Source organism: Schistocerca americana, chromosome 5 (assembly GCF_021461395.2).
Source record: "Schistocerca americana isolate TAMUIC-IGC-003095 chromosome 5, iqSchAmer2.1, whole genome shotgun sequence".
NCBI classification, from domain to species: Eukaryota; Metazoa; Arthropoda; class Insecta; order Orthoptera; family Acrididae; genus Schistocerca; species Schistocerca americana.
Genome location: NC_060123.1, coordinates 346,704,721 through 346,776,809, shown reverse-complemented (window position 1 = coordinate 346,776,809; position 72,089 = coordinate 346,704,721).

Genomic DNA, 72,089 nt, shown 5'->3' with positions numbered 1-72,089 from the left:
GTTAGTATAATACATGCATATAGGGAATTATAATATTGCTACTATCTAATTACAATGGTATAGTACATCTATATGTAGACAACTCTCATAAACAAACCTCAATGATACAGCCAAATGCTTTATATTACAGAAAAAAATTTAGCACTGTACCTCTATGTGTGCAGCGGTCAAAATGGTCCTTCCAGATGTCATCAATGAAATTTAGAATCCGAGGTGGCGATCCATAATGGTAGATGTCGAGATGCTGATGTATCCTGCAACACTGCCCACTGCAATTTCTGTGGTGCTGCAGTCGTCTAATGCATCACTTATCCTCAGCAATCAGTCTCACAAGCCATAAAGTGGAACCATCATTTTTTCTCTGTACGCCATAGTGAAAAGGTGATCATTGTCATGATGTGACATTAGAAATATGCCACATTCAGTTAGAAAAAACTGAATCGCACAGCTAGATGTGAATAATATTTCATCTCTTCGTAACAGTTTATTGTTATTATTCATTATGTATCTACGTTCATATGTGTTCTCACAGTTTTATTTAATTTCTCCCCCAGCTCAACATCTCCCTGATATAGAGGATATGTCTTCAACAGCAACAGTATATCCTCTGTCAACATCTTTCAGGCTTATACAATGAGATTAAATCTCAAAACCCAACACAGTGTTTGTAATATTTACCTAAAGTACTGAAGTGTAGAAAACTTGTGTGGCTTGTATGGTGCAATATGGATCACTTTGGAGAGATTCACTCTATGGCGAAGCAACTTTAAACTGTTGTTCTGTGATATGGTCAAGTATGTATTGGGACATGCAGTTGATGTTAAAGAGGCGTTAGATGTGTGTATAGGTGTGAGTATGTGTGCAGTACCTGTATCTGCAGGTGTTACACCTATAAACAGCAGTTCCACACGAAAGAGAATCAACAGATGACATTACTAAGTCTGTTATTTCTCCAGTTGGTTTGCATGAAATACGTGCTAAACTAAAAGCACATAAAAAGTATTATTGGAAGATATTGCAGGATGAATAATAAGGCTGATTTAGAAAGCAAAGAACACAGAATTTCAATGAGTACAAAATTCGTGAATAATAGCCTTGGGTTAACATGTATAGTGAATTCTATGTCGCTGAAAGAAGTCAGCAGGCAAGTGTAGACCGATTACTGCTGGTAGGGTGAAAAAACTGCTAATGTAGTGGACATGAACGGACTGTCAGGAGAAAAGTGTGTTTTGCTTAAGGGGCAGGCTTGGAGCTGCAGTGGACTGGCGTCCTGGCGACGAACAGCAGCCCATGCGAGTTCACACTGGCAGGAAATCTGACAACTACACAGGTTGCACTCATGTTCCAGGTCATCCATCTTGGATTCTATACTTAGACCACTGATGTGCTTCCATCAGCAAGATAATGCCTATCTTCGATTTCCTATCAATTTACACTTCCAACAGCCCTACTTCCACAGTGACATCATGGTGCAGGGGGAAAATCAAACAGACCAACTAGTCCATTTTGCTTTTCCCATCATTTTTGGAATTTCTCACAAGTTTTTGAATTTCCCGCCATTGTATACGGAGAGTAATTTGCTTATGGGGAGTTGGGGTGGGGTAGCAATGCACTCTATGTCAGAACTGTCGTAGTACCCCTACTTAGGATTTCCTTACAGTTGAGCAATATTCTGAGGTGGGTGATACGACAGACAGACTGCGTTTCTCTAGTCTGCTACCAGAGTACGACGTCGGTCACCTGCATTACCTACGACAGAGCCAATATGATTGCTCCGTTTCATATCCCGACAAACTGTTACACACAGGTATTTGCATGAGCTGGCCGATTCAAACTGTGTGCTCACAGGACACTAGATTTTCATCATTTTGCGAATTGCACAATTTTATATATCTGAAACAGGTTGCCAGTCTTTGAGCAACTCTTAAATCGTATCAAGATCTCGGTGAACATGTTTTCAGCTTTTATCAGAAATTATTTCGTTACAGGTTACTGCATCATCTACGAATATGCTGAGATAGCTATTAACACTGTCCGTAAGGTAAAACGTATATCGGATGAACGGTAAAGTAGCCACACGCTTCCTTGGGATACAACTGAAGTTATTTCTACATCTCTATATGATGTACAGAGGCGACGTACAGTGTGAATTGACGTTCATGCCAAGTGTAAGCTTTTCAACTTCCATTGCTTTCAGTATCGACAGGACGTTACATAAAGAGACGTTGCTGGAGGGCGGATCACACGTATCCGGTGCAGGTGGTCAGCGCCCCACGTGCCGGCGGCCAGCTCTGACAGACCAGCGGTCCCCCAGCATCGCCGCCGGCCCTCCGCAGCCTGGCTGTCTGGTAACTCTTGCTGTCTGGCTGCTGCTGCTGCAGACAGACGCCGGCTGCCGCCTCCGGGGTGGTGTCTGCGCAGTGCAGCGCAGAGCCTCACCCGCCCGTCGTTTGTTTCCCACGCTTTTTGTTCGCGGCGCTGAGAGCGTTCCTATGTTTGCGCTGCCGCTGCTGCTGCTCCTCCACTCTGCCGTTGGCACGATCGTGCGCACGCCATGCTGTCTTTTTTCCCCACTCCGCTCCTGCATAACATACGTTCTCACAAATGCTCAGCCCAGTCGGTTATACGTAGGGTTATTTATATGAGAGTGTCAGGGGCGTCTATGAGGCGGCACACTCAGACCCCTAGAACCGCCAGAGACTCTTCCATCTGGAATTCATTACAGCACAACGCAGTGTGCAAGGGAGATGAGAAGCAATACATATAACGCTGGCCACGGATTGAAAACACAAACAAGAAAGAGAACAGATTAAAGCACGAACAGTCAGTCTTAGTGTACCAAGGAAGGAAAGAAGAATCAATGCTTCCATTATAGAAGAGATTAGAATGGCAAGAAGTTTAATTTTCCGTGTCAGCCAAAGATGTTTCCACTTCCTAGGGCACACTTCACGGAACGGATACCTTAGAAAAGACCACCTCGAAAGGCAAAATCGAGAGCAGAAAACTGTGAGAAAGAGTAGCAAGCAGACGGTTGTATCGAGTGAAGAAGATGAACAGCCTACCTCTTGACATTATATCAAGAAAACCTAAAGGTCGCTGTAGATGGAGGATTCTAGTTAGGGACTTAGTTACTTGAAATAAATGAAGATACGAGGCAACGACACTCGGAAATTAATAACCTACTAATAATGACGAATTACATTGATGATTACATAACTTCTCTAAAGATGCGCAGAAGACAGATTGTAAGTAACATGTAATTCGATATTAGTAACAATAGGCCTATATGCAACAATTTGTTTTATTAAGAAATTTTACAATGAGTAGAAGGAGCTGGGCACCAATAAAACTTCTAATTTTTATTTAAACTAAACTTTTTATGGCTGCTGGAAAGTTATTGAAACTGGATGTTCCTGAATAATAGATATCTTTCTGGACCAAAGAGACTAAATCTTTATTTTTATTTCTGTTGCTGACTCTATGAACTGAGACGTTGGTTTGAAACACAAATAAATTATGTACGACAAATTGCATTAAGCAATAAGTGTCCTGGGCAGCAGCAGTTGGTATGCCCAGTTTCTTGAAAAGCAGTGAGCTCCCTACCTTAATCATTGGCAAGGCAGTGAACTGGATTCCTGTGAAAATTATGCAGAGAGCTATAGAGTTACCAAGCCACTTTAATGGGCTTCCTCGGTTTACTAAAAGCAGACATTTAATCCACATGCATTACTCACATATAAAATAATCGCTATCTCGTTCTCAGTTGTAGGGCCGCATGCAATTACCTTTCTGGCAGCATTCTAGTTTAAAGTGCTTTAACATGTTTTCTTCTAATTAAACTTATAATAAAACGTCAATAGAACCATTCAGTCCCACCACAGAGAGTAACAGGGAGATGAAACGAGTTATATGATCGTCTTTCATCAGCGGGGTCGATAAGCTGCGATGTCCGATATCGACTCCTTCCGAGGTCGACCCACTTCCAGGGGAGTAGCATAACCGACTTTCGTAAACATGGTGCTTTATTGCTTTCTCTTACACCTCCCCTCCCCTCCCCCAAACACTATGCCTGCACATAAATCACGTCCTCTCAGTTAAGTTCACTAAGCATTACCAACATCAGACCCTTGTTGTTGGTGCTAGGCTCGCTTTTTCTCCTCGTCGCAAGATATCGCATTATTCATATGCTACAACAAGCTGATCTGGAAAGGCTGACCCGTAAGTCTTGATGTTTGTCTGAAAATTAAAATCTTCAACACTCCTATACTGAATCGTTAATTACGCATGTACCTGAAGAAAAAGTTTACCTATAGGCAATGGGATTACCAGACCATACTCTGAGAGAAGTGACAACAATAACAAAAACTTCTGAAATGTCAGATACTGCTTAGCACTATTTCGAGGAGAGGAGCGAATCTCCTGTAAAGCATGGTAAATTGAAGTATGGTAAATTCTGTAAAAAAATTGCGTCATCGGAACTCATCATCTTCGTCATCGAACGCGGAGTTCAAACCCTGATGTCCATTTAGGCACAAAACCCGAACGACTGATGAGCAGCAGCACATATTTCATTCAGAGACTTCACTTAGTCCCTCTAGTGACCAAGTTCACTTACGAGAAGTGCAGAACGCAGTGTCCATGGTGCCCAGATTGTCTGCCAAAGATACGCACAGCCAGTGCGAGTACAGGGAAACACGCTGAGAGCACTGCTGTAAACAAGGACATGTGACCGAAGTTTGCTTTAGGGCACCACATCGCACCGACAAGCATAGCTGAATCCACTCACAGATCTACCACAAAAGTTTTCTATTCCCAAAAACAATCAACAACCACCTCCCTGTTGATACCAGTTCATCAGTTTCTGTAATAGATAAGGAAACCTATTCTCAGTTTGGTTCAACATCACAAATGTCAACTGGAAATAGAGTGTAAGAGCATTGCACAAAACCGTAAACCATCCAATTACTTAATTAGTTGTTCAATCACGTCAGGCAAGAAGCATTTTTGATATGGGTGCTTTATTGTCTTTCGATTTTATTGTAGTGGATGACAACAAGATTGTTCAAGCACCTGTGCCATCACACGATTTGGAGTCAGTATGAGCTGAGTTGTTATACCTGTTTCACCAGGATTAGGAAGTGCCAATAACTATGTAGCTCGCCTTCGAGTAAATCCTTCTGCAGCACTCGCTACTTCACAGCCAGACCAGTGCCAATAGCATTGCTATAAGGCTCCTTGCCTGAATTAGATCGCGTAGTGCCACGAGGCTTCCTCACGTACGTCACATTCAGTTAATGGGCAACACGTTGATAGTGTTACGAAAATCAAATAGCTCCCCACGTATATGTGGTGACTTTAAATCAATTAAAATGCACAGGCAGAGATCGGCGTCTGTTCCATTTCACGGTCAGAATAGCTAATGACAAGTGTATCAAGTGGACAGTACTCTACAATTGATCAATCCGAAGCTTATTCACAAATGCCGCTTGACGAACAGTGCCGACGATTCATGATCATTAACACCTCTTTTCGGTTGCAGATATACAACAGGTTCTCTTTTATAAGTACTAGAAATCCAGCAGTTTTCCTCCGCTTTTTCGAGCACCTGATTCAAAATATTCAGAACACAGAGAAAAATAAAATGATATGATCGTGTGGCATTGTTGGCGTGGACGCCCCAGACCGAGCAGCTTGGCCTCCGGGTTGCACAACTCATTGCATGTGACGCTACATCGGAGGACTCGCGCGTCGATGATGAAATAATGACAACACAACACGCTGCCCATGAGGATAGAAAATCTCCTACTCCCCCGGGAATCGAAGCTGGGTCCCGGGTTCACTGCCTGGCAGGCAAGTTCGTTACCACTTTTTCACTTTTTTTTGTGTTCGAGTATCGAAGGATCCGGAAGAGGATGTAGTGGGTTTGCCTATGTTGATTTATTTCTTTAATTTTTATAGAATTTTTAAATTTACTTTACTTTTTATTTTGTTTTGTATTTAGGGATTTATTTTTGTTTCATTATAAAAAAAGATTCTACAACTGCCGAGTAAAGGGCCATGCCTTTTAAACAGTTAACGGCGTTCGTCCTGGTTGATGGAAAGTATACGCTGTCGGGGCGCAATGTATCATCAGGGGAGATAGACTCCGGCAATCGCGCTGCGTCAGTAGCCAGCAGTCGCTGGTCGCGGCACAAGTCAGACGGTGTGCATCAGGGTCAACGACTGAGCATGTCGGACACAAGGAGTCGTCGGTCAGATGAATGGACTATAGCCTCTGACGAATAGCGAACTTCCCATTCACAACCACGTACCACAGTGAACATTCAGCTAAGCAGGCGGACGCTGACCGCACTCATTATATGGACGATATACTGGTAAGCGGCGCTACAAGGAAGCAACACCTGGTGAACCACTATTCAAGCACTGCAACAAAGTTGACTGAAGTGTAGCTTACAAAAGGGCGAATTATTTTTGTGGAAGTTGAGCACTTAATTCATAAGAAATTCAGCTGACTCAGCAAAATATGAAGGAAACAGAAAAAGCAAAATGATTTCGAACTTAACAGACCTCAATCGTTTCTCAAAAACGTAAATTGTTATCAAAAGTTATACTAAATGCCTTCCAGATCACCAGAACACCTCTATCAATGCAAGGAAGGTGCAAAATTTTAATGGTCACAGGAATGTGAGAAGACTTTTCATAAGATAATACGCTATCTAAAGCCACTGGTTATCTGGAGACTTACAGTTAGTTCAACAAAAAAGTGTAGGCCACAATTTTAAACGTAATGTCCGCAGCGTCATCTCTGGTAGTGATCTCGAATCTGTAATCAATGCGCTTTTGCACAGTGAATAGATAAACAGCGTAAGAGTTGAATGTCTTGTTTTGTCGGTTGTAGTTTAAAATGAATGCAAAATACATGAAGCGCCACGAGGTAGCGTTCCTTGAAAATCATCCAAAGGCACCAAAGCTTTCATATGGAGGTAGCGATTGGATTAATTATTAGGTAATTGTGCAATTAGTAATAGCACGTATTTTATGTGTATATACATTTATAACAGTGTCCTTTATTATCTACATATAACGGCGTATACTTTCTTGTGGAAGTGATTGTGTGATTCATCAAAGCGCTTTGTCCTGCAGTCCTGACCACAGTGTGAGCATGGAAAGGGGCCATTATTGCGCACAAAAGTGGAGCGCAAACAACGAATCTCATATGAATCTAGAACGATAACTTTATCCAAAGTCCATTACTGACGTATGGAAGAAAACGACTTATCATTTTTGGAATCCTAATATGGCAAACAGTTCTTTTCAACACAATATTTCACCTCATAATGGACTTTGTTTGGTGTTAAGAATCACCTTTAAAAATACAGTATGTATCCTAGAACGTAGGGTCCACTTCCTATAGCAATTGTAATTAACCAGTTCACTATCCACTGACATAATGATATGCTTTCACTAGATCTCTGTCGAAATTACCCATGGGATCTCATCCCTCCTTTGGGTCTCGGGGAACTCAATGTTTCTTAATAGGCGACATCTTAGAAAGAAGCCCATAAGAGTTTCACTATCAATGCATCTGCAATTCTGAAGGACACAGCTCAGAACTTAGTCTCAAACAAGTAATGGAATACATTCGGCAAGGTTGGCCTGAACGCCACTCACATTACTTCTTTCCAGATATTCCTGCAAAATTATCTCTAACAGGAAGAACCCAGATTCTACAGAGAGTACTGGTCCTAACACTAAATTGTAAGACGTCTTTTTACATCAAGTAATTTTTTGTCGCCATCTTTGACTGTCGATCGCATTTGATTCCAGAAATGCTTGCGCGCCTGATTGAAATATCGTTTTAGTCATTTTCGCTCTAATCGCTGGCTATTAGAAATTAAAAAAGATACAACTGCCACTTTATGGGCCCCACATCTGCGATAGACCTTGCCCAGGCATCGCTTCAGCATTTGAGCTTACTGACTCGACTAATTAGAATAAATCCTGAGAATTATTTCATGGTAAACGTTAAACCTTTCATTGTGGACGTAGTTATGCGGAATGCATTCTAAGGTAATGTAACCGTGAAATGAATAAGATAACCTATAATGTGGCTTTATTTACCATTGTGAATTATTTACAGATCCCTAGCGCTGAAACACGCGGGAAATACTGAGAGTAATCCTACCGGAATTAATTTAAAATATAGGTGCATGTTTCATGGTTTCATCTGGAAGGCTACAATTTCTTTATTCAAAGAAGTTTTAGTTTATTGATCGATGAGCTTCCAGCACATGTCACTTTTAAACATTAAGATTATTCAGAGTAAAAGTTACAACAATTAGAATGTTTGTCCAGTCCCATATGCCACTAGATAAGACGGGTGTTGTTCTAATAAATACTGGAACGGTACTGGAGGTACACTCCACAGAAACATAAGAAAGCAATTTTGTATGACGATGATTTTGTTAGTATAATGGCTAGCTACAAGGCAATACTGCAATACACGGTGGGCAGTTGAATGAGGAAATGTCTGTAAACAGTGTTTTGCTTTATCTCTTGTTCACTCTTCCTTCGTTCCGTCCTCCACTTCCTGCCAGTTGTATAAATGAATAAAAGGGTGTGTGCAGACAACTAGCAGACAACTAGTAGACAAGTAGCAGACGACTAAACAAAGATGTGTCGAAGGTGGTGGTTTACAAAGATAAAGCAGATGGTAAGCTTGAGCAAAGAGGCTAGCAGAGGCTTCGGGTTGTATCGATAGTCTAGAGGGAGCTAGGCCGGTCAACAAATGAGGGCTACCTCCACCCTCAGTTTCTGAACGATGGTACGTTGGCGACCAGGCTGTGTGGTTCGTCACTCTATTGTAGGAGCTGACATGTGCAAGTTGTTTCCATGCCGGATGGCGTTTTGGTGAGATATAAGTCAATGCTACAGCTAAATGAGCTACATCATCTTCGATAAGGGTAGAAACCTGTTTATTAACGTCAACGTTGACAACGAAATACCAGAAGATGGTGTAATTTTCATGTTTTTATTTGTTTAACTAGTTAGGACTTGATAAATTAATATGGTTAGGCTGACAGTTCAATAATTCTCATATACGGTTACGTGGGGTGTTTATCAGAAGTAACGATATTTTCTTTCTTTAGTAGTTGTACATCTCTTTGCTGCGAAGTATGGTTTTCTGAGTGTTTGTGGCTTATAATGCGGAATTTCTAACTTAGTTACCAGCTTGATGTGTGTACGAACGTATGGAAACTTTGTCGAAGTAGCGATTCAGCTGAAATTTTCATATTTTTTCAGGTTTTTCAGTTTTCTTTGTACTATGGTGTTATTCAGTGTACCAAGGAACGTGGTTGTAACGAACACTGAACGTCGATATATATATATATATATATATATATATATATATATATATATATATATATGCACTTTTGTTGCCTATGCCTACGGTGTCAGTTCGAGAACTCAAATTAATAACAAATTAATTAATTTACTCAGAGTGAACCTTAAATTGGCTGGTGTACTCATGTACCAACACAATAAAATAAAAATTGTGAATAGTTAAGGGAGTGTGAATGATGACAGTGGTGTGTTTAAGTTTACAAAGCAACGAGTTTCGTTAATCCTTTTGTAACTACAATTAGCTGAAAAATCTTACACAAAAATCACACAAACAGATCAGAAAAGGAATGATATTCGATTGGCAAAGCGTTCATTGGGATGGAAGCTATACAAATTCTCCCCTGAAGTAATCCATTTTGAAACACAATCTTGCAAACTACATGGTCTGGCGTTTTCATTATCAGAATCCTGTCAGCGCCCTGAAATCCCGGGAGATTTCAGTGAGAGGTACACCCATTCACTCGTCTGCCCAAACCAGTTTGACTCATAGGCACGACGATGGTGCTGGAATATTCAGAAGTGAAATAGCCAACTTAGGACGAATAAGTTCACCCTCGTGACACCTGATACGGCAAAGACGATATAAGCTCCACTGTCGGTGCAGTTGCAAACTGCCACTGGATCTTGGTCTACTACAAGATGTAGACCACAAATCTCACCCAACGACCGGAAGTTCTCAACCAGGTGAGAAACAGAAGATGGAGAAGGCAAAGAATCACATGCAGTCTCTGCCAAGCAGTGGTACAGGAGCCAAATCAGCAAAAACGAAACTACTCCCAACATTGTACAAACCAGTTCAACTGAACTCTACTCATTGAAACTGTTCCATTGGCCTACTAGCCAATTCAGACACAGCACTAGGATTCTGAGGCTGGGCATAGGCGTGCAAGATAAGACCATGACCTTTTCTTTCATTTGTATCTCATTGTTGGTCGCTTCTTTTTGTAGACAATTTGATGATGGCCCAAAAAGGCGAAACTTGACATTTATATTAAATAATTTCGCAACCGAGACTGCTGGTCTGAAAGGAGAATATCTATTTATACAGAACAATAATCTCTCATTTACTGAGAGATTTAATCTTTTCAAGGTGACCTTTTAGAGTTTCTGAAAGAAGAATGTTAAGCGTCCTAGTCAGAAGTCCCCGTGAAATAGAGACATTTTTTGCTCCTCGCTCAGAGAAACTGGCGACTCCCCGGTATCAGGGGAGTTACAGTCTTGTCACCAGTATACATATGCTCTAGCCACTCTGTCCGTATCGTCCCAGATTCTAACGTGAGAATGCACGGAGATTTTATGACCTTGCCACCATTTGCACAAAAGCTGTCTACAGCTTCCTCCACCCACTTTCCAGTAAATAGCTGCCTCCACGATGGGCTGCCGCCTAGCACAGTTAAAATGTTTTGCGAACTGACCAATCCTAAATGGAAGGAGGAGGGTGCTACGGCCAGAGGTCCCTCTGTAGGTACGATCCACTGAGTGATGCTTCCCAGAAACACTTACTCAACCTGGTCGCTGCACCAAGAATTTCTGGCCCCCTGTCTCTCCTTGTTCAGTGCCTCCACTACAGCCTCTTAAGTATAAGTTCTCTATTGATTACACATGCAGTTATAAGAACACACTGCTCACAATTACCTCACGTAAAAACATCATAAATCACACATAACAAATGTAGTACAGGGCAATACCCAGATCATGACCTAAGATATGTTGATTAAGCTGACTGGCAATGTTGTTAAAACGAGTTGCATGCCACCTCACTACTAACCGTTATGAAATAAAGTGAGCACTGGGAGAGTCACACATAAATAAAAAGGTTAGTGGGACACAGAGCATAAGAAATTACGATACTTCAACTGGGTCTTTGAGACATTATATGCCAGACCATGACAACTTTTCCAACCGAAAGCCAAAAATACCACACCTTTTCTTGACCTTACTCAACCATGGGTCATACACAGGCTCACTGCTGCATGTGTGCAAACGTTTTGTGATTTTCTGAGTCTGAAGAATCATTCCCGTGGCCCCTCAGGTCCACCACTGACCATAAATACAATGATTGAATAGTTAAAAAGTCATGTAGACTTTTAATTAACCTACTTATACTGAGGCTGAGGTCAGAGATGATTAGTTTCCCTAACCACAATACGATATCGTTGAGAACTGAGTATTATCTACCTCATATTTTGTTGTCCTGCCTACACATTCATAGTAATTTAATCTTCAATAGAGACAGTTACATAACATTCTATCCAAGCATTCAGCAAATCTAGTTCTTTTAGTACAATCGAGTAAATGTCAACAAAAAATATACAACATTTAAATGACATATGGAACATACAAATGACAAAGACAAAATTAAAACGTTTTAGAAAGTGGTTTGCATATTAGTGTATTTTTTGTGTGTGATCTTTTGTCGATGTAAGACTTTAGATGAGAGTGATGTTGTATCCCAGTACACATCTGAAAATGGTTTTTCCCCTCATGTGAGAAAATCACATTTAACCTAATATAATAAATATAGCAAGACACAAAAACAAGAGTTAAAAAATACCGTACATTTTTAGGCCACCTACTGCTCCCTTCTCAAAGCTTTTTATGGAGCCTCAAATTTAACTTTAACATTACACACCAATAAAAACAACACGACCCTAAGGAAGTGTGTAAGAGGTTACACGTGGCAGGTGTAGGGGGACAGTTGGTGATAAGAGAAGGGCTACCCCTCCACTTAACAGCATCACTGTTGGCAGATATGTCTGTGGTAGTACTTGTCTCCAGTCTATGGCAGCAACAGGTGGGCATCTGTACTATTGACAGACCAGAGATGGCCTAGCAGTTGACAGACTGTTGCCCTTGTTGAAGACAGTCCTCCAGCAGCAGTTGTCAGAGTTGTAGCAAATGTCCATAGGTGCCAGTCGCTTAGTGCGGCGGTCTGTAATCCCTCCTTTCTGGTTGGCAGTGGTATTACATTCAGATAAAGTCCTTGAGACTCTTAAGTCAAACAGCGATGGTCCCAGGTGGTCGCGTGATGTCTGGGACGAGCCTTCCTTACCTGGTGTCAGTAGGCGAGATACCCCTGCAGACACTTTCACTGTCCTTTGGCACGAGTGAAGGGGGCGAGTGGGATTCTGTTCGCACCTGTCACCCTTCAGCTGTTATAATGTCACCACATCCACCGGCTGCCTGCCCTATCGCCGCAGGGTGGGGGGAAAGGTCATCTGTATCTGACAGCTACTGAAGTGGCCATGCAGTGACGTCACTTCAGATGATGTCCCACAGGTTGGTCATACTGCTTTGACGTCATGCCAGCGGCCATGCCCGAGTTCGTGCTAAAACACCAGCAACCCCGCCAGCTGCATTGAGATATGGGCGCCTGTTCTGCGCCGAGCCACATTTAGCCAGAGTATGCTTCTCATTCTCTGTTTGGAATGTCGTAGAGTTCTCCATAAACCTTAGCTCATCTTAGTGCTGTGTATGGACAATGAATATTTGCAAAAACACATGCATAGATAAAAAATAAGAAAAATATGAAGTTTGTAGCCGAAACTTTACAATATGATTAATGCAAGAATGTGCGTGTCTGCTTTCTTTCGTTTACACAATGTTATTACTGAGGATCCATCATAAAAACAATAGTACTATCATTGCTAACTACTTACTTACCTAAAAGACATTACTTAATCAATTTCTAGTTGTGAAGCCGTGTTGATTTTGTGGTTTTTAGTTTCCCAACACATACACCCGAATACGCTAAGCTGCAACAGACCGTTCATTCATACTTCAAGCAATCTCACGCCATTGGGCATTTACTTCTAATTATTCTTCCCATTAACAAGTCTAGGTTCCTCTGAAATCTCTACTTTACGCTGAGCTGGAGTTTGATACTTCTCCTGATGCCAACTTGCTGGATGGTGACGCTGAAGGGGATATCTGGTGCAGAATCTGGGTCGAATGCCTCTTACTCCTTTCTATGCTCTCAGGATAGCTCAGACATCTGCACAAATTCACCATTCCCTCTGAAAATGACCAACAACTCTCCAAAATCGATAAACAGATATAATCGATTAACAGCTCTGCAAAGACATAAAATACCAGTTTTTATTTTATAATTTGTAACGCAAAAAGATTTGTGATTACTTCTCCTTTTGGTCTGGTCCCATTCACCTTTCACTTCCTATTCACCTAAGAACATATTATCATAGCTCGCACTCCACTTGTTCACATCACATAATACAGAGCTGGCCCTCGCGATCATTAATCGAAATAACACAAGGCACACATCACACTACTGCCGATAATCTATTAGCGATAACCACTGACGAAAAAGTACCAACTCAGAAAAATATTGCACCTTAGGCGATTATCCATAAGTGTACTCACACTCGACAACCACCAATGGAAACACATCTTTCCACTGGCAATAACCCTAATCGAACCACAGCGGGAAAAATAACCATACTCTAAAGTCAACACGCCTCTGCCGGGGACAACCCATGTTCATCACGCGAGATACCGCTTCACCCCTTCGGTATCTGTAGCGTAATCCTAATCACGCGAAGATCCGCATCAAGATCCACTATCGGATCATAAATCAACTTTTGTCGCATCACTATCGCCTCCTCTGAATGGTGGAACAGACGGAGCATAGAACCCACTGACAAAGCACACAGTATCAATGGAAGAAATCAGCTACGTTCAAACATGAATTCTGAGAAGAATTGTGTCACTTAGTCACGTACAACTACGTCTGAACACAAAAATACAATTTTCCTGTTCCAACTCATACCTTTGCTGTGGCGTGACAAGCTACTAAGAACAGCAATGCTCAGGTGCCAAATAACAACCAATTTATCAGAAACGTAAGAGGTTTCCGCTGAGTAGTCGACATCTTCCTATCCACGAAGTAAATTTGTTTGTGAAACATGAGACGATTAGACTAAGTCACAAATTTGCGGTAAATTAGGGAAATGGAAATGCTGGACAGAAAACTACAAAAGTCAGACTCATCGATCAGATGTCATAGGAGATTTTGTCCGCTAATTACAATAATAAACCATCCAAAAATTGCTACTGCAAGCACATAAAGGACAATGCACTAAATGAGTACATAAATGGATTGGGACCAAAAGATTCTTAAAACTAACTTATTGATCTAACGAGACCGCAGCGGCGAACTGTCAATTTCTACGACGGCTTATGGTGCGGTTTCTGTTTCGGTGTTTTGAGTCATGAATCTTCTAACTGGTTTGATGCGACCCGCCAAAGATTCCTGTCCTGTGCCAACCTCTTCATCTCAGAGTAGTACTTGCAACATTTGACCTCATTATTTGCTGGATGTATTCCAATCACTGTCTTCTTCTACAGTTCCTGCCGTCTACAGCTCCCTCTGATACCATGAAACTCATTCCCTCATGTCTTAACACATATCCTATCATCACGGTCCTGCTCCTTGTCAGTGTTCCCCATATATTCCATTCCTCTATGATTCTGCGCTGAACCTCCTCACTCATTACGTTATTGGTCCAGCTAATTTTCAAAATTCGACTTTAGCAACACATCTCAAATGCTTAGATTCTCTTCTGCTCCGGTTTTTCCACAGTCCTTGTTTCACTCCCATAAAATTATGCGCTCCCAAAGGACTTTATTAGCAATTTAATCCTCAAATTAGAGGCCTGTGTTTGATACTAGCAGACTTCCTTTGGCCAGCAATTCCATTTTTGCCAGCGCTAATCTGCTTTTGATGTCCTCCTTCCTATGTCCGTCATTGATTGTTTTGCTTCCTAGGTAGTAGAATTCCTTAACTTTATCTACATCGTGACCATCAATCCTGATTACAATTTTTCGCTTTTCTCATTTCTCCAAAATCTCATTTTTTTCGTCTTTTTCTGATCTTCTGTTAGTCCATATTCTGTATTCATTAGACAGTTCATTCAGCAGATCATTTAATTCATCTTCACTGTAACACAGGTTAGCAATGTCGTCAACAAATCGTGCCATTGATATCTTTTCACTTGAAAATTAATTCCACTTCAGAACCATTCTTTTAGTTCCCTCATTGCTTCATTGATAGACACATTGAACAATAGGCGCGAAATTGTCGTCCACTCTTATAATTCCCATCTTGGCTTTTGTTATGTATTTTATATTACCCGTCTCTGCCTTATAGGTTACCCCAACTTTTCTTAGCTTTTTGCACGATTTTACATTGTCGAATGCTTTTTCCAGGAAGACAAATCCTATGAACGTGTGTTGATTTTTCTTAAGTCTTACTTCCATTATCAAACGCAGCTTCAGAAATGCCTCTCTATTTCATTTACCTTCCCTAAAGCCAAACATATCGTGATGGCACGTATCCTCAATTTTATTTTCGATTCTTCTATAATTAATTTTTGTCACCAAATTGGATGCGTGAGCTGTTAAGCTGATTGTCGTATAATTCTCGCACTTGTCAGTTCTTGCAGTCTTCCGAATTGTGTGGATACTTTTCCGGAAGTTAGACTATATGTCCCAAGACTCATACACTCTGCACAAAAACATGAATAGTCAATTTGTTGCCAAATTTCCAATTGATTTTAGAAATTCTGATGGAATCCATCCCTTCTGCCTTATTTGATCTTAAGTCCTCCAAAGATCTCTCAAATTCTCATGTTAATACTGGATCCCGTCTCTCTTCTAAATCGTCTCCTGTTCCTTCTATCATATCAGACAAATATTCCCCCTCATAGAGGCCTTCAGTGTACTCTTTCCACCTATCCGCTCTCTCCTATGGATTTAACATTTGAATTCCCGTTGCACTCTGAGTGTTATCACCCTTGCTTTTAATTTCAGCGAAAGTTATTTTGACATTCCTATATGCTGAGTCAGTCATGAAAATTATTTCCCTTTCGATTTCTTCAAATTTTTCATGCAGCCATTTCGTCTTAGCTTCCCTGCACTTCCTGTTTACTTCATTCATGAGTACTTGATTTCCTGTGTTTTTGAATTTCTCCGAATACTTTTGTACTTGGTCCATCAACTGGAGTATTTTTCTGCTACCCATGGTTTCTTCGCTGTTACCTTCCCTGTACCTACGTTTTTATTTCTAACTTCTGTGATAGCTCATTTTAGATATGTCAATTCCTCTTCAACTGCACTGCTTACAGAGGTGTTCCTTACTGCTGTAAGCATAGTATTAGAGAACTTCAAGCATATCTCGTCATTTCTTAATGCTTCCGTAGCCCACTTGCTTATGTGTTGATTCTTCCTGACTAATATCTTAAACTTCAGCCTACTTTTGATCACAACTAAATTGTGATTTGCTCCTGGGTATGCCCCACAATCCAGTATCTGATTTCGTAATCTCTGTGTGACCATGACGTAATCTAACGGATATCCTTTTGTATCACCAGACATTTCCAAAGTATACGCCTTCCTCTTGATTTTCTTGAAAAGAGAATTCGCTATTACTAACTGAAATTAGTTTCAGAACTCAGTCTTTCTCCTCTCTTTCCTTGTCCCAAGCCCATATCTCCTGTAACCTTTTCTTCTACTCCTTCCCCTACAACTGCATTCCCGTCCCCCATGACTATTAGACTTTTATCTCAGTTTACGTGCTGAATTACCCTTCCAATATCCTCATAAACTTTCTCCATCTCTTAATCTTCAGATTCCGACGTTGGCATCTAGACCTGAACTAACGTTGTCTGTTTGCTGTCGATTCTGATGAGAAGAACTCTATCACTGAACTGCTCACAGTAACACACTTTGCATACCTTCCAATCCATAACTTATCCTACTCCCGTTATACCATTTTCTGCTGCTGTTATGACCCTGTACTCACCTGACCAGTAATCTTCGTCTTCTTTCCATTTCACTTTACTGACCCCTACTATCTCTAGATTGAGCTTTTAAATTTCTCTTTTCAGATTCTCTAGTTACCCTATCACGTTCAAGCTTCTGACATTCCATGCCCCGACTCATAGAACGTTATCCTTTCGTTGGTTATTAAATCTTTTTCTCAAAGTTACCTTCGCTTTTGTAGTTCCCTCTCGGATGTTCGAATCGGGGATTATTCCGGAATCTTTTGCGAATGGAGAGACCATCATGACACTTTTTCAGCTGCGGTCCACATGTCCTGTGGGTACACGCTGTGGTTTCGATTGCCTTCTACATCCTCTTGCCGTTGATCATTGCTTATTCTTTGACCTTTACGGGAATTTAAATGGCTCTGAGCACTATGGGACTTAACACCTGTGGTCATCAGTCCCCTAGAACTTAGAACTACTTAAACTAACTAACCTAAGGACATCACACACATCCATGCCCTAGGCAGGATTCGAACCTGCGACCGTAGCAGTCGCCCGGTTCCAGACTGAAGCGTCTGGAACTGCTCGGCCACTCCGGCCGGATCTTTAGGGGAGTTTCCCACCCCAAGCACAAGTGAGTTCCCTGAACATCTGTCACTACTCCGCCCTCTCTGACATGACCTTTGGAAGAATTAGGGTGACTTCTTATGCCAGGAGTCTTCGGCCGACACTGTTGATTATTCAAAATTTAAACAATGGCTGGTTTCGAGCCCATGACTGATGACGTTATGACCACCAATCAAAGACGCTATCTACAGGCGACGCTTTCATGTCTAAGCATCCTTTAGGTGGTCTTGTTTCCATTAAATTCCGGTAATCAGGTTGCGGACTTGGCCTACCAATCCCTCCATTATTTCTTATTTGCCCTGAGTTCCAGACCGGTTGCATGAAGTGGTTAGTATTTTGCATCTCCCTCCTGTTGCAGTTTCTGTTCTCGTGAAAGTTGCAGCCATACGCTAACGTCTGGTTCCATCGTTTCCACGAGGCTCATTATTACATGGTTGGTTTTGATAATAATTGCTTGTTATCCTTTTTATACGTGTATATTTCCCGTCGTTATTTTCTCCATATGCTCATTACAAATTTCGTTCATTATGTCTCATATGCTCCTTCGGTTTTTGTGCTTCCTTGACAACGTTTGACTCTCGTAGAGAGCTTTTGAACGACTCTACTGGCTCATTACGTTTTCCAGTGAGCAGCTCCTGGTAGGTTTATGTAGCAATGTCGCATTATCTCCTTATTACTAAACGATTGGTCCTGGTAACGATTCTTATTGACAAGCGTCTCGAAAAACTTTACCGGACTGCGGCACCCCGATGCTTCATAGTGCTTCCGTAACATAATCTCCTGCTTAATCTTTTCCTGGTTGTCTTTAGGAAAGCCTCTATGAATTCCGCGTAGCTGCGTCACTTTGTTGCAACGATACACATGTGCTCTGCTATTGAACCTTGCAGGTATCCACAGACAACTCCAATTTCTGTACCAGTGACCATGACTCAGCTAATGCCCTGTCATACTGAGCTATGACGATGTTAATGAATGGTGATTTTCTTTGTAAACTCGAAAATTTTGAATTGAGAGAAATTGTTTTAAGTCGAAATATTCATAATTCTGGGTTCCTGGAATTTCTCTAAATTCTGGCAAGCGTGAACCCGAGATATCATAACCGAACTATCCATGAATGCTATTGAGCCCTCATCCCGTGTCATCCGAGTCATTTATTAATGTTTCCGTACGTCTGAGATGCGTGCAGGTGTGGTCCGGCTCGTTATTTTGTGCGCTACGCGCCATTGACAGCGCGCACTCGGCCGAAGGTTGTACCCCCTTAAGCTGGCGCTTCTGCCGTATATCTGCCCGTGCCGTGGCATATAGCTCCAGGCTAGGTTGCAAAATTTTGTCTTTGACATTCCTTGTGACCAACGAACACAGGGTAACGCGCTTTTGCTTCTGACTGAATTTCTACACAGTCATCTCGCACATTTGTCTCATCTCATACGGCAACTCCTTTTGCTGGATAGTGAGACGTCTTTGCTCGTCTTTGATTTCTACCATTTCCTCCTGTGTCTTTTCAGCTACTCTCTGTCCACGTTTTTTGAGAGAAGAAGTAACCTTTTTGGTTAAGCTCTCTTCGACCTTTGCCAGCACTGAGTGATCTCGCGGAATTTAGGCATTTTCCAGAGCATCCCACTTTCTTAGCCTCAAGCGTCTGGACTATACCGCTACTTCTCACGTCTCATCTGACCTTTTGTTACTCTTCAATCTCTGCTTTTACAATCTTAATCTCATTCCTGACCTGATTTGCGCTTTTGACAAACTCATCAGCCATCATTTGAATTTCCCCAATTTCATTCATTACTTTGTCCTGTCTTTTTTCCTCTTTGTCTTTTAACTTCTGAATTTCCCTAGTTTTATCAATCAGGATCTCCTGTCTTTGATCGTCTTCCTGTCGTTGTCTCTTCTCTACCTCTTGCGTAAATTGAATTATCGATTCTAACTGCGTACTTCTAGTAACGTAGTCAGGACTAGACGCACGAGACTCTGCTGTTCTATGGCGCCATGGCTGCGAAATCGGACTGTTACTTTCCCTGACTGTACCTCTTCCCGTATTTACAGAACCTTCATGACCTACCACCTCGGCATTGTTTTCACATAAATTTCTTGAGTGCACAGAACCATCATCGGTGTTTTCAGTGTTTGACATTTGTGCCCGGTTTGCAGAGTGATTTAAATGAACTTCTTCTCCCTTTCTATCTTGGCGACATCAATGTCCGGCTCGTATTCCAGTTTGAAGAAAATGGTTGTAATGGCTCTGAGCACTATGGGACTTAACATCTGAGGTCATCAGTTAGCTAGAACTTAGAACTACTTAAACCTAACTAACCTATGGACATCACACACATTCATGCCCGAGGCAGGATTCGAACCTGCGACCGTAGCAGTTTTGCAGTTCCGGACTCCATTTTGAATTACATTAGTGTGCAGCCTACGCACAGGAGCTTTGCTTCTCGTAAGAATTAAAATCAATTGCTACCTCCCCAAGTTTCCAACTCTAATGCATCACGCGCCACAACCCTGCTCTGATATTCTTTCAAATAATGCATGCATTTATGCCATTGTCCATGAAACAAAACCTGCTCTAAAATGTCGCGTACATCCCCATAAAAAAAAGTGTTCCACAAAACCTTTCTCAACGCTGTTAGCAAGGACACAACATCAGACAGCAAGCGATGCAGAAGTCACTCAGAAAACACAACAATAAACAAAAAAGTCAATGACATACAATACATACACCAAAATAAAATGACCACAGCATACTACAAATTGCTGAGATACAACGCAGAGCATCAAACCTAAGTATAATTGTTCTCTATGCACCATCGTCTCACTTTGAAAAAAAGAAAAACACGTGCCTGTTCCGCAAGATAACGCACTAACTATCTCGTAGAAGTCCCATGAATAGAGATCCTAGTCGAGGGACGTCAAGTGCAAACTGTCGCTTGATTTAATCATAGATATATGTCTGAGTGATGATGAATTTTATTATCTTTACATAAAAGAATGTATTACCTTCCCAATAACCTTCAAATCGTGAGCTACACCCTTAAATACATATGAATTAGTGAATTTACTCAAGGCACTTTTTTTACCTATGCCTAGTGTCTGTTTCAGAACTCATATTAATTAACTTCGAAACGCAAATTGCTGGTGTACTCATTTACTACAATCAAATAAAAACAGTGAATACTTGAGTTAGTATGAATGAGAACAACAGCTATTTAAGTTTACAAAATAATAAGTTTACTAATCCTTTTGTAACTACAACAGGCTGAGATATCTTACACAAAAATGACGAACACAAAACAGGAATGAAATGGTGTTTGATTGCCAAAGCAGACATCGGAGTGGAAGCTACACAAATTCTCCCCTGAACCAATACCTTTTACAACGGAATCTGACATTGGTAACGTGAATCCACTTTGGGGCCCAACTCTATTCAAATGGAATCAACTGTGACCAATTACACCTGAAACTAAGCTTCACCTAAGAACAGGGAGCCGTGACTATCATTTCACAACCCAACGCTGGCACAGCAATACTATACCTCTTCATCTTGATTCAGGTGGCAGCAGAAAACGGCTCGCTATGGGCCAGGAGCAGCGCGCTGCGGCAATTGTAATGTTCTGACGTGTCCATAAAAATTTGCAAACTACGTGGTCTATCGTTCTGGTCAACAGAACGCGAGGAACTTCCCTATAAGGCAGATTTCATTGCGAGGTGCACCCATTCACTCGTCTGGGTAAACCAGTTTGACTCGCAGGCACGACGGTGGTGCTGACATTTCAATCGTCAGATGACCAGCTCAGGATGAAAAAGCTCACCTCATGACACCTGATGTGTCCGAGATGATATTCAGTTCCATTGTCAGTGCTGTTGCAAACTGCCACTGGCTCTTAGTACACTGCAAGATGTAGACCACAAATCTCTCCCAGAGACCTGAAGCTCTAAGCCAGGGGAGGAACAGAAGATGGAGAAAGCAAGGAAACACTACGAATTTCCATCAAGCCTTGGTGTGAGAGCCGAATGAACAAAAACGATACCGCCCCCACATTATACAAACCAGTCGAATTATCCTCTACTCATTGAATCTCCCCTCTTGACAGTTCTGTTGTCCTGGTAGCCAATACAGACACAGCACCAGGTCCCTCACTATGGGGAGCATGCCTCCACTTACATATACTGAATGGAGCCAATCAGAGACTCCAAATCTCTCATGTCTGTAAAAAGTATATTTTAGTCTCGGGAGTTGTCCTCAAGCTATGCACGGCCATGTTTGGTCAAAAAACAAAAGAAATTACCTAGACGGGACCACAATCCCTCATTTACAGCGACATCTAATCTTGTCAAGTGCACCACTCCAATTCAGGAGAGAAGATTGTTAAGCTTCCCAGAGATTCGTACCTATTTGCCGCTCGCTAAGAAAACGTGGCGGCTCCTTGGTGTCAGAGTAGTTATACTATTGCCTCCACTATACACGTGCACCAGATGCTCATCGAATAGTTCCAGCTTCTACCATGAGAATGCACGGACTTTTGTGACATTGCCACCGTTTGCACAGAGGCTCAGTTTAGAGCAGTCTCTCGTAAACAGCTTCCTCCACCCACTTTCCAGCAAGTAGCAGCCTCGCGATGGACTGCTGCCTGGCCCAGGTAATTTGTTTGCGAACCGGCACTTTCCTGTCCAACCCTAACCGGGAGTAGGAAAGTGCTACGGCAAGACGTGCCTCTGCAGGTACGATCCACTGAGAGCTGCTTCCCAGAGTCACCTGCACAGCCTGGTCGCTGCACTCGCAGTTTATGGCATCAATCAATCTCTCTCCCGGTTCCCCTTCGGTCCATTATGGCCCCTGCAGGAAACACATGCAGTCATAAAAACATTCGACCCACAATTTCCTCACGTAAAAAGTCATAAACCAACATATCTAATGTAGTACTGGGGAACATATCATGACCTCAGATATGTTCGCTAATCTGACTGTCAGTGTTATTAAAGTGAGACAGTGGCGTGCCACCTCTCACGCTCTGTAAAGAAGTCACACACTTATTGTGATGTGCGTTAATTATTCTAATTATTGTCTTAATGAATTGAATATCTGGGATTTTTTAAAAGTTTTTTGTCTACTGTGTTTACGTCTGTTCATCTGTTGTCATAGGAATTGTACCTTTTGGATTTAACATTGGTTAGTGTAAATAAATCGGGAGACTCCATTGGGTTACTGTTAGCACGAGCGTGGTATGTAAACTGCAACAACATGAACATGTAGCTGGCAGCCGGTCAGGACACTAGCATTGAAGGGGAGCAAGGGATTAGAACGACCGCTGAACCCAACGTAGAAGGAGGAAGTGCGGAACAACAGGGAGGGAATCCAGTGCAGTCAGCTGCATTCCAGGGCGAGACGAGAGAGGCAAGTGCTGCCACGCCTCTCGAGTCTAGCACGCAAACAGCGGGACGTTTGTGTTAGAACTATGTTCAGAGACAGAAACAACTGTAGAGTTTCAAGGGAGTAGGATGAGCAGTACAGATAAAGGCCAACACCACGATTTGTTGCCATTAATTTAAAGAAAGTAGATGCACAAAACGACGAACCAAAGGAAAAATTTGACACAAAGTGAAAAACACAATGTGAAGCGTTCCATCGACGAAATTTGTAATTAATCACATCCGATGTGTGGACGCAATTTAGGCCGAAGAACATGCGAGAGTGACAGAAAAACTAAACATACTTATTAAGAACGATTATCTGAGAATTCTTCGTGGAAGTGAGATTACTTCAAGGCATTGGTTAAGGTGCATCAGTATCGCGATTCGGTCTGTGAGCTTTCCATGTTCATAGGCATTTGCATTGGAAATTGCCACCTCTTCTGGAAAGAGATACTGCTATTTGCTTGAAGAACAATGAATGACGTAAAAGGGTTTCAACAATTATTGCAAGGATTCTGAGCGAATAAGACAAGGGGTAAACTGAGCACCAAAAGGTGAGGTTCACACCTACTCCAAGTGAAATCGTGGAGAGGAACAACCACCAGACTAGAAAGTACAATGGAACAACGACGTCATAATAGGAACCGTGCACAATGGGACAGGAACAATTACAGTGGTAGAAATTTTTGTGACAGAGCACATGAGCAGGGAGACTATAGGAGTGTTCCACAGTTCACTAAGGAGTAAGAGAAAGAGATCGAAGCAAAGAAGAGGAAATGTAGGTCGTGTAACGTGACTAGAGAGGGAGGGACGTCATAGACAGAAAATATCAAGCGCGACCCCATAGAGTACGTTATAAGTTTTTATGTTGACGTAAGAGAAATGTTATTAAAATATGGCTCAAATGGCTCTGAGCACTATGGGACTTAACATCTGAGGTCATCAGTCAATTAGAACCTAGAACTACTTAAACCTAACTAACCTAAGGACACCACACACATCCATGCCCGAGGCAGGATTCGAACCTGCGACAGTAGGAGTCGCGCGGCTTCGGACGGAAGCGCCTAGAACTGCTCGGCCACAACGGCCGGCGAAACGTTATTAGAGGAAAATGTAAATGTTATTATAATTATGAGTTCACTTATAACAGAAATGACGACTGTTTTAGTTTTCCATTTTTCTTGGTTATGGGAGCTAAGCTTCAATCCTGAGGGAAGACATATTTAACAAAGTTTGAAAGAAAAAAAAAAGAAAAAGAAAAAAGGGACCTTGCCTACACTCCCACTGAAAAAACGAAAATCAAAGATGCAGTTCCCAACAGGAGTGCCGATATGAAGCGACAGTCTAATTCATTCAACTGTATACCATCGTCCCGTTAATGATAGTAGAGGCGATGATAGGTTTTCTATATGAGTAAGATACTATTTTAGACTTTTCCTGCCGGCCGAAGTGGCCGTGCGGTTAAAGGCGCTGCAGTCTGGAACCGCAAGACCGCTACGGTCGCAGGTTCGAATCCTGCCTCGGGCAAGGATGTTTGTGCTGTCCTTAGGTTAGTTAGGTTTAACTAGTTCTAAGTTCTAGGGGACTAATGACCTCAGCAGTTGAGTCCCATAGTGCTCAGTGCCATTTGAACCATTTTAGACTTTTCCTGTTCATGTGCTAGAATGTACATAGAGGGACAAGAGATGAGTTTACAGAATGAGATTTTCACTCTGCAGCGGAGTGTGCACTAATATGAAATTTCCTGGTAGATTAAAATTGTGTGTCGGACCAAAACTCGAACTCGGGACCTTTGCCTTTCGCGGGAAAGTGCTCTGCCAACTCAGCTACCCAAGCACGTCTGACACCCCCTCCTCACAGTTTTACTTCTGGTAGTCAGAGATCAGTTTATCTTAAGTTTGGAGAGAATAGTTAAAGAGTCTTTGAGCATTCTAGTAGAGGAACGAAGGAAGGATGATTGGGTTTAACATCCCATCGACATCGAGGTCGTCAGAGATGCAGCAGAAGATAGAATTGTGTTAATCATAGGGAAATCGTCCGTGCCCTTTCAAAGGAACCGTCGCCTAGAGTATTTGGGGAAACTATGGTAAACCTAAATCTGGATGACCGAAAGCGCATTTGAGCCGTCCTCCTCCTCAATGTAAACGCAGTGTCCTAACAAATACGCCACCTCACTTAGTGGTAGAGATAGAATACCAAAATGAAGCTCAATACTTGTGTACGTTAATGAATGTGATTGCCAGTAGAAATGGAGAAGATAGGACTATAGAGGAAGCTATAAATACAAGGTATCGCATATAGAGGCAAGTGAGGAACGTAACAGGTGCGCAGGACACCGTTAACGTAAAAAGAAACCTTATTGCAGGCAGCTGCACCAATCAATAATTTGCAACATCGATTCAAATATAAGTCACGTAAATCATTTTCAGCCCACACCTACAACATACCAATGTTGTATCGAGACAAAGTGAAAAAAGAATTCAAAAAATGTTCAAATCGGTGTGAATTCTTATGAGACTTAACTGCTAAGGTCGTCAGTCCCTGTGCTTACACACTACTTAACCTAAATTATTCTAAGGACAAACACACACACCCATGCCCGAGGGAGGACTCGAACCTCCGCCGGGACCAGCAACACAGTCCGTGACTGCAGCGCCCAAGACCGCTCGGCTAATCCCACGCGGCGAAACAAGAATTATAGGAAATGTTGAGACGAGTGATAATCGAGCCAGAGATAAGCTGATACAACATTCCGATTAACCTGGTAGGATAAAAGAGGGAGGTGCTATCAGATTAGGCTCGACTCGAAACAAATTAGTAATATCACTGAGATGGAAACAGATAGACCCAAAACCTTACATGAATTAATACAAACGTTTCATGGAGTAAAGATGCTAAGTTCCAAACATCTTAATAGCACTTTTTGACAGATAGTACTCGAGCCCTCTTGCAGAAAGTAAACAGCATTATCTGTCTTGGAAAAGTTTCCAGTTTAGGAGGTTACTCTTTGGATTAAAGGTGCCTTTCGCGGCTTTTATAAGAACATTGGGCACCGTACTTTTACAAGCGTCACGAAAATACATTACCAAACATGTGGATGATGTACTAACAGCAGAGACATAATTGCGTTGTCGAAGCCTGATTAGAAGTTTTTTATAAGAGGAATGTAACAGTAAACATCAGAAAATCAGAAATTGGAAAAAGGGAATTAAATCTCTTGGTTCACATAATTTCGGCGCAGGAAATTCTGCCTGATCCTGAGAAGCTTGCGGCTATACGGGATTTTGTGAGGCCTCATGCAGGGAATAGCTGAACTTGGTGCTAGTGAAATTCTTCAAGCGTTTCTTGTACAACAAGACGTAACAACACATCAAGGTGACGGGAAAATGGACAAATTGGGAATGGAATGACACAGCAGATCACGAGTTTAATGAGCTCAAAAGAGTGTTGTTAAGCGCACCTTTGCTCATTCACCCAGACATAAAGAAAGGGTCCTGCATGATTACGGACAGTTTCCGGAACGGCGTTGCTGTGATGCTATTCAAAAATCGTGAGATTAATGGCAGAATTATCATAGAAACTAAACTGTAGCTTTTGCGAGCCATACGTTGAACAAAGCAGAGACGAATTACTCTGTCACAGAGACCGAGGCAATAACTATCGTCTGGGCCTTCGTAAAATTTCACTATTTAGCGAACAAGCAATATGTACTTTGATCACAGAGATCTGCTGTTTTTGCTGTCTGCAAAATTAACACACAAAGTTTACTAAGATGAGTGCCTTATCTACAAGAGTTTGTTTCAAATTTTGTGCATACCGGGTTCAGAAAGCATAACTGCAGATGTATTATCCCGTAAACCAGTAGGGCTGTGGCTGGAAATAGAAGAAATTGGGTCTGATATCATTTATTTCAAAAATGTAACTGAAACATGGGACTTAGGGAAATGCAGGATTCGGTGTGGACGAGGCCTTACTCAGTTGCCATTGGTTGCTCAGCTTTGTTTTTTTTTAAATAATGTACACTTTATTTGGAACCAGTTGCAAATAAAGTTGACAATAAGGTATAGTTATCAAATTAGACTGTTACGACACAATGTTTAATAGAATATTCTTATGCAACTTGCAGTCATGGCTGCAGGCCTTATTGACCAGAAATTCAAATTGTTTGTTCGCTGAAGGCCCCAATAGTAATAACTCAAAACAATTTGACGGCTGAAGGCCTGAATAGCAATTTCTTAAAAATAGTTAAGTTTCTCCAAGAGGTACTAAAATATAAAAAAAAACACAATCATCAAATTTCACTATTAAGAGACAATATCTAATTAAAAATTCTCTACACAAATTATATGCACGGCTAAAGGCCATACCGATCAGAAATTCGAATTATCTGTCGGCTGAAGGCTCCAACAGTAATAACTCAAAATTAAAATACTTATTTTTTTAAAAAAAGAAATCGTCACAATCTGATGAAACCAAAGAGAAGTGGCCTCAGACAATGCTCCAAGGATCGGCCTAGGAAAGTAGCTCAACTTCGCAACCAATGAGACAGGCAGCCAAGAGTTGTATTCACTTAACGGACTAGTGACAGTTTAAATGCAGGTCAACGCTCTTGCAAAATCTACCTAACGTCTGACAACCAACACAACGATGGAATAACCCAGGCAAGGCGGAACCTGCGGACAGCACTGCATCTTCAGAATCTGGTGTTTAGAACATCCAGCAGCAGAAGGACCCACTACGACCAAGGTAGTCCAAAAGAAACAAATATCCGAACCACAATCAAGGAGGCTGTCGAACTACACGCTTTACCAGGCAGCAGCAGTAGGGTGAAGAAAGGTACACTGGCGCGAAAATACACTAACCTCCAGGGCAGGTAACTGGGACGTTAGCAGCCACTAGGCAGAAAAATAGCCCTGGTTGAACTTCATCAATAAACACAAGGAATTCAATGATTAATAATAAAAGGTGGAGGATGGCTAATTAATTTCGCCAGCTGCAAACACTCCACTTGTTGCTCCTCATCTCAGCAACCCTCCGAGCAGCAACGCCCGAATGGCGTGATCTCAAAATAGTGGAGTTTTCACTACTGGGTTCATGTTCACTCAACTCAAACATCCTGGGTCCAGTGGAGAATGAGATTGTGGCCCAACCTTAGTTGTGTGGAACCATGGTGCAGAACAGCCCCTCGATTCAGCAGTGCCTGCGTGGCGCCAGCAATCCCGGGATGCCCTCGGGCTGCAGGACCTCACTGCTGCTCCACCCCAACCGAACTGTCCGAAACACTCCGACCCGGAAAACACTTGTTATCCTTCCAAAGATAGTACCACGGTACTAGATATTGTTGCCACTCACAGACAACACTAGAAAACGTAGTGGTGCCAGTAAACACTAGAAGAAAACGAGATGACGCTATCCCTATAACATGATGCCAACCTATCAACGGCACCAACGTGAGCCACAACATGGATCAGTAACTTTTGAAATACATGTGGGTACAATTTTAGTAGATACAAGAAGAGGACAGGAGAAGGATAAAAACTGGAGAATTATTAGGGGAAAGCTTAAAGAATAATTGAGTATCAGCAAAGTAAATATTACTTACTTAGAAACTAAGTGTTGTTTTCTCAGAGACGAGAGGAGTGCGAAACCTGGTAACTCTGCATCTCAGAGGAGCCAGTGAATAAACTCATATGTTACAGGCCTCTGTGATATGGTCACCTAGGTGCATGGGAATGTTACTTAAAATTGAGATAGTCAGTGTGGAGCGAAGGATATGTAACGTTTTAAGCACCTGTAAGTTTTGCCGGAAAGCCAAGCATCAACAGTAGGTGCTAGTGCGCAATTACTTCCCATGGTTCCCACGAAACTAAGAGAATTAAGGTCGACTGATCTCCTAGGTAAAAGGTACGTACTTGTGACACAACATGTCTAAGTATGCCACATTCACTGTCTTAGTAAACGTTACAGGAAGAAGAGTAGCCACTGGATTCAAAAATCGTGTCTTAAAGAAAGTTGGTAAAGTTCAGAAAATTACCTCAGACAACAGGCGACAGCATAGACTAAGTAATGGTTAACAACTGTTTATACAAACAAAACGAAACCAATTATTGTATCACGCTGGCATCCAGCATTTAGCCAAGCAGAATGTGTTATTGTTTTGTAGAGTGTACTGTCACAACCAGCATAGAGAATTCGATTTGCAAGTCAGCGAATTTCAAAAAATGGTTCAAATGGCTCTGAGCACTATGGGACTCAACTGCTGTGGTCATCAGTCCCCTAGAACTTAGAACTACTTAAACCTAACTAACCTAAGGACATCACACACATCCATGCCCGAGGCAGGATTCGAACCTGCGACCGTAGCAGTCGCACGGTTCCGGACTGCGCGCCTAGAACCGCGAGACCACCGCGGCCGGCTCAGCGAATTTGGTAATGTAATGAATGAAATGCTGCATGGGACAACTGGACTGTGTTCGGTAGCTGTACTAAAAAATAGACCAGCAGATTAGAGAGCTGGCGCACAAAGAGGAAATTGAACATGCCGTCAGGACTACCAGGAAGGAAGCAGATAACAGACAGCAAAATCAAAGTTGCAAACACCGTGGTCATCCTCACTGAACGACAGTTGAGCAAAGAAAAGGAGAGGATTTCGCTGTCATCCCGAGAACTATACCGATGCAGAACATCATTACTAACACCGAATCCTTCCTTGCGAAAGAGCTGAAGAAATGCGCACTGATTCAGCCAGAATTCTACGCCCAGCACAACCACCACGTGCAACCTGAAGAAAGAAGTATAAGCTATCAAGAGTCTTGGGGTCGACAAGAGTATTCTGGTACTGCCTGCGGATAAGGGAAATTCCATGGTCGTAGCGAAGGCAGAAGATATCGGGGTCCTATTATATCCGGCGACTTACTGAAAACTAAGCGCAGATTCGACTCAGTGGATCATACAGAATACGAATCGGTTAATCGAGGCGTCTCCCTTCTCGGCGGACTTTTAGACAATCCTGAGCAACACAGAAGCCCTACCACCTCGACTGTAAAGAATAATGTTCCATTAAGACCGATTGTTAACGCTTCTGGCACACAGATGTAGAAACTGGCAAAACACTTGGTCTCTCTGCTCCATCCGCTAGTGGGAAAGAATGACACATACATAAAGGCTCAGGACGTTTCACTGCGAAGCTGATGAAACTTAATTTTGTACCAAACGACATCCTGGTCACCTTTAATGTTGTTTGTCACTCAGTGACTCTTTGGAGCACATCGTTTCCATTTTCCCGCAAGACATCACCAAGCTCTTTCTTTCATATCTCACCGCGAGGTTTTTCACATGCAATGGCCACATCAAAGAAGAGCTGGAAGGTGTCGCCAGGTAGTTCTTAGTCCACTGGTGGCCAACTTCTTCGTGTAGTATTTCGAAGCACAGGCACTGGACTAGGAACCTTGTAGACATAAGGCGTCGTACACATATGTTAATGATACCTTCGTTGTGTGGAACCATGGTGCGGAACAGTTCGGTGACTTCCTAAGACACTTTAACAGCGTCCATGCCAACATAAAATCTACCATGGAAGTAGAGAAGGACAAACATCTACCCTTTCTAGACGTGCTGATAACAAGGGATGTTTATATCCTAGACAAATCGTGTATCGAAAAGTGACACACACGGACTGGTACGTTGACAAACTATAAAATCACCAACCGAGCTAGAAAAAAGGCATGATTAACACTCTCGTAATGCGAGCAAGACCAACATGGAAGCTGCAGTACCTCAGACACGAGGTGCAACACATGGAAAGCGTTCTGAGGAGCAATGGTTACTCCACCAGAATAAGAAGGGTAACAAAGACTCAGCGCACTAATATATCGGGTAAATAAATGTCTGTTATGGCCTTTCATCCATACATGCCCATAGCGACTGGCAGAACCGGCCGAATATTGCGCAAACATGGAGTGCAGACTGTTTATAAACCGACAAAGAAGATCAAAGACAGTCTCAAATCGGCAAGGGAGAAAAGGACCTACTTGCAATGTCGGGAGTATACAAAATACGACGTACATACGGAAAAATTTGTTGGAGTGACTTGTCGATCAATTAACATCAGGATCACAGAACGTAAGCGACACTGTGGGATGGAACAGTTAACGAAATCGGCAGTAGCAGAGCACGCGCTGTGTGAGGCAGACCACATATTGAAATTCGCAGACACGGAAGTTCTGGCTGTTCAGAAGTGCTATTACATCCACTTGTTCAGAGAAGTTACTGAAATACACAAACTTGAGAATAGCTTCAACAAGAAAGAAGAAAGGCTCAAAAGGATCCCGGATTCCCTTGCTATAGCGAACGACCGTTTCAGATAGGAGAACCGCACCGGAAATTACCACGGATTAGTCCTTGGACATTGGCGAGCCAGGTACACGTAATCTGAGGCCGCGAGCTCGAATCCAGTCCACCACCAGCAATGGAGGGCGAAGCTTTGACAATACCAGCCGCTGGTGCTTGTGAAACGTCAGAAAAATCGTTAAACAAACGTCGGCCGAAAAACCCGACACAGAAGCCAACAGGCAGTTCGCCAACATGTGACCACAAAAGCCTTAACAATTTTGCCTTAACATAAATGTTCAATAATAAAAATCGGGAGGAAAATGTTTCTTTCTGATATTGGGATATGTGGTGTTTTTATCAAAAGCAACGTCATTGTCATTGTGTAGTAATTGTATACATCTTTGCTTAGAATAAAGGATTGGTTTGAGTGTTTGTGGCTTATAATGTGGGATTTCTAATTTAGTTACCAGCTTCAAACGTGTATGAACGTTTGGAAACCTTGTTAAATTAGCGATTCAGGATAAATTTTCGTATTTTTCCTTTTTTTTTAGTGCTGCGGTATTTTTCAGCCGACCAAGGAATGTGGTTGTAGCGAACACTCAACTTCGGTATTATTTGAGATAAATCAGAACAAGCCGCTACATTAAATGTTTAGCTGAACTCAGTCATGATAAATAATTTTGAAGAAATTTTGTTTGACTTACAGATATTTCTCTATGTGGAGCGAGGACTTGTATGTTTCGCACCAAGTGCAGTAGACACGAATCACTGTAGCTGGTGCTCAATGAAATGCTTCTTGGCTATTGTGTGAAACGTATCAGGAAGTGGGTGCATAATGAAAATGATTTTGAAGTTTTTATGTGATTTTAGGTTGTTTATCTTTGCGATGGGTTTTGATACCATGTGCTTGGGTATGTGTATTCTGACTGACACGGTGAGGAGAATAAAAGCTTATATAGTGCCAGAATAATTGGGCCTAGAAAGCACATTTAATACAAAGTGGCCAGTTTTGGTGCATTTCTGACTCATAAATTAAAGTTTGATTTAGTGCTTGTTTGTGTGGTCAGATTGATGCCGACTATTCCAAATCTACGGTAGCATGGTTCACCGCTACAGGAAGGATATAAGCGGTACAAGAGAAATATAGACACAGAGTATAATTGATAATTTTTAGTTTAGACTTGAGGTTTAGTTATCAGTTACATTTGCGAATGCTTGTCTGGTACATTCTAACGATCATAGGCCGTAGCAGTTCGGTATCAGAACAGCATCTAAATTTCTTATTTGTTTATTGGGAATTTCCTCTAAACAACTGATTTTCTCCAACATAACAAATACCACGAAATTATTACATCTGTTACATAAGGTCTTAATTCATCTCCACAGTTCGCCACTCCAGGTGTTTCCATCTCACTGTTATCTCACTGTTATCTCACTGTTAACTGTATATGTGGGAGCCAGGTCGTAATAGGGGGTCCTCTTCTCTTTTCATCCTCTTGCGATTCCAGGATCATTTTCGGTTTTCTGGTTTATTCCATTCTTCTTACATGCCAGTATCATTGTAACTTCCTTCTGTTCTTCACGCCACGTATTTTTTCTCTTAATTCCGTTCTAATAAGTATGTCGTCGGTATCTTATTTTCTCTTTCCTGGAAATTCTTGCTGATCTTCCCCAAAAGTCCACTTCTATTGCTTGCAGATTTTACGTGTTGCAGATTAGTAGTCCGTCTCCATTCCATACATAATTATTCTCTCTAGCATATATATATTTGATCCCTTTGGTTGGCTTCTTAAGATTGTGTTGAATATCCCAGTGACATTTCTTCCACTGCCTATTCTTTTACTACTTCTACCTCTGTGATTTCCCCCCCCCCCCCCCCGCCCAATCATTAAAATGGATCCCAAATAACGAAGTATTGACATTCTTAATTCCCTTTCATTCTGTGTATAAGTCACCTGGATCGTTTGAGATCTGTTTCCTTATAATTTATTTATAATCCATTGCTAAGTGATTACATGCATAATTTGCATCTTTCCCACTTGTGCTTTAACTGCATTATCATCAGCAAATAGTGCACTATGGAAATAAACTCCATCTTTAATTTCCAGCCCCATCCCATTATATTTAAGAGCCATTCTTAAGTCTTATGCGTATATAGATTCTAAATACTGTTTGTGACATCGGGCAGCCTTGTAGCAGACCTGTGCTTGTTGTACTTTTCTGTGACAGTGTAATACCAAGCTTCACTTGACATATTCTTGTCTATATATTTCTTGTGTTATTTTAATTAAAGTATCCCTTATGTTCACCATATGAAATGCTTTCCAAAGTGGTTTACTCCGGACAGTATTATATGTTTCTTTCTAAATTTGTGAAAATTAGTCCTATTTATTTTTTATTTTCCCTGTTTTTCTAAATTGTATCGTAATGTAGTAATATGGTCTAAGCAGGATCTGAACTCACATTGTTCTTCCTGGACTTTCAAATTTATTTCCAGTTTATTTCCAATTATTTTCCCAAATATTCTCGTTAATGTGTTTATAACACAAAATCCTTGATAGTTACAGTATCTTTTGCGATCCCCTTTCTTAAATGTGGTATTAATATATCCTAACTTCATTTCTTTTGGTATTGAATCTACATGTAACGTTTTATTGAATAAACATGCTATCCCTACTAACATATTTTAAGAACTCCAGACTGGTACAGTCTGGTCCAGTTGATTTACTTTTTTTCTGTGTTATTAATACCTTGCTCAACTCGCTTTCTAAGATTTGGATGTCCTTTTCTTACTGTCCGTCCACTGTTCACTCCTCCAGATATTCTTCTATATTCTCATTTAATAATTTCTGGAAATATTCTTCCCATTCCTTTTGTGTTATCAGTTGAAGAATGATTTTGGCTTTCGTCTCTTGGTGAAGCCCTTCTAACACGATTCGTTCGATTTCACATATCCCACTTTGCTGCTAACATTGCCACATGTCCTTTCACATGCTTCATTCCTTGCTCTCATTTTTTCATGACCTCATTCTTCGTTTCCTTATAAATTGCTCTTGGTGCTTCCGATTTATTATTCAGCCACTAACTGAATACTTTTATCTTTCTTTAATTGACACCTCTATTTCCTCTGCCCACCATTATGTTGTACAGGTGACTGTTTCCCCTTATGCACAGCACATCTGCTGCTATATTTACAACATTGGTTTTTATGTATCAATAAATTTCCTCTAAACGAAGCTCACATGATTTTTAGAATGTCTTTCCATTGTGACAGCAAAGAATGTTTGCATAGTTTCATCTTGTAGGCTGTCAATAATGAATTGTACCATTCTTTGCATTGTTCCATGGCCAAACTCTTAATTTTTACTAGATAATAGTCTGATCCACGCAAGGCTCTTCTATAAGGTCTAATATCTGTTGCCTTAACTACTTGTATGAGTAGCGAAAATATAGTTTATTATAGAACGAATTTCTCTAGTATTCTGCTGTCAAGTATTTTTATGAATATCCTTGTGTTTAACAAATGTGTTTATAATTTTAGGAGTAAATAGTTCTCAAATGTGAATCAATCTTTCGGCGCTGTCATTATATTCTCTCTCTCCATATTTTAGCATGATCATACATGATTCTCTAATTCCTACTCTTCCGTTCATATCCCCCTTGACCATGAGTTCCTTCCTTCTTGGGATTTTTCCTATAGTCTCCCTAAGGATTGTCTAGAAAGTATCATTCTCCTGGTCTCTTGTATCATTTGTGGGAGCATATACACCGATTATTACATCCCTGGCAAATGGAATCATTTTCATCATAATAATAAGTTCATTAATTAATTTCCAGTTTAAACAATTAACTTAAATTAACTTAGATTGTGTTGACACACATGTCTGAGTTGATTTTAAAACTATTGTAAATATACATATAAGACGAGAAAATTAGAAAGAATCTCTTTTTCGCTTAACATCGAGTATAGTGCATAATCAGTGGCCTACCTTCCTGTTTGGTATGACTGAACTACCGCATTAGTGCTCCATCTCAGTAGGTCTAAATTGTTGATCTTTCGCTCAGTGAAGAGTGGAAAGTTGACAATAAAAAATGGTTCAAATGGCTCTAAGAACTATGGGACTAAACATCTGAGGCCATCAGTCCCCTAGACTTAAAACTACTGAAACCTAACTAACCTGAGGACATCACACAAATTCATGCCCGAGGCAGGATTCGAACCTGCGACCGTAGCAGCAGCGTGGTTCCCGACTGAAGGGCATAGAACCGCTCGGCAACAGCGGCCGGCAGTTGACAATCATTCTGTATTCCTGCAAAGAGTACAAGAATAGGCTTTCTGATTCATATGCTGATTAACCTGTTACCTGTTGATGTAGTTCCTTTCCTGCACCCACTATTTCCGACAGTAATTCAGGATTTTGCTGTTTAGTGTATCACCTAACTAACCAGTTTTTAAGCCAAGAATATTAAATTAACGCTTCACTGGTCGCGTGGTCTTTGAAGACAGAGTTGGTGGCGCTGTTAATAATATTAGTTTTCTATTTAATCAATGTATTGGTTTTTTTACTTTCCTTTCGATGCATAAGTAACTTAGTTTCTACTTTCCTTTCGATGCTTAAGTAACTTAGTTTCCTCATACTTCTGAACGGAGGAAACAGATTATACATTTGATTTTTTAAACGTACAATGAGTTTGCGGCACTTCACCTATCCGTTATTCACAGTATGAAAAATTGCACAAGTAATTATAAGTAATGTCTTTGATGAAGGGACTCATAATACACAGAAAATTATCAGAGTAAATATATACAATATTAAATCACGAACAATTCTTACAAACAAACGCTAGTTGTCAAGTGTTTAACACTCACCCATTCATTACATTTCGAATACACTCTTTGTGTAAATTTATTTCTCGTTTGCAACGTCATTCGCCCTCTTTCTTTACTTAAAATATTTCGTTTTTTTCTTCTGGATAGTCTACTTACAACTTCATTCATCGAGATTTTAGTTGTCTGGGTATCACGGACAGTTTGACCCTTTCCTGAATTTGAGGTATCACCATCTGCTAACTGATGTCGTCAGGGCTATCAGTTCGTATCACTTTTTGATGGCTCTTATTTGCTGAATAAACGCGTGAAGCATTCATAGTAGAGGTTAAAATCTGTTGTTGGCCATCTTTTAGTAGTTCCTACTGTACTATTTGAACAAAGTTGATAAAATACGCCAACCCATATTTTGTGATTCTGTAGTATGTAACACTATCTGGTTTGGTTTTTGAGTACATGGATTCGTTAATGGCTGCATCATTGTGCATACTTTAAACTAAACTTACTAATTTTTCTCCATCGCAGCAGGATACAAATGTTGCATAATGTCCGAAGTCGAGAATAGAATTATTTATTTTTCGAAATGTGCTAGTTAAGAATTCCTGAGGTATTTATTTTTGGTTGTGTCTCATTGTGTTAACATAAGTGGTCTTTTTCTCAAGCAGTTCTTGAATCACAGGATAGCTAGTAAATCAACTATCACTCGTGACGTTAGAATTATTTATTTTTCGAAATGTGCTAGTTAAGAATTCCTGAGGTATTTATTTTTGGTTGTGTCTCATTGTGTTAACATAAGTGGTCTTTTTCTCAAGCAGTTCTTGAATCACAGGATAGCTAGTAAACCAACTATCACTCGTGACGTTAGGTCCTGTGCCTGAAATTGCTTTCACAATTGTCATGGAGACCTCCTTACCTGCGTTGCTTGCATCAATAGGCCTCGCCAGCTTTTCTCCACCATGAATTTCTGTATTCGTAGTATACATTAGCCTATAATCCACTGCTACAAATTCATTTGGGCCATAATGAGCAGGTTTACTAGGCCTGAACTGTCTGAATCTACATCTTCCAACGAAACCTACCAGCTGCTCATCAGTTGGGAAGTACTTCCCAAGAGTATAGTACTTTTAATAGTTTTCTAGCACCAGATCCATAAGTCGACTTATTGGTGCCAGTTTGGCTAGCTTTTTTCTTTCATTTCTAGTGTTAACGTCATCAACCTGAGGCATCGAAGCAAGAGATGAAATCTGTTCCTTGATATAGTCAAATAGCCTCTTTCAATCCTAGTGTCATTCTCATTGTCCCATATTTTGCAAGTATTGAGTTTGTAAGATTTTATCTTACTAGACAAAAAAGTGTACCAAGAATAACGTGCATTTCACAATCATTTGCTTGTTTTGAATATAGCTCTCTCGAAAGTTTTTCCTAATTTATAACTGGCAGTCTTGACGATCAAATCTATTATTCTGTCATCAGTTGTCAACTTAATGCAGTCGATTTCAGATTTCTCTTTTTGGACCAGGAACATGAATAGCGATATTGTTGGACTTGTCTTAAAGTTAGGCCGATCCGGTAATTTATACTGTTTTGTGCCTGCAACTCGTGGTCTAGTAGCTAGCGTTGTTGTTTCTAGGTTCGATTCCCGGCTGCGTTGGCGATTTTCTCTGCCCATGGACTGGGTGTTTGTGTTGTTCTCCTCATTTCACGATCATCATTCGTGATACTGGCTAGATTGGATTGTGCAAAAACTGGACTGTGTGAAAATTTGGGACTTGGCAATGGCGCTGGTAACCGCGCACTTGAGCGTCTTACAAACCAATCACCATTATCATCATTCTGCATTGTTTTATCTTTGCCAAAATGATGATTAGATTCATCACTAATCTTAAAGTTGTCATCCACGTCCTCATTTTCTTCTTCTTCTCATTCTTCCAATACATTGTTTACAGTTTGCTCATCTGGCTGATCATCATCCTCGCTAGTATATCCATTGCGTAGGACAGAAGCACAATCGGAAGGGTCATCAACATTCAGTTGCATACAAATTATTTCAGCAGAAGTACGGTCTGCCATTATACTTAAACAGTATCGGTAGCCTAATACAACTACAACAGTCCAAAAACATTTCTACTAGAATGGAAATTTAAATTTTTTCTCATCATAAACAGTGCACTTTGATACTTGCGCAACATGAGAAAGAAGACTTCAGTTGTTCCTACAAGAATATCCGTGAAGGTTTCCACTCGTCATGTATTGCAGGTACTGGCTTTAACACGAACGTCAGACTGAGAATTTTAACCCCACGGCCTTACCAACAAGAGGAAAATAACGTTTAGGAAGGCAATGTAGCACATTTGCACTCCGTGAGACTAACCGAGTGTTAATGATTTTGTTAATGAATTGTTAATCTGTACAACGCGCAAAGTGTAAATGCGTTATAGGTATGTGACAGTGGATGTATCTCTTGGTTTGTTGTCAAGCACTTATTGTATATTCACTTAGATAGAGTTCTTGATTTTTATTCCATTTTTAATGTCTTTTTCACACGATCGATAAGTTGATGCTGCCCTCAGTATTGCTTATGCATATAGGTCTGAAGTTCATAAATCCAGTCACCGAAACTTGTTGCGATATAATAAAATATCAAAATGACGGCTGTAGGTGTTGATTTTATTACCTAGGTGGACGGCCGCAGTCCTGTAGACCATCAGTCACAAGGATGGACATATGAAAACTTGCTACTACTGTATCACGTATACATGATCGTTTATCATAATCAAAGAGGAAGGAATATATTTTCGAAACCTAACTGGTTACTCACATATGCGACAAACTAAAAAATAAGGACCTGAATAGGTGGGATATCATCCTTTTCCAGTTCTGTTCTGAATACAGTAACATAATGAAGGTAGATAAAATTCGTAAACCCTACAGTGAGGCGCAGTCTTCCTCAAAGTATTTGACCACCTGGAAAAATATTTAAAGGATAAAATTTAATAGATGATCATTATCCTTGAAACTCATCAGAAATCACCATCAGCGTGGGGGCAACAAAGAATTGTAATGAGTGTACTGATGAGTACTTATGGGCAACTTGCTGACATTGTTGTTTCAAAAATTGACGTATTGCTAGTATCATGTATGCCATATATGTAAATGTTTGTACAGTAAGGTACACAGACTGTGAATATTATGTACTTACCAAAGCGATTATGACGCATTGCAATAGTACAAAGGTAATAATACCCAAATGTTTTCATAACTCAATCATGAAAAGTTCTCAAAATTTACATTCTCACATAATGACATGGCACGCAGCTGAAGTTGCAATGTTCATTGTACAGGAACAATGACCTGAGTATGGTTGTGGGCCACAGTGGAAACCGGTAAATACAACGGTAAATCATTATCATCAAAACTGTTAATAATTTCTGTAGGTACTGAAGTACCTTCACCAACTGTGAAGTTGTTACATGGTTGTTCGTCGTTAATTTTGCTACGACATGTTTTTGTAAATGCCGTAAAGGTTCTTCGAACTGCAATTCTGTTTACTGAAGTTTTATAGGTGTTGCCGGTAAAATGGTCTCATGGACGACGAAACATATTCCTTAATGAAAATCATATGTAAAATTGTACTACTTGAATTAGCTTCACTAAGGTGGACACTCACCACTGGGCCTTACACCCTTTGGCAAGTTGTTAAGAATAATTAATCGTTTATCCAAACCTCTAACTCCTTAATGGACACTTGTACTGCAACTACGTAAAGCTTTAAGTTATCTATGGCTTCGCTACGAGAGAGCCTTATCTTAGGGCCTCTAGATGATGGTGCATTTGCTAAGTGTGGTCACTTGATGTAACGAGCAAAACTGTAGGGCGATTAACAATTATCTGGCAATTGCTTGCTGCTAGAATTATGTTGTAGTTTTAGTTTGGCCATCAAACGTGGGGCAACTATTCCTGATTTTCATTTTCATCTTACTCTCACGCGTTACAAGGGTTGTTTATAAATGCGCCTTTTCCCGCTGCAAGACTTCAATTTTTTTTCAATAAATTAATGTTCCAGTGTACTTCATTTTATGTTCCATACCCTTGCACTCCTAATCATCTATCTGCAACTTCATTATGTTCTTAATGTAATGTTCTCACGGAAACTGAAAACTTTCTTGGAACTTATTATCCGTTACCGAGATCCAGATGTTCAAAGTTACTGTACTTACGTAGAATATACATTTAGTATCCGGCCCGAGACGCAAATGTAGTTTTAACTGATATTGCGAAAACATGGCAGTGGTTCAGGAGTCATCAAAAGGGTTCTCAGGTCAACAAACTATGCTCTTAGTCGCCATTTTTTCACCAATAAATATGACGTGCCGTCCCTGTACAGTGGGCATAAACAAATGTCAAACCCTTATTGACCTCCAGAACTGCTTTTACATAAGGAGCATACAATGCTGTATCAGGGAAGAGAAGAGAACCAGCCGAAAAATGCTCCTGTCGGAGCAAAAAAAGGCGAATGCAAGACATTGACAGAAAAGAAAGGAACCAGCCATCTCAATCCTCATTACTCCTCCCACACCAAAAATTTTGACATGTGAACATATTTGGGCTTTTTGTGCTCGCACAGAGTAATAGAGAGACAGTAACAGTAAAATAAGGACGAGACGGTGCCAATGGGAGAGAAACAAGAGGACAATGGTGGTGAGTGAGAGAAAGTCGCAGTGAAAGAGAAAAAGAGAGATGGAAACACCAACAGTTGCGGCCAAGGAGAGAGGAGATTCATGTTGAGTCAGTGGCAGTAGAAAAGAAAGGGTAAGGGATGTACACCCAAGCAGTGTCGGCGAAAGAGAAAGAAGACTGTAACTAATGTACAGTTGACTGGAGACCATACATACGTTTAGGGGATGGTCTGGCCCCCTCCCAGACCGATGACCTTTAACACGAAGGTGTAGGGGAGGGCGCAGTTTTGACCTAAATTTTAAACGCAATATATAGGGAAAAAAATAAATCGTATCTCTTAGAATTTTTGAGTTGCGACGAACAGTGGAGACAAAGGAATGGGAAATACAAACAAGTTTAGGCAGTGTAAGTGAGAAACAGTGGCTTATAGGAATACTGTAAATCAAAGGGAGAAAAAGAAGACTATACGAGAGAGAGATGTGTGGACACTTGCAGTGAGTGAGAGGGAGAGATGGAGAGAGAGAGACAGAGAGAGAGAGAGAGAGATTGGTTGGTTGAAAAGAGGGGGTGAAGAGACCAATCTGCTAGTACATCGATCCCTCGCTCTGATTAAAATAATTCCAAAAGGGTGGTAGTAAAGTAATCGAGACGTACGAAACACAAATGGAAGAAAGGGGAAAACCATAAGAATGACAGAAGGGCAGAAAACACTAAAATGGACGAAATGGGGCAAGAGAGTCACAGAGAGACGCGAGAAACAGAAGAGACCAAAACAACAGCAGATTACGATGGCTTACTGACTATGAGCACATAAAGGAGAAGCTAGTCACTCTGCTACGCATTAAAACCACCACTACTATAAAACCACTAGGGTGTAAGACACAGAGGGACAAAAGACATGCGCTAAAACTTAGATCAAATGTTAAAACCCACGCCGGTCGCTGTGGCCGAGCTGTTCGAGGCGCTTCAGTCTGGAACCGTGCGACCGCTACAGTCGCAGATACGAAACCTGCCTCGGGCATGGATGTGTGTGATGTCCTTAGGTTAGTTAGGTTTAAGTAGTTCTAAGTTCTAGGGGACTGATGACCTTGGATGTCAAGTCCCGTAGTGCTCAGAGCCATTTGAACCATAAAACCCACCCTAACAAATACATCTTTGCTCTCCATATCTCCTTCCATTGCCATGGAAGCTATTCCCTCTTAACACATTCTGCGGAGAACCTCGTCATTTCTTACCCAATCCTTAACATTCTTCTGCAGCACCACATCTCAAATGCTACGATTCTCATCTGTTCCGGTTTCGCATAATCAATGTTTCTCTACAGTATTATGCTGTGCTTCAAACGTACATTCTCAGAAATTTCTTCATAAGATTAAGACCTATTTTCGGTACTAGTAGGTTTCTCATGGCCACCTTATGCCAACATTAGTCAGCCTTTATATTACCCTTCCTCCTTGCTCCACGCTGAATCCCCCATCTCTTACCATTGTTTTCTTTTTCTACTGTTCGCTCTCTGATCTGAACATAAGTGTGATATTCCCACTGCACTCTTCATGTTATCACCCTTCCTTTTAATTTCAGCGAAGGTCGTTTTGACATTTCTATATGCTGAGTCAGTCCTGCCGACAAACACATCTTTTACGAGCTCTTCACATATTTCATGCAACCAATTAGTCTTAGCTTCCCTGCACTTCCTATTTATTTAATTCCTGAGTCTTTTTAATCCTGAATTTCTCTGAAAAATTTTCTGTATCCTTGATTGAATATGGATTGGGGGTAAGAAATGAAAGAGGAAGCCGCCTTGTAGAGTTTTGCACAAAGCACAACTTAATCATAGCTAACACTTGGTTCAAGAATCATAAATGGAGGTTGTATACATGGAAGAAGCCTGGAGATACTGACAGGTTTCAGATAGATTATATAATGGTAAGACAGTGATTCAGGAACCAGGTTTTAAATTGTAAGACATTTCCAGGGGCAGATGTGGACTCTGACCACAATCTATTGGTTATGAACTGTAGAGTAAAACTGAAGAAACTGCAAAAAGGTGGGAATTTGAGGAGATGGGACCAGGATAAACTGAAAGAACCAGAGGTTGTAGAGAGTTTCAGGAAGAGCATAAAGGAAGAATTGACAAGAATGGGGGAAAGAAATACAGTAGAAGAAGAATGGGTAGCTTTGAGGGATGAAGTGTTGAAGGCAGCAGAGGATCAAGTAGGTAAAAAGACGAGAGCTAGTAGAAATCCTTGGGTGACAGAAGAAATACTGAATTTAATTGATGAAAGGAGATAATATAAAAATGCAGTAAATGAAGCAGGCAAAAAGGAATACAAACGTCTCAAAAATAAGATCGACAGGAAGTGCAAAATGGCTAAGCAGGCATGACTAGAGATCAAATGTAAGGATGTAGAGGCTTATCTCACTACGGGTAAGATAGATACTGCCTACAGGAAAATTAAAGAGACCTTTGGAGAAAAGAGAACCACTTGTATGAATATCAAGGGCTCAGATGGAAACCCAGTTCTAAGCAATGAAGGGAAAGCAGAAAGGTGGAAGGAGTATGTAGAGGGACTATACAAGGGCGATGTTCTTGAGGACAATATTATGGAAGTGGTAGAGGATGTAGATTAAGATGAAATGGGAAATATGATACTGCGTGAAGAATTTGATAGAACACTGAAAGACCTAAGTCGATACAAGGCCCCGGGAGTAGACTACATTCCATTAGAACTACTGACAGCCTTGGGAAAGCCAGTCCTGACAAAACTCTACCATCTGGTGAACAAAATGTATGAGACAGGCGAAATACCCTCAGACTTCAAGAAGAATATAGTAATTCCAATCCCAAAGAAAGCAGACGTTGACAGATGTGAAAATTACCGAACTATCAGTTTTATTAAGTCATAGCTGCCAAATACTAACGCTAATTCTATACAGTCGAATGGAAAAACTGATAAAAGCCGACCTCGGGGAAGATCAGATTGGATTCCGTAGAAATATGGGAACACGTGAGGCAATACCGACGCTACGACTTATCTTAGAAGCTAGATTAATAAAAGGGAAACCTACGTTTCTAGCACTCGTAGACTTGGAGAAAGCTTTTGACAATGTTGACTGGAATACTCTCTTTCATATTCTGAAAGTGGCAGGGATAAAATACAAGGAGCGAAAGGCTATTTACAATTTGTACAGAAACCATATGGCAGTTACAAGAGTCGAGGGACATGAAAGGGTAGCAGTGGTTGGGAAGGGAGTGCGACAGGGTTGTAACCTCTCCCTGATGTTATTCAATCTGTATACTGAGCAAGCAGTAAAGGAAACAAAAGAAATATTCGGAGTAGGTATTAAAATCGAACACCGATGACGTTGTAGTTCTGTCAGAGATGGCAAAGGTCTTGGAAGAGCAGTTGAACGGAATGGACAGTGTCTTGAAAGGAGGATATAAGATGAACATCAACAAAAGCAAGACGAGGATAATGGAATGTAATCGAATTAAGTCGGGTGATGCTGAGGGTATTAGATTAGGAAATGAGACACTATAGTAGTAAAGGAGTTTTGCTATTTGGGGAGCAAAATAACTGATGATGGTCGAAGTAGAGAGGATATAAAATGTAGACTGACAATGGCAAATGGTTCAAATGGCTCTGAGCGCTATTGGACTTAACATCTGAGAGCATCAGTTCCCTAGTACTTAGAACTACTTAAACCTAACTAAGCTAAGGACATAACAAAAATCCATGCCCGAGGATTCGAACCTGCGACCGTAGCGGTCGCGCGGTTCCAGACTGAAGCGCCTAGAACCGCTCGGCCACATCGGCCGGTGTTCTTCAGTTGATTCGAACTTCCTCATCATGGACCATACAGCAGAAAGAGGCCCCTTCCGTAATCCTTTCAGCCAATGATATTCTCGAAGTACAGCTGCAGCGTTACTCTTGTTTTGAAACAGAGCCTCACCAATAATAACATGCTACTTTTGTCCAAGCTCATCTCGACGGTGGTACTGTGACGCATGGAAATCATGCACCGCATACTCTTGACATTAATGCTACCAAGTTCGGTGCTTGTAGGTTAGTTACTTTCCGTGTTATAAAGTGTTAAATAGGGAAAGTTTAATTATAACCACCCAGTATATGTGATACGTCCTGCATACGAATCTTACGCTTGGGTGCCTGTCTCAGCCTGGCGCCGCAAATGGTTGCTACTAATTGTGGTACGTCCTGTATAGAATCATTACAGTTAACGTTGCCTCTGGCGCGCCTTCCGGCTTGACACCCCAAGCAGTTTCGCTTGTTCCTTAAACTGGCCCTTAATATGAATGACACCGTGTACGGTGAATAGACGCTAACACACAGTATGTTGTATTTATCATCAGTACGTTACTACGACCTGTGTTAATCACATCTATGCGTTAACATGCAACCTGAGAATGACTACAAAATTGAAATCGTGCATCAAATGAATAACTGACAGTCACATGACGGAAATTTGTTTTTAAAAAAAACAATATGAATGTTATTTTCCATAAGGGGAAATGGAGGCAGCTCTGACTGTGACATTGACAACTGAAACAAAGCTTAAGAAAAGCCAAGATACGCTCGTAGGGTTTGGCGATCTAGAACAAGCATTCAACAATATGAGATCGTGCAAAATGTTTTAAATTCTGAGAAAAATGGGAGTAAGCTACACGGAAAGGTCAACAAAAAGGTTTGAGGACCAAAAAGTAAGTGTTTGGAGTATAAAACGTGTAAGACAGAGATGCAGTGTTTCACCCCTTCTATTCAATCTATACTTCAGAAAATCAATGACGAAAATAAAAAATAAAAAATTCAAGAAGGAGATTAACATTCATGGTGAAAGGATGTAAATGGTAGGATTCGCTGATGACGTTGCTATCGTGAAAAAAATTGAAAATGTATTACAGTAATTGTTGAATGGAGTGAACAGTTTAATTAGTGTAGAATACAGATATAAAGGAAAACAGAAAAATAAAAAGTAATGAGACGTAGCATGAATGAGATTAGCGAGAAATTTAACATCAGCATTGGTAGCCAGGAAGTAGACAAAATTAAGGAGTTCTGTTACCTTGGAAGCATAATAACCCATGTTGAAAGAAGCAAGGTGGAGATGACAAGCAGTTTAGCAGAGGCACAGAGGGCATCCCTGCCCATGAGAATTCTAATGGTGTCAAACATAGGCCTCAATTTCAAGAAGAAATCGCTGAAAATATACGTTTTGAACACAGCATTGTTCGATAGTCAATTATGGACAGTGGGAAAACTGGAATAGAAAAGAGCCCAGGCGTTTGAGAGATAGTGTTGCGCAAGCTTGTTGAAAATCAGATGGACTGATAAGATAAGGAATGAGGTTTTCCGCAGAATCGATGACGGAAGGAACATACAGGAAACGCTGACAAGAAGAAAGGACAGGACGATGAGATCTATTTAGACGTCATCCGTCGTACTAAAGGTAACTGTGCAGAGTAAAAAATGTAGAGGAATATGTAGACTGGAATACATCCAGCATATAATTGTGGACGTGGGATGCATATAATCGCTAGTCGCAGGAGAGAAATTCGCGGCAGGCCGCGTCACACCGGACAGAAGACTGATGCCTCAAAATAAATTGTCATGTTGAATGAGGGTAGTTGATTTTTTCCTTTTGAACAGGGAGAACATTGTATGTTATTCTGACTGCATAAGTTGGCACTACCATCACGTAGCAATCTTGGTGTGAATGTGTAGATCTTCTGCCTAATGACTGTCTTCTTGGGCTTCTTCAATAAACCAAATCGACAATCATTATTTTGTATTTTTAATAATGCGTTTTTGAAATGATTGCTTCTAACGTTCTTCCTTGTTGGTACTGATATTACGTTTTATCCGTATGTGTGCCTGTAAATATTATTTGATAAATAACGTAGTTACAGTATTAAACCAGCAGATAAATCAGCTGTGCACCTGATACCTGAAATCATTAAAATTATCAGAAAAATACCTCAAAGTGAGCTTTCATTTTGCCAGAAATTTACCGTGCTGCTGTAGAAGAGTATCACTTGGACCGGCCAGTAATGTATCGTTTTTTGGTTCCTTGAGCAAGGACGGAGCTTGCGTCTGCAGAGAAAAAGTCAGATTTGTCAACGATGGCCCCCGTCCCGCGTCCCTCACGTCCTTGAGAAGTGCCGCCATAATGCTGTCTTGTTACCGCGGATAACGATCCACTTCTTAAGAGCCGACCCCAGTATATGACGCAGCAAAAGTTGCCTCGGCCTGACAAAAGAAGAGACTGGACAAAAGGGTTGTGTACCATGCCATGCCGCGCCGACGATATGAAGTTATGGTTCCGAATTTTGCTTACGTGGTACGTTCTACATAATACGAATGATAGCAAACAGCACCTCTATCCTTTATCAGCACATCGATGTATAGGCACTTAAATTTATAGAATTGAAGTAGCAGTGACTGCGTAAAATGCTATTATTTTGAGACACGACGCAATTAATTGTATTCTCCATGCTTACAATGAGAAAATGTCCTTGAAAAGAACAGTACAAAGAGTACTACAACTGATACTTTTTCAGTTTAAATTTACTGTTTTTAAACTAATAAAGATATTTTATCTCTGTAAGACATTTCATTTGGCTTTGTGAGGTCTGTGCGACAGTTCATGTAAATGGAGGATACACGTAATGCGTTCCTCATACATGGGAGATCAAGCCATTATCATAGCGAGGAATATATTTCCTCATTTATAATTTTTATGTTTTAGAGTTGGTAAATACCCTGAATGATATACAGATTGAAACAACATCATGTAGAACTAGGCAGGGTGGAGATCAGTTTGGAAGCCAGAGAAATGAAGAAAGAGGGCAATGAGACTGAGGAAAGGCAATGCTATATTTAAAGAATTAACGCATTTTGAAAGAGTTTCTGACAATGTTGACAGGGACACATTGATATGTTGGTGTTATCTGAGCTAAAATATAGGGAGCGGAAAGGAGATGCCAGCCTGCTGCTATACATTACTCAGTTTGTACACAGAGTAATCAGCAAAATAAATCCAGGAGAATTTTATATTAGATAGTGAAGTCCAGCAAGAATAAATAAGAAACTTTAAGCAGTGCCGAATGGAATAGGCAGCGCCTTTAAAAGAATTTGTGAGATGAACATCGGGAAAACCATGGATAATATAACATTGTCGGATAAAGCAAATGTTCAGGAAATTAGATTACTTCTAGACAAATTTTCAACTTTGGAAGCAAAGTAACTGGCAATAACAGAAGCAAAGAAAATACAAAATGTAGACTAATAATGGAAATATATATTTATGTGTTGCGAGATATTTAAAGTAAGCACTGTTATACAGGAATCAAAGGTGAACACTAAACAGAAAAGACCAAATGAGAAACTTTCATTCTGAGATTTGGTGTTGCAGAAGTATTCTGAACTTAGGTGCCTAGTTCCGATAACTAGCGAAGAGGTACTGGATCGTACAGAGAGCTCCTTTCTGTCATAACTTAACTAAATGACGGTATAGGACGAGAGGATACATTCTGTAGAAAGTGTAATACGAACACTTATTTAATGATGGAGCGAATTTTTGGGGCAAAGGTTGTAGGAGACATAGGCGTAACTACAGTAAGTGGATGGAGGTTACAATAGTTACGCAGAAAGGGTAAGAGTTGCATAGGATACACTAACTAGCGTTGACGGCATTATCAAATCAATCTTTGAACTTAAGATATTAGCAAACATCTGAAATGACTGTCAGTTAACATACAGAAAAACTATTGACCATATTATTTAAAAGTGCTAAAAACAATAAATTACGGTATAATGGCGTTCACACACCATTATTTCAGACAACATTTCCTTTCCTTCCTTACATTGGTAGTAAAAAATGTGGTTATCCAATGAGCTCTTAACCCGACTCATGTATCAGATGCAAATAGTTTGCTCATAAGCATTTGACCAGCGTCCTAATAAATTAAATGTGCTGACAAACAATAATATAGTTTGAATGCAAATCGAAATCATCTTTTCTTAACACATCCCATCACCAGCCAAATTTTTGAAATTTCTGGATACTTGGGTGTGACTGTATATGTATGTGGGAGGGAAGGAGAGGCGGATGGTAGGTCTTTGAGTAGGTGGGTGCGTGCTTTTGCGATTAACAACTTTAAACATAGAACAAATATTATGTCAATCTAACGGATAACTAGTCAAGTTAATGAGTTACTGAAAACAGTTCCACTGCTACCACTTTTCCGTTGAAATACTTCATCGTTTAAATAAAACTTATGATCCGTTTCAGTAGTACCAAGGTAACACGAAATTGCTCGATGAACACGAAATAACTGGGACGACATAACTATATATTATAAGGGGTTAAGCATACTGTGGTGTTACGGGCGATTTTTGTAGTGTATGCGACTGCAATCTGATGAACTTTATCATACGTCTGATGTAGATGACACTCTATGAGGAGATTACTTCTGATCAGTTATTCGTATATGTTGATAGCTACAAGCAAACCAACAATAGTGATGAAGGTAACGGAAAGGTTATTTGCAAGGAAAGATCTTGGCCTAGTTATGCCGCCGCACTACTTCTTCTCTGTCTCCGTCTCTCTCTCTGTCTCTCTCTCTGTCTCTGTCTCTCTCTCTCTTTCTCTGCTTTGTTGTAGCCGTTAAGCTATATAATAAAACGACTGCCTGCAATCTAGCGTAACTGAATTCTTGGTTGCGGAGAGAGAAATCATGATGGACATCTATAAATATTTGTATGCAGTGTGTGGTGATGATCTAGTTGATACGAGTACTGTTGAGCAATAGGAAAAGAGAATTAGGACGTCAGGAACTGCATAAACTGGGTTCCATGATATGCCACGTTTATGACGTACTGTCACAGCCACTGCTACCGACGTGGTGAATCGCTCGAATGCCACTACTCGTGGAGACAGGCGCACCATAAATCGACAATTGGCTCTACATCTATCAGTGAGCGTTGTAAGTATACGTACAATGGCTGAGATTCTTGGAGTTGTCAATGTGGGTTCCAAGAATGCTCACAACAGACGACATGACTCAAACACAATCGACTTCATCTATACTGTTGGAGCAGTTTGAGGAAGTGGAGAGGCCTTCGTATCGCAGATCGTTTGAGATGTCGAAACTTGGGATCATTGTTTTGAGACGGAAATGAAATTCGCTCTCTGCACAAAGAAAAATTCAAAGCTACTCCCTTCTCTGCCGAAAGTCACGAAGACATTTTTCGCGACAGTGATAGTGTCACCTCGTGGATGCGTTTCTAAGATGGGCAAGCATTAACTAGGTTTCTGAACTAATTCTACAATCCTTTCCGACGTATTTTGTCTAACAACAATCGTAAGTCATATAGATTCAATGTGATAATGCGCTCTCACATGTAAGTCTCACAACCTAGGAACACACTGTTAAATTTGGATGGTCATCGTTGTCTCACCCACTGGAAAGCACTGGTCAGGTTATTGGTGACGAATCCCTCAACAACTACACCAATAACACCAATAACCTGACCAGTGCTTTCCTCTCCCGCAACTATCCTGCAGACCTTGTCCACAAACAGATTTCCCGAGCAATACATTCCTCCCCGTCCAACAACAATGTTCCTACCCCCAGACCACACAGAAGCATCCCCCTTGTCACCCAATATTATCCTGGCCTCGAAAACATCAACAAATTACTCCGCCAGGGATATGACTTTCTCAAGTCAACCCCTGAAATGAGATCATCCCTTGACAAAATTCTCCCCACACCACCCAGAGTTGCCTTTCGTCGCCCCCCTAACCTCCGTAACATCCTTGTTAAACCCTACAATATTCCCAGACTACCTTCTCTACCCAGCGGTTCCTACCCCTGTAACCGACCCCGCTGCAAAACCTGCCCCATGCATCCGCCCACAACCACCTACTCCAGCCCCGCTACTGGTAAAACATACACAATTCAAGGCAGGGCTACGTGTGAAACTATACATGTCATTTATCAACTGACGTGCCTGCACTGCACAGCCTTTTACATCGGCATGACAACAACCAAACTGGCTGAGCGAATGAACGGACACAGACAAACTGTCCGCCTAGGAGATGCCCAGTACCCAGTAGCGGAGCATGCCCTCCAGCATAATTCTAGGGACCTAGGAACCTGCTATACCGTATGTGCCATTTGGCTTCTCCCACCCAACACCAGTCCCTCTGAACTGCGGAGATGGGAACTTGCACTCCAACACATCCTTTCATCCCGCCATCCCCCTGGACTGAACCTACGTTAAACAACCTCACCCCCATTCACTCTTCAGTCTTCTCCTCTTTCCCTTTCCTCTTTAGCCATTCACGCATCTTTTCATCCTACATAGTTGTGTTTATCTTTATACTTTACTTCTGTATGCATCCTCTTTGGTTTGAAGCTGGCACAGTACTTACAGTAGAATATCTTTGGCTTCCCTCTGACAACCATGCCTCCATCCTTGCTACCCTCCCTGTTTACCTTTCCCTGTTGCTTCATAACCTGGGTTGTGAGTAACTGAATCCACTTTCCCTTCTTCCCTTTTTTCCCCTCTCTCCTCCCTGATGAAGGAACAAAGTTCCGAAAGCTAGGAATGTAAATTTTCAGTTCTGTTTTATGGTTATCTATCGGCTGTACTGAGCTGAGGTAAGTACTGGCCAGCCCCTCTATCTCTTTGTTAAAATTGAGAATAAGCGTGTTCTGAGAAACAACTGTGGCCCTTATTTACTGAAGAAGTCAAAATTATTTGTTTGGTTTTGTGCAGGTTTCCCTTGCTGTTTATTAAAACGTCTACTGTATTCATTTTCTCAAATAAATTTCACCTTGTGCGGAAATCTAGATTAATATCACCTAATTTGTCAAACAATGTACCGTCTCGTTACGAGTGACTAGCGCTGGTGTGAGTGCTGAAGATTTGACTGGCTGATTTGTGGCTGGCCAGCGACTTCGGTGTGGCAGGTCTGCGAGAGCCAGGCTCGACCCTGGACAACAACACTCAGTGGAGCGTTTCCCACGTAGGTGAATTAACGACTTAGAATACAGAGTAAAAACTTGTAGTAATCTCCAAAAATGCGTAAAATGTCCCATAGACATGTTTCGGGTAAACTAAGTGAGCAGGTGTGTGAAACCAAAGGACGAAAGCAATTTTCGCATGATGTGTCACTTCCAGGTAACATAGCTCGATGAAACTTCAATCATACATAGAAAGACCTGCTGCAGTATAGTTGAGAAGGTATCTGAAAAAAATTCATTAGACGAACAGCAATTACACTTTCGTTCAGAGACTATATTTACACTGTAGTTACCGTGATTCGTGATGGTCCCCTTTACGTTACAAAAGGTAAGACGTGTATCTTGATAGGCTGTATGATTATCACTTGCGGCAGTGCATTTCTGCAAGCGCTCCTAACAGGCCACAAGTAGGTAGGAAGTTCTTGTGGTATGCTGTTTCATTCTATCACTTTCTCTGTTTTGTGTCTCATCACTCTTTTGGCTGGTTTGATGCGCCCCTCACCTATTTCTCTCATGGGCCAATATCTTCATTTCTGCGCAGCACTTGCAACATACATCCTCAATTATTTCCTGGATATAGTCCAATCTCTGTTTTTCTCTACAGTTTTTAATCTCTGCCGCCTCCACTGGTAGGATCGAAGTTATTCCCCGATGTCTTTACATATGTCCTGTCTTCCTGTCCCTTCTTATTGTCAGTAGTTTCTACATATTTCTTTCCTCACCGATTCTTCACGGAACCTCCTCATTCCTTACCTTATCGATTCACCTAGTTTTCAACATTCGTCTGTAGCACCACATCTCAAATCCTTTGAATCTCTCCTGTTCTCGTTTTCGCACACTCGATGTTTCAGTATCATAAAACGCTCTGCTCAGAACGTTCGTTCTCAGAAACTTCTTCCTCAAATTGAGAGCCTGTTTCATACTAGCAGACATCTCTTGACCAGTAATGTCTTTTTGCCAGTGGTAGTCTGCTTTTGAGGTCCTTCATCCTTCGTTCGTCGTGGGTTACTATGCTGCCTAGGTAACAGAATTACGTATCTTCGTCCACTTCATAACAATTAATCCTGCTGTTAAATTTCCGGCTGTTCTCCTCATTTCTGCTGCTTCTCCTTACTTTCGTCTTACTTCGATTTACTCGCAACATATATTTTGTACTAATTAGACTGTTTATTCCATTCAGCAAGTCCTGTAATTATTCTTCACATTCGCTGTGGTTACTAATGTCATTAACGAATTTTATCATTTATATCTTTCCATCTCGAATTTTAATTCCACTCTTAAACGTTTCTTTTGTTTCCACATTGCTTCTTCGATGAACAAATTGAACACTAGGGCGAAAGACTATATCCCATCCTTACACCTTTTTCTCATTCGAGCATTTCATTCATGGTGTTGTACTCATATTATTCCCTCTTGGTTCATGTAAATGTTGTTTATTACCCGTCGTCCCAGTAACTTACCCCTGTTTTCCTTAGAATATCAAATATCTTCCGCCATTTGACACTGTCGAACGCTTTTTCCAGGTCGATATATCTTATGAATGTGTCTTGATGTTTCTTTACTCTTGCTTCCATTATCAACCGAAACTTCAGAACTGATCGTCACCGCGTGGAGTGGCCGCGTGGTTGAGGCGCCATATCACGGACTGCGAGGCCCCTCCACACGGAGGCTCGAGTCCTCCCTCGGGAATGGGTGTGTGTGCTGTTCTTAGCATAAATTAATTTAATTAGTGTTTAAGTTCAGAGGCAGATGACCTCAACAGTTTGGTACTTTACAAATTCACACACATTTGAAGAGTTGAAATGATCGTCATCTAACAGACCATCACTTTTGTTTTCCATCCTTCTGTATATTATACTTATCAGCAACTAGGATGCATGAGCTGTTAAGTCGATTGTGATATCAGTTGCGCACTTGTCAGCTGTTGAAGTCTTTGGAATTGTGTGGATGGCATTCTTCGAAATGTCAGATGGTATAACGCCAGACCCATACATTCTACTCACCATCATGAATAGTCGTGTTGTTGCCACTTCCCACAATGACCTGACAGATTCTCATACAACATTGTCTACCCGTTCTGCCCTATTTGATAGTAAATCTTCCACAGCTCTTTTAAATTCTGATTCTTCTTTTGGACACCCTACATCTTCTAAATCGCCTCCTCTTTCTTCTCCTATCGTGTCATCATGCAAGTCGTAGAGATCTTCAATGTACTCTTCCCACCCATCGCTCTCTATTCTACATTTAACGGTGCAATTCTCATTGCGCTCTTGATCTGAAGACCCTTGATATTAACTTCCCCGAAGATTATTTTGATTTTTTTAATGTTGAATTAGTCCTTCCTGCAGGCACTTCTTTTTCTATTTCTTCACATATTTCCAGAAGCCATTTTGCCTGCAACTCCTATTTATTTCATTCCTCAGTAAATCGTATTTTTACATTCCTGAACTACAAGTAACATTTTTGTACTTTCTTGTTTTATGAAGCAACTTAATTATTTTTGTGTTACCCACGATTTCTTCGTAGTTGCCTTCTTTGTACCTATGATTTGCTTTCCAAATTCTGTGATTTCCCTTTTTACAGATGTCCATTCCTCTTCAACTGAACTGCGTTCTGAGCTATTCCTTATCGTAAAATCTATAGCTTTAGAGAACTTCAACGACACCTCTTTATTTCTTAGTACTTCCGTATCACACTGCTTCGTTATTGATTCCTCCTGACCAGTCTCTTAAACTTCAGTCTATTCTTCATCACCACTGCACTGTGATCTGAGTCTGTATCTGCTTCTGGGTACGTGATACAATCCCGCATCTGCTTGCACAATCTCTACCTGACTGTAATGTAACCAAAGTGAGTTCTTCCTGATTGGTCTGCCTCTTCCAAGTATACCTCTTCCTCTTGCGATTCTTGAACACAGTATTCTCTATTAATAGCTGGAAGTTACTGCAGAACTCAGTTACTCTTTCTCCTCTCTCAACTGTAGTACCAAGCCCTTATTCCTCCATAACCGTTTCTCCTACTCCTTCCCCTAAAACCGCATTCCAGTTCCATGACAATTAGATTTTCATTTCTCGTCAGTACTCAATTATCCTCATACACTTTCTTGTCGGTGTCAGATGAGCATTTCATGGACATTTTATTATACAATTTTGGTAAACATTTTTGGAATGCAGTGATCAATAAATTGTTATATTTAGATTAAAGTTCAGTCTTGATCACGTTATGTCTGTTTTAATGAGTAACCGGTTTCGGTTTTTTCTATAAAACCATCATCAGACCCATTGGTCCCTTGGGTTGGTAGGTGGAGCTCTCCTTGCTGCTGCGCAGCTCCACCTACCAACCCAAGGGACCAATGGGTCTGATGATGGTTTTATAGAAAAAACCGAAACCGGTTACTCATTAAAACAGACATAACGTGATCAAGACTGAACTTTAATCTAAATATAACATTTTATTATAATTGGAAAAAAATATTTATGTTTATGGCACAGCTCGAAGTACAATAATTTGAAATTTTTTACAGTGTGGTCAAAAAACGTCCCAGGTACATACCACATGGTTTTCAGTGTCATATTTCAACTTCACTACAAAAAAAAAACTTTGCAACGATGCACTTTCTGAACCAATATTTATATGGCCGTTACTGTAAGCAATTCGTATAAAATTATACTCATATATAGCTGGAACAAATTCACACTTAGAAACTGCGTTTTGTTGATGAGAGGTGAGGTATTATATTTTATTCATAATGAATCATGATATGCACTTTGAAAGGGGCTATGGGCTCCTGCAGGTTTCAGCAGATGTACAGAACAGTGACAGAGATAATGAATTAAGTTTTGGAGATGGGGATGAGAGTGATGCTGATGCAGATGTGACAGAAAGATGTACAGTCCAGAGATTACATGGATGCTGATGTATGTGAAGATGATGATAATGATATTCAGGAAACTAGTGTGCCTACTCTTGTGTCTAGAAGTGGACAGATAACATAGATGTAGTACCACCTAACATGTGCAAACAGGCTTCCAGGAGTGTAATAAATGGAACTGCACATATTTGCACATATTTCTTGTCACCATCGACCACAAATACAGACAAGGGCAGAGAGTCTCAGACTTTTTGTCACCAATCTCATGCAGAATGTAATAGTAATGCATACTAATAATCGTGCAGATGATAGTAACATTCTACACCCACATCTTGAAAGCTGGATCGAATCTGAGTCTACAGAACTGCAGGTAATCTTTGGTCTACTAATAACAGCTGGCTTACACAAGGTACGTGGGAATTCCCTGGGTGCATTTCTATCAGATGAGTATGTTTTATCCATTTTTCCGAGCTGTAATGAGCTTTTCATGATTTCGTGATATTTTGATTCCCCTTGCTTCAATGATAAACTTACAAGAGGAAAAAATTAAAGCCGTTTCTGGATCAAAATCTGATCCTATAGGGGCCATGTTTTAAATGCTCATTTATGCATGCATTTTGTCTTACATCCCTGGGACTTATATTACTGTTGATGTGCACCTGTGTACTTTCAGGGGACTGTGTTCATCCAGGGTGTACATTTCTTTAAAACCTGGACAGTGTTGCATGAAAGTATGCATTGCTGTACATTCTGAGACCAATATTCTCATAGAAGTAGGTTGAAATTGAATGTTATGAGACACTATGACAATTTTATAAAAAATAAAAAAAATCTATCGTAGCTGCGTCACTCACAATTATCTTATTTCTTACAAAATTGTCCTAATCTCCCAGAACCTGCAATTTCAACCAAGTATTCCTTTTACCTAATAATATAATATAATAATACAGTAACAACTATAACAAAAAATCGTTTACTTTTCATATGTTTCTCATAGGTGAATGTAATAAATATATAATAAATAGTATTTATATATAATTATATACTTTATGCTTTAGCAGCCATAAGATTATTATGAGTTGTTGTTTGTTTGTATTTTTGAAGTAAGATTAATGTATAGTTTTACCACAGTTACAAGTAAAAATTAATTAAAACTTATTAGTTAACAAAAGTAAATTTTATTAAAATATAAATGAACAACAAAAATTAGACACTAAATTATGATATATAAACGATTTATCTAAAATACAATATGATTTATCTAAAATCAATACGTTTTATCACTAATATAATGCGATTTGTAGCACAATAACATGTATTAGTTGACAAAAGTAAATTTTATTAAAATATAAATGGACAGCAAAAAATGGACAGCAGATTATAATAAATAAACAATTTATCTAAAATACAACATGATTTACCTAAAATATAGTACGATTTGTAGCACAATAGCATGTATTAGTTAACAAAAGTAAATTTTTAAAAAATATAAATGGACAGCAAAGTATGAACAACGAATTATAACAAATAAACAGTTTATCTAAAATACAAAATGATTTATCTAACATATAATTCGATTTGTAGCACAATAATATCTATAGTTAAGAAAATTAAATGTTATTAAAATATATATAGGCAACTTATTGTAATAGATAAATGATTTATCTAAAATACAATAGATATACCAAAAATGTAATATAATTTGTAGCACAATAACATGTATTAGTTAACAAAAGTGGATTTTATAAAAATAAAAATGGACAGCAAATAATGGACAACAGATTGTAAGAAATAAACATACTATCTAAAATACAATATGATTTATCTAAAATATAATACGAGCTGTAGCACAATAACATGTATTAGTTAACAAAAGTAAATTATATTAAAATATAAATGGAGAGCAAAAAATTAAACAACACATAATAATAAATAAACAATTTATCTAAAATACAATATGATTTATCTAAAATATATTACGATTTGTAGAACAATAATATGTATAGTTAAGAGAAGAAAATTTTGTTAAAATATATATAGACAACTTATTGTAATAGTTAAGTAGGTTATCTAAAATACAATAGATTTATCTAAAATATAATAAAATATGTAGCACAATAGCATGTATTAGTTAACAAAAGTAAATTTTATAAAAGTATAAATAGATAGCAAAAAATGGACAACAAATTATACTAAATAAACGATTTATCTAAAATACAATATGATTTATCACAAATATAATGCGATTTGTAGCACAATAACATGTATTAGATGACAAAAATAAATTTTATTGAAATATAAATGGACAGCAAAAACTTGACAACATTATAATAAACGAACAATTTATGTAAAATACAATATGATTTATCTAAAATATAATACAATTTGTAGCACAATTGCATGTATTGGTTAACAAAAGTAAATTTTATTAAAATATAAATGGAAGGCCAATAGTGGCCAACAAATTTGAATAAATAAACGATTTATCCAGAAAACAATACAATTTATCTAAAATATAATACAACTTGAAGCACAATAACATGTATTACTTAACAAATGTAAATTTTATTAAAATATAAATGGAAAACAAGAAATCAACAACAATAAGAAAATAAAAAATTAACTAGTTTACAAATGTAAATTGTAATGTTAACAAAACTAAATTTTATTAAAATATAAATGAACAACAAACAATGGCCAACAATAAGATTAAAAAAAGGATTAGATAACAAAGGTAAATTATATTAAAAAGTTTATATAGGTAGTTTAAGTACATTAATTAAAATGTATGGTTAACAAAAGTAATTCTTATTAAAAACTGAATGTGCAAAAAAATGGACAACATCAAGAAAAGAAGATGAATCAGTTAACAAAGGTACATATTTTAAAAATTTCATATACTTAAGAAAAGCACTTGACTTAACTTTCAGATATTTAGTTTCAGCTACTTTTTATTTTTCTATTGCTTTTAACCTTTTCCACTTCTAGCTCCTTCTTGAAAAACTAATAAATTTTTTCCACTTTAAATGGAAGCTGAAATAACAATGTGTGTTATAAACAAAAGGACATATTCTTTAACTGAACTTTTGGGAGATAAAGTAAAACCAACTAACGAAAGATTTGGCTTATGACTACTTACAGAAAATTTAAATAATAATATTATTACAAATATTGGACATACAATATACGAAAATGAAGAACAAACATTAGAAGAATTTAAACCAATTACAGAACAATTTTGCGGCAGTATAATGGTAATTAAAATAGCAGTTAACATTAACATACATGTTTTATATATGTTTTTATGTTAATGTTAACATACATCCTATATTTGTTTTTATGATAATGTTATCTTTTAACACTTGTTTAGCTTAACACACATAATCAGTTTAAAATTTTTTTAACATTTGTTTACATTAACACACAAAACTAGTTTAAAGTATGTTTAACATTTGTAAGTTTTACTGTCATTTCGAATTAAATTGACCTTTGTTCTAATTTTAACTAATTTATCTTTGTTTTATGACTACTTAACTGTTGTAAAATAAATAAAAATTTTTGTAGCACTAAAACAGTGCTACATAAAAATATTGTAAAATACATAAAAATTTAAAACCTTCTTCTGTAAACTCGCCCACCATTGTGTTCATTTACAACTTCTTTATGTGGAAAATCGTCTTTATAATATTTATCGCTATCTTCTTCTTCGTTAGAATCCAAATCGTTTTCTTCCAAGTAACATTTGTCACTTGCATAAGACTTTTGTTTAAATATTTGTTACTACTTCGTTTAACTAAATCTTTTACTTTTACAAAAGCATCTTGTTGTTTGTCGTAACCATTTTTAAGTAAAACTAAATATATACATCCTATTGGTATTTTTCGTCTAACAAACTTTAATTTTTCTCTTGTATCTTGGTAATGCATTTTACTCTTAAAAATATATCTATAACTTTAACGTTTGTGTCTTCTTACATTTACTACTATCAATTTTTATAAGTTCTAAATAAATTGATTTATATTAAGTGGATAAATTAATTATTCGTAAAGATGTTGCATCTTGTGAAACAGATGAATTTTTTTACATTGCTAAGAAAACTGTAGAAAAAGTATGATATCTTTTATTATTTAGTTATTAGGCTATAACGTTTACCATATTTGTTCTGCAGAAGATGGAAATTTAATTGGACCTTGTCATAAGTTTGGAAATTATTACATTCGCAAATACATAGCAATTTTTGTTGGACTTAATTACGAATATCTGCCATTGCTGTTAGACTTTTTTCAACAGAATAATATAGTTATTCCAGATAAATTCGTAACAATTAAAGTAGATACATAAGAATATATAGTAAATTAAATGTCAGTCAATATCTGATGATTTGTAATATGCACATAAAAATTAGACAACAAACACTAATCTTTCCTTATGTTTACTTGGTGTTGTTTTAACTTTATCTAGCTTAACTTTGATCTTATAATTTAGATCAATTTTCATATCATCCATTTCTTTCTCTAACCAATAATTAGAATAATAGTAATCTTGTATATTTTCGAATTTAAGAATATGTCTTTCCTTTCCACGATAAGTCTTTACAGAAATATTGGAAATAATTAAACCTAAAACATCTTATAATTTTGTAATCTCTTGCAATCCTTACATTGTATCTTTCCAACTATGTCGTCTATTTTTATATTTTCTATTGTAGCTTTATCTTCTTCTTTATGTATCATAGTATCTATATCTTCGAAAATGTTTAATGTTTTTAGGCAAAGTATTTTAAGGAAAGAGTCCCATTAAATGTTGTAATACCATCTGTTTTTATTTCCATAAATGGTTGTTCTTTAGGATAGTAAAAAATTTCTAATTCTGTTCTAAAACTCCTATATGGAATACAAATAAATCCATAATTTTTAAGACTATCTCTATTTTTCTTAATTTCTATAAACTTATTTTTATTATAATTTTTAAAAAAATACAGACTTTTTACCATTTTGTTGACCCAATACGCCAACATATGTAAACTTCTTTTCATCGTTTACCACAAAAGCATAAATATTAAAAACTTCACTTTTAGGAAATTATCAATTTCTGTTTAAAATAATTGTTAAATTCTTCTTGTTTCTTTTATTTCTGTTCTTTTTCTAAAGTATTTTCGCATTCTTCCGTAAAAGATTGTGTTTTACCTAAATATTATACATTTCTCTTTTGCACACTCTTCTCGTTTTTTTAGTAGATTGTAGATATGGTGTATTAATTGGTCGATTTCTTTAATGGAATATGGAAAGAGTTTATTAGTTACATTTATTCTTTTTCTAGATACAAATGGAATAATATTGTTTGTTTTTATTAATCTCAACTCTTTGATATTTATTTCTTTGAGTATTGTAGAAAATAAAGTATAGGATTTCAAAAAAAAAATGTTTCTCCAGATTTTATAAAGCATGTTTGTTTTATAAAAATTACATTATGCCTTTCTTCGAAAATCTCTATACAGTTAATAGGCAACAAGTGAAATGCAGACAAAACAAATTTCACTAAATTTTCTCTTTCTTCTTTGTTTTCTGTTTTAATTTTTATCTGTATTCCTGTTAATTTCTTAGTATTTCTGTTTCCCAATATACATATTGTAAAAAATCATTAAAAGTAATACAACAACTATTTTGTAACGAATCTGTCAATTTTTGCCACATTTTAGCTACTGGAACAGAATAAAATGGAGCTTTTACGAAATATTTGCTATTATTTGTTATTAATTCTAAACAGTCTGTTAATGGATCAAATTCTTGTTCTTTTGGAAATCTGTATGAATGTAATTATAAACTGTTGCTTCTAATCTTGAAATTCCATTTTCTATAGCTAATGTAGAAGCTATTGTTTCCTTTAATAATTTATTGGGACAATTTAAAAAATCTATAATATGGTTACTCAGTTGTTTGTTAACACCAGGACTTATTAACTAGCAAGTAAATTTATTGTCGACTTTTAACTCTAGAATTAGATTTAATCCATGTTAAACAGGCTTTTCCAGCAGAACTATTCTTGTTAACTATTACATTACAATATTCTTTATATTCTCCAAGCTACTAAAATTAAAATAATTTGTCAAATATTTACACATTTCTTCTTTATTAAGAATTCCTGCAAAATAATGCACTGCATCTAAACCCAATATGTAATAGTGTTCCTTTTTAAGTTCTTCTAAAATTTCTGGTAATTCTCTTAAAAAGTGTATCGAGTTTAACATCTGCTAAATCTACTTTGTAAGGAATAACAACAGGATTTTTATGCCTTTGTTCTACAATTTTTATATTTTTGTTAATAATTTGTCTAGTACTTTTATTTATTTGTGAATTGGAATCTAACACATATGGAATTTTTGCTTTAACTCCATGTCTTTTTAAATTAGATGCAGATAATCTAGATCTTAAAAAATTAAAATTTCCAGAAACTTCCTTTTTTTTCAAAAAATTATCCATTTTTTATTTCTCCTTCTCAATCTATAAAATCTGTTATTTTAATTATCATTATATTATCGCAAAATGGTTCTGTAATTTTTCTTATTGTTGTCAATTCTTTGTTGTCCATTTATATTTTACTAAAATTTACTTTTGTTAACCAATACATTTTACTTACATTAACAATACAATTTACCTTCTTAACTAATTCATTTTTTTTATTGTTGGACTTTCTTGTTTACCATTTATATTTTTAAAATTTACTTTTGTTAACTAATACATTTTAATTAATTGTCACTTGTAATTGTGATAAAACTATGAATAAATCTTTCTTCAAAAAACATTTACAAACAACAACTCATAATAAATTATGGCTGCTGAGCCATAAAATAAATAACCTTATATATTAATGGTCATTATATATTATTACTTTTACATATCGGAAATGTATGTAAAATAAATGATTTTCATATAACTGCTATTGTATTATTATGTTATGTTATTTGGTAAAAGGGATAGTAGGTTGAAATTGTAGGTTCTTTGAGATTAGAACAATTTTTTGAAAAATAAGAAAATCGCAGGTGATGCAGTCACGAGACATTTTTTTATCTTTTATAAAATTGTCCTACTCTCCCAGAACATACAATTTCAACCTACTCATAGATGCACAGCTGTATACAGTGGGACCTTCTTAATAATAAAGGAGGTAAATCAAGGGAAACGTGTGGTACTTGATTTAGTTGATCACCTGAGGGATAGGGTTTCAGAAATGTATTTGGGACTCTATATACAGTACTATTACTTTCGTGAAAAAAATAGTTGCTAGAATCATTTTAGGTCAAAAAAGACCCCAGACATGATACCATGCGAGGTCTAAGTGTTTAACTGTTGTCACAGCCAATAACTTTAATAACTTTTATAGGGTTGTTCCCAGATGCGTTGCTTAGCTGCAGCTTCATGAGGAAGTCAAATGGCATTTTATATTACGCAGGTAAACAGATTTTGTGTGTGTGTGTCCGTTCTTTCCAGCCTGGCAGAAGATACTTATTGAGCAATCATAATGATATTCAGGGTGTTTGTAATGTTCTAGATGAAGTCGAACCTTTTAATAGGGCTCATCTGAACGAATGTAGAGCCCAGAAAATGCTTGGTTACTGGATAAATTTCCTAAAGTCCTTAGCGATGAATCAGGGTCACGAACAAAAGAAAGCATCAAATTCAAATTGGAGATAATATTCTTGTCCGTCAATGTCGTCTCCTCCTGATATAAAGGATCTATGTGCTATGTCAGATTAACTCTTGGGTTAAATGGCTGTGAGAACTATGGGACTTCATATCTGAGGTCATCACTCCCCTAGAACTTAGAACTTCTTAAACCTAACTAACCTAAGGACACCACACACATTCATGCCAGAGGCAGGATTCGAACTTGCGACCATAGCAGTAGCGCTCTTCCATACTGAATCGTCTACAACCGCTCAGTCACTGTGGGCGGCCAGATCCACTCTTCTCTGACTCAGTGTGCTCCCACCAATTTCTTTTAGTGATAAAAATCTAGTGTTGCGTGTGTGAGTTAAGGAACATTTTGCTCTCATTTAAGTATATGGCCGAAAGAGTCAGCCCTCAGGAATTATGAAACGAACCCTATCGTGCAGGACCAGATGCCACAAAGGGCGCAGATTCACTACGAGAAGGGGTAACTTACTGGCATCTATTATCTATTGAGGCCTAAGAGCTGTAGTATGCGAATGAGACAGACGAAAACCTACGTCATAGGGATGCCCAGTAGAAGGCTTTTGTGGCCAAGGAGACACTGCAGTGTTAAATATGGCGGATGTAAGATCGGCCATAATGAAAACTATTTAATTCTGTAGTAATGCAGGGAATCAAGGCACAGTAATTTTAATCTGCCATCTTCCATAAGTCTTCATGATGATCCCAATAAAAGTTGAACATTGATCATATGTATAATCGTTTAGGATTTGCTGTTAAAGCTAAATTAACAAGTTTTGTAACAATGACCTGAATACTAAAATGTAAACTTTCACAGCCGGAAATATCATGTCCATTATAATTATCCGGGCTGTTATGCCGTGGTCGGTTGATGAATTCTGAGGTGATTCCCAATGTTTCGTCTCCGACTGCGGGAGACATCTTCAAAGGGGTTCGTAGCTTGATGGAAGGTCCAACACACACACTGCCTCGCTGCTGACTGCCGCTAAATTCCGTGTCCGCGCGCCCCCGCGCCGCGGCGTGGCGTCACGTGTTTTGAAAACGTCAGTGCAACTGGCCGCTGTCCGTCGCCGTCGATCGCCGTTGCAATCACCCAGTAGTGGACGAGTGGTACACATCTCCTATAACACCGGCATCCATATACCGTTTAATTTGACGCCCTCCTCCTTTCGGTTGAAATTATTTGGGTCTTTAGCGATTTCGATTGCCTCCCTGTAGAGCCTTTCGTAGTATCCGCTCGTGGCCGCTAGTACTTGCGTCTCCTAGAAACGAATATTGTGGCTCCCTGGCTGGAAAGCATGCTCCGCAACAGCTGATCGTTCCGTTTCTCCTCTTCTACAATTTCCCTTGTGTTCTTCCAAAGGTTTAGAAACAGTTCTTTTGGTGGTACCCACATAAACATCACCACAGCTGCATGGGATCCTATACACTCCAGATTTTTCCAATGGTTTGGAGCGTCCTTGGCACGCCTAAGGTATTCCTGTATCTTCCTGGTGGGCTTGTAAATTGCTGTAATATTCCGCTTCGTCAAGATCCTCCCTATTCTTTCCGTTACATTTTTAACAAACGGCAGGAAAACCTTAGATTTTGCAGTAGCCTGTACGTCAGTATGATTTCTGCGTGGCTGCCTCAACGCACATTTTATTTCGGTGGACGAATATCCGTTCTTCGTTAGTGCATTGTGGAGATGTTCCAGCTCAGCGTCGAGCAACTCTGGTTCACAAATATTTCTAGCTCTGTCCGCTAACGTCTTGATAACACCCCGCTTCTGTTGTGGGTGGTGGTTCGAATCCCGGTGCAAATAACGGTCCGTGTGCGTGGGTTTGCGGTACACTGAGTGGCCCAAACTACCATTTTCGTTTCTAAACACAAGCACATCGAGGAAATGTAGTTTGCCGTCTACCTCCTCCTCCATAGTAAACTGAATTCTTGAGTTTATACTGTTCAGATGTTTGTGGAACCGGTTTAGTTCCTCCCTACCATGTCTCCACAACACAAACGTGTCATCCACGTATCGGAACCATACATTTGGTTTCTTGCTGGCAGTACCTAAGGCCTGTTCTTCGAATTTCTCCATAAAGAAGTTTGCAATTACGGGACTTATCGGGCTTCCCATAGCCACGCCATCCGTTTGCTCATAAAACTGGAATGAACAGTTTTTGGTGCCACTGGGATCCCCTGGAGACCCGTATGTCGCCCCGTCTTCTTATACGCAAAATCTGAGCGGTCCGTCCTTACTCCAGAGTGAGTGGCAGACAGTGGTGGGATCGGGGGTCACTGGGCAGAAGGCGAAATAGGGAGGAGACCCTGCGGCTGGCTCCCTACGTCTTAGCAACGGGTACGAGATGCTACCCAGTGTTGATGATAACTCTGAGCCAACACGGGATGCCTCTGCTTTTGGGCCAGGCCAGCGGTCGATTTTTCTGCTCAGTTGGGACAAGTGCAGTGGGTGGGTATTGTTGTCATTGGGAGCTCCAATGATAGGTGGATGATGGAGCCCCTCAGGGAGATAGCAGGCAAGGTGGGAAAGAATTCCAGGGAGCATGCATTGGGTGTACCTGGCTGCATGTAGTAGCTCATGTCGGCACGAATGACGCCTGCCACTTCTGAAGCTACCCTCGGCTCCCTTCGGCAGCTGGCTGATTTGATGAGGGCAACTAGAAACGTACGCGGGGTACAGGCTAAGCTGTCTATTTCAGGGTTGATCATGGTACTCTGCTTTGGAGCAGAGTGGAAGGTCCAAACCACACGCTCAGAAGACTCTGGGACGGTGCCCGATGTGAATTTCTGGACCTCCGCTATCGGGTGCAGAATTGTAGTGTTGTCCTTAATAGGTCAGGCGTGCACTACACGCAGGGAGCGGCTTCCGGGAGTAGCAAAGGACGTGTGGTGAGCAGGTGGGGATTTTTTAGGTAACAGAACCCCTCCCTTGAGATCAAAGACGATTTACCTGTTAAATCAGACACAGTGACCTGAAAGAATCTTGGTCCTCGTAGAAGAGAGATAGAAAAGATTAATATGATTTTAGCCAACTGCAGGAGCCTCGAAGCAAAGGTCCCTGAATTGGTATCGCTTACTGAATGTTATAATAAAAAAATTGTATTTTGAACAGAAAAACGGTTGAAACCAGACGTCAATAATAAGGAAATCCGAAGTTCATATTGGAATGTTTACCGTATGGATTGGTTAATTGCCAATGGATTCCAAATGTGAATGAATCTGCGTGAAATTATGTACCAAATAACGGTCAAAAATGGTCATCGGATGCTTTTACGCACCACGTGGGTAAGGATTTGTAGTTGTATTAGCGCTTCAGACAGAACTTGCAGAATATAGTTAGTAATTTTCCTGATCATGCCGTTTTAATAGGCGGTGACTTCAACTTGCCGGGTATAGATCGGGAGTGTTATGCCATCAAAACTGGTGCCAGGAACAGGGAATCATGTGGCATTGTTTTGGATGTCTTGTCCGTAAATTACCTTGAGCAGATAGTTAGAGAACCAACCCGTGAGGGTAAAGTCTCAGACCGTCTGGCACCAAACAGACGTGAACTTATCGAATCAGTTAACGTAGAGGAAAGTATCAGTGATCATAAGTCTGTGACAGCATCTATGACGATGTGTCCTACAAGGAATGTTAAGAAATTTAGGAAGATATATTTGCTCAATGAGGGTGAAAGGTTACAAATTTCAGAATATCTCAGCAGTCAGCGTCAAGTATTCGCTAATGAGGACGAAGATGGGGAGAACAAACGGAAAAAAATTCAACGGTATCGTTAAATATGACCTAGACAAGTACGTTCCGAGTAAGGTTTTAAGGGATGGGAAAGATAAACCATGGCTTAATAGCCGTATTACAAAAGCGCTATGTAAACAAAGAGCACTTCATGTCGGATTCAAGAGAAGTAAAAACCTAGCTCACAAAAAGTAGAAACGTAGCTGACAAACAAATCTGAAAGAAGCGAAAATGAGCGCAAGGAGAGCTATGGGAGAAGCGTTCAATGATTTTGAAAGAAAGACGTCTTCAACTGACCTGAGTAAAAACCCGAAAAGTTATGGTTGTATGTGAAATCAGTAAGTAGATCAAAATCATCTCGTTATTCTCTCAGCGACCATATCGGCACCCAAACGGAAGATAACAGAGAGAAGGCGGAAATACTGAATTCGGTCTTCCGAAATTGTTTCACCGCCGAAGATCGTAACACTGCCCCTCCTGTCAATCGTCGTACGAATGTCGAAATGGCAGGCACTGAGATAACCTATGGCGGAATTGAAAAGCAACTACAGTCGTTTTGTAGTGGAAAGGCATTAGGACTAGATGATATACCTAAAAGATTGTATAATGATTATGTGATAGAATTAGCTCCCCTTCTAGCTGTAATTTATCGTAGATCGCTTGAGGTACCTAACGACTGGAAAAAAAGCGCAGGTCATTCCCATTTCTGAGAAAGGCCGTAAGACAGATCCACTCAATTGTTGACGTCAATCTGTAGTAGAATTATGGAACACCTTTTATGCTAAAGAATTATGACGTTTTACGAAAATAAACATCTCCTATATAAAAATCAATATGGGCTCCGCAAACAGAGATTCTGCGAAACTCAGCTCGCTCTGTTCTCCATGAGATTGACACCGTCCCGCACTGCCGTTTAACGAAAATAATACGAACTTCTTGAGTGTCTTAGCAGACCTGAGATTGGTTTCAACACTTTCTTGCAGATACGAGAAATAAATACGTCGCTCTTACCGGAACAAAATCGACAGATGTAAAGGTAATGTCCGGAGCACCACAGGGAAGTGTGATAGGACTGTTGTTGTTTACAATATATATAACTGATGTATTAGAAAGCCTCAGATGCTGTTTAAGGCTTTTCGCATATGATGAAGTTGTCTGTACCAAAGTAGCAACGCCAGACGATAGAACGAATTTGCAGAACGACCTGGAGAGGAGTGATGAATGGTGCAGGCTCTGTCAGTTGACCCTGAACGTAAATAAATGTAACATATTGCACATACATAGGAAAAGAAATCCTCTTCTGTACTGCTACACTATTAACGACAAACAGCTGGAGATAGCGTCTGCCGTAAAATATCTAGCCATAACTATCCAGAGCGAGCTTAAGTGAAATGACGGCATAAAACAGATAGTAGGAAAAGCAGATACCAAAGTCAGATTCGTCGGAAAAATCTTAAATTTTAAAGAAATGTAATTCATCCACGAAAGAAGTGGCTTATAGGACGCTTCTACCCCCAATTTTTGAGTGTTGTTCATCTATATTGGATCCCTAGCAGGAAGCCATGTCGGCACCAATGACTCCTGCCGTCTGGGTTCAGGGGTCATCCTCAGCTCGTATAGGCGGTTGGCGGAATTGGTGAAGGCGGAAAGCCTTGCTCGCGGGGTGGAATCAGAGTTAACTATTTGTAGTATCGTTCCCAGAACCGATCGCGGTCCTCTGGTTTGGAGCCGAGTGAAAGGCTTAAACCAGAGGCTCAGACGATTCTGCGGAGATATGGGGTGCAAATTTCTCGACCTCCGCTATCGGGTGGAGAAATGTAGGGTCCCCCTGAATAGGTCAGACGTGCACTACACGCCGGAAGCGGCTACAATGGTTGCTGAGTACGTGTGGAATGCACATGGGGGTTTTTTAGGTTAGAGAATTCCCTCCCTAGGCCCGACAAGACGTCTCCTGAGACGCGGCAAGGCAGGAGTAGGCAAAATGTAACAGGGAATAACAATATTAATCTGCTAATAGTAAACTGCAGGAGCGTCTATAGAAAGGTCCCACAACTACTCTCATTAATAAACGGTCACAACGCCCATATAGTACTAGGGACAGAAAGTTGGCCGAAACCAGACGTAAACAGTAATGAAATCCTAAACTCAGATTGGAATGTATACCGCAGAGACAGGCTGGACAGTGAAGGGGGAGGCGTGTTTATAGCCATAAGAATTGCAATAGTATCGAAGGAAATTGACGGAGATCAGACATGTGAAATGCTTTGGGTGAAGGTCACGGTTAAAGCAGGCTCAGACATGGTAATCGGATGTCTCTATAGGCCCCCTGGCTCAGCAGCTGTTGTGGCTGAGCACCTGAAGGATAATTTGGAAAATATTTCGAGTAGATTTCCCCACCATGTTATAGATCTCGAAGGAGATTTTAATTTGCCGGATATAGACTGGGAGACTCAAACGTTCATAACGGGTGGCAGGGACAAAGAATACAGTGAAATTTTTTTAAGTGCTTTATCTGAAAACTACCTTGAACAGTTAAACAGAGAACCGACTCGTGGCGATAGCATATCATACCTTCTGGTGACAAACAGACCCGAACTATTTGAAACAGTTAACGCAGAACAGGGAATCAGCGATCATAAAGCGGTTACGGCATCGATGATATCGCCGGCCGAAGTGGCCGTGCGGTTTAAGGCGCTGCAGTCTGGAACCGCAAGACCGCTACGGTCGCAGGTTCGAATCCTGCCTCGGGCATGGATGTTTGGATTGTCCTTAGGTTAGTTAGGTTTAACTAGTTCTAAGTTCTAGGGGACTAATGACCTCAGAAGTTGAGTCCCACAGTGCTCAGAGCCATCGATGATATCAGCCGTAAATAGAAATATTAAAAAAGATAGGAAGATATTTCTGTGAAGCAAAAGTGACAAAAATCAGATTTCAGAGTACTTGACGGCTCAACACAAATGTTTTGTCTCAAGTACAGATAGTGTTGAGGATCAGTGGACAAAGTTCAAAACCATCGTACAATACGCATTAGATGAGTATGTGCCAACTGCTGCGGAAGCAAAGGGAACTTCACAGCAAGCGTAAACCGAGCCAAATCGTGGCAGACAAACAAAAAGTACGCGAAGCAAAATGTTGTGTGAGGAGGGCTATGCGAGAGGCGTTCAAAGAATTCGAAAGTAAAGGTCTATGTGCTGACTTGGCAGAAAATCCTAATAAATTTTGGTCTTATGTCAAAGCAGTAGGTGGAGCAAAACAAAATGTCGAGAAACTCTGTGACCAAAATGGTACTGAAACAGAGGATGAGAGACTAAAGGCCGAAATACTAAATGTCTTTTTCCAAAGCTGTTTCACAGAGGAAGACTGCACTGTAGTTCCTTCTCTAGAATATCGTACAGATGACAAATTGGTAGATATCGAAATGGACAACAGAGGGATAGAGATACAATTAAAATCGCTCAAAAGAGGAAAGACCGCTGGACCTGATGGGATACCAATTCGATTTTACACAGAGTACGCGAAGCAACTTGCCCCCCGTCTTGCAGCGGTGTACCGTAGGTCTGTAGACGAGCATAGCGTTCCAAAAGATTGGTAAAGGGCACAGGTCATCCCCGTTTTCAAGAAGGGACATCGAACAGATGTGCAGAACTATAGACCCATATCTCTAACGTCGATCAGTTGTAGAATTTTGGAACACGTATTATGTTCGAGTATAACGACTTTTCTGGAGACTAGAAATCTACTCTGTAGGAATCACCATGGGTTTCGAAAAAGACGGTCGTGTGAAACCCAGCTCGCGCTATTCGTCTACGAGACTCAGAGGGCCATAGACACGGGTTCACAGGTAGATGCCGTGTTTCTTGACTTCCGCAAGGCGTTCGATACAGTTCCCCACAGTCGTTTAATGAACAAAGTAAGAGCATATGGACTATCAGACCAATTGTGTGATTGGATTGAAGAGTTCCTAGATAACAGAACGCAGCATGTCATTCTCAATGGAGAGAAGTCTTCCGAAGTAAGAGTGATTCCAGGTGTGCCGCAGGGGAGTGTCATAGGACCGTTGCTATTCACAATATACATAAATGACCTTGTGTATGACATCGGAAGTTCACTGAGGCTTCTTGCAGATGATGCTGTGGTGTATCGAGAGGTTGTAACAATGGAAAATTGTACTGAAATGCAGGAGGATCTGCAACGAATGGACGCATGGTGCAGGGAATGGCAATTGAATCTCAATGTAGACAAATGTAATGTGCTGAGAATACATAGAAAGAAAGATCCTTTATCATTTAGCTACAAAATAGCAGGTCAGCAAATGGAAGCAGTTAATTCCATAAATTATCTGGGACTACGCTTTAGGAGTGATTTATAATGGAATGATCATATAAAGTTGATCGTCGGTAAAGCAGATGCCAGACTGAGATTCATTGGAAGAATCCTAAGGAGATACAATCCGAAAACAAAGGAAGTAGGTTACAGTACGCTTGTTCGCCCACTGCTTGAATACTGCTGAGCAGTGTGGGATCCGTACCAGATATAATTAATAAAACACATAGAGAAGATAAAACGGAGAGCAGCGCGCTTCGATACAGGATCATTTAGTAATCGCGAAAGCGTTACTGAGATGATAGATAAACTCCAGTGGAAGACTCTGCAGGAGAGACGCTCAGTAGCTCAGTAC